Genomic DNA, 72,089 nt, shown 5'->3' with positions numbered 1-72,089 from the left:
AAGCTTCCTACAAGCTTCAAATTCCCAAAAACATCCATAATTACGTGTGCATGAACAGTGCACAAATCGGGGGTTATGAAAAACTAGGGATTTCAAAGGTATCCTTACCTGAAATGGGTACCAATCGACTCGTCTGGGCTTCACAAACACAATGGTACCATTTTCTTCCTCGATCAGTGGTTTGAGAGGTCCTTGGTGTTTGTCCGTACAAGAAGAGAGAGAGAGAGAGAGAGAGAGAGAGAGAGAGTCCGAGAAAGGAGAGAGAGCACGGGAAGAAGGGAAAAGGAGTAAGTGTGGTGTGTGTGTGATCCACGTGATCACCAATTCAAGACCACAAAACAATCTCTAAGTCTCAATATGTCACACATACACACTATCATTTTCCCGTCCAAGGATAAAGCTGTCATTTTACATCGTCGAAAATTATATATTTGGGACGGGCTGTGACATTATAGGCAAAGATTGAGATTAAAAATCATAAAACACATTAAAAATAAAAATATCAAGTAATTTAAAAATACCAAACACATTAAAAAATATATAATAATTAATTTACATGTGCAAAAAATATGAAAAAAAAAATATGCAAACGCTCGTAGTCACGTCCTGTACGCTTTGAGGATGTGTATATGGGTTCAGGATCCTCTCCTGAGCAGATGGAGAGGATCCTCCTGACCAAGGCCATCGGGCCGTTCATTTTTTATCCAACGGTTATAATTATTATAACTTTTAGAGGGCCCCCCTGTTTGTAGCCGTTGGATAAAAAATGAATGGCCCGATGGGCCTGGTCAGGGGCCTGGTCAGAAGGATCCTCTCCATCTGCTCAGGAGAGGATCCTGATCCGTGTATATGATTGTTTGAATTTTTAAAACCATATACAAACTCTCATGAATAGTATTTTTAAGGGAGTTCAAAATAAACAAAACTCATAATCATTAATGTATAAGCCTGAAAGATGTGAAAGCATAATAAATGTTCATAATTGCATCCTCAACGCTTATACAATAGTTACATGGTTGTTTAGATTTTTAAAACCCTCCAAATCTCATGAACAATATTTTTTATTTGAGTGCAAAATTTAAAAAAAAATTAATAATAATTATTGTAGAAGTGTTAAAAATGTAATCACTCATAATGAAAAGCTTTACAACTTTCATGTAGGGGTCAACTCTGAAATTTAGTATAAATACACTAACTTAGTATTATGTTTTACATTTTTTGGGGTCAAATTATGTTTTTCATTTTCATTTTTATTGATTTAAAATATATTTTTCTTAATGGGTAACGGGTCAGGTCATATTACCTGATAATATTAACGGGTTGATTTCGGGTCGGGTCATATTACCCGTTTACTTTAATGGGTATTACACGACATGACCCGTTAAGTTATCAGGTATGACACAAAAACGACATGAACACGAGAAAAACGACACGAATGCTACTCACCAAAAGAAATGGTAAAAAAAGCTATGAGATATCCTTTTTTCTTGGGTAAATTACATTTTACCACCTTAGGTTTGAGGTCTATTGCAATCTCATACAATATCTTTAAAACATTTCACTTTCATACCTCAAGTACTATTTTATTTCAATATAATACATCTGTTATATTTTCCATTCATTGGTTTGTTAAGAGCTTATATGGCTGCCACATTTGTGCCATGTGGCAAAAAAATAATTTTTTATGCATTAAAAATATTATAATATTTATCCTATTTACCCTATAAAAAATAATATAAAAAAATACCCAAAAATCCTTCCCCGACCCCTTCCCCTTCCCCGCAACCCCTACCCCGCCTGACTTTGCCCCTGCCCCAAATCACGGTCCTGGATCCCCAGCCCTAGCAATCTAACCCGCCCCGGTTTCCGGAACCCCTTCCCCCCACACCAAAAAACTGTCGTCCCGATCCAAACCCTCGCCCGCCCAATCCAAAAAGCCCCAACCCGCTTCCCCGGATCCTATTCTCGTTGATGCCTCCCTAGACAACCCGGATCTCGGCCCGTTTATGCTCAAGCTGGCTCGGAACACAATCTCCTCCGTCGAGGGTCCGAACAAGGCATTGGAGTAGGCAGTCTGGGCGTCCAAGTCGTTCAAGCGATGCGCGGTGGATGGCGAGCTGAGCTTGGATCTGGCCGTAAGCTTGGACAGCAAGGCGAGGCGAGCCTGAACTGTGAGGAGAGCCGAGCCTGGACAGTGTGCGGTGGACAAAGACTATACTCGACATCCTCGCTGAAGAAAAAGAGAGTGGAGGAAAGGGAGTGGGATGGGGGGTTGCGGAGAAGGTGGGATGGGGGGTCGCGACGAAGGTGGGGGTTGGGTGGGATGGGGTGGGATGAGGTGGGACGGAGGAGAAGGAGTGGGTCAGGGGGGAATGGTTTCTGGGTTTTTTATTTTTATTTTTATATATATAGGATAAATATTTTAATATTTAAATGCATAACAAATTATTTTTTTGCCACGTGGTACAAATTTGGTAGCCACATCAGCTCTTAACAAACCAATGAATGGAAAATGTAACGAATGTATTATATTGAAATAAAATAGTACTTGAGGTATGACAGTGAAATGTTTTAAATATGTAAGGAATTGAAATCGACCCCAAACCTGAAGAGGTAAAATGTCATTTATCCTTGTTTTTCTTTCTAGAAAAAAGAAAAACAAAGGTATAGGAGACAAGGGCCTCACATTCTATGCAAAATAATTAATAATTGAACTCATGCAACCCGTCCAAAGTTAGCAATCTACATCTAGAAACAGCAGGCGCACTGAATTGCTTCCATAGCTAGTTGGATTGAATAATTGAGCACTTGAAAACCCTAACAGCCCATCTTTCCCGCACCACTATTGGATTGAATTATTAACTGACCTGCTTGCTTTAAAGAAAGAGATTCTCATTTTTTTTTAATGAGAATTAGTTATGGGATTCACTCTACATCGAATTTCAACGCTTAGAATCGTCTATTTTGTAAGTCATGATTCATAGATCATCATTGTAAAAATTCAATTCAATTTGAAACTATTTACCTATTTAATTGTCATCACGAAATTTCAATATTTCTTATAATATAGTTTTTGTCAATTTATGTGAGCTCAATTAAATGTTTATTTTACAAGAATGATCTATGAGGTGCAAGTTGAAAAATAACTATTTGGACCGTTGAATTTCAATGTGACGTGGGATATAAAAGTATGAGAAATTTTATTTGAACCCTATAAACTTCTTTCCACACCCAACTTAAATATTTTTGCCATTAAACTCTCCACTTTACCCCTAAATTAATGTGAGATAAGAAAAATATATTGAATGGAGATGAACCCATATCAGCCCCACCAACGCCCGCTGTTTTCCGGCATCTTCTTCATTGAGGCGGGTGAATCTTTTGTGTCAGCGTCTTCTCTTTTTAGGTTTTTTTTCCGTTCTCTCTGGGTGCGTTTGGTACGCGGACGGGACGGAACGGAACGGGACGGGACGGGACGGAACGAAGGTGTAATTTTTGAAAAAGACATGGGGTATATTTGTCTTAAAATGGTAAAACATTGTGTTCCACAGACGTGGAACAAACCCGTTCCAGGGGGGAGAGGTGGAACGCAAAAACACCCAAAATCTGTCCCGTGGAACAACCCGTTCCACCCATTTTTAGCGCACTAAACACGGGACGGAACGCCTCGTTCCGTTCCGTCCCGTCCCGTCCCACGTACCAAACGCACCCTCTATATCCATCTTATATTCTCCTCCTCCTCCTCCTCTCTATTGCTCACTTCCTTCAACCGACAAATGCCAAAAGCAAATTTGGGCCTACACAATTTTCGAGTGTTATAGAGTCGGCGACGTGGAGAATCATGACCAAGGGTACCTTTGTGTTGTATGGAAGGCGTTAGATGTCAAAGCTTGTGAAAGGTAAATGGGCTGCCATGGATGGCAGAAGTTGCCTTGAAAAATCACCAGCAAATCTCTGGTGGGGTTTGAGGTGGAAGTGACAGTGGATGTAAAAAGACATTTTGATTTTGTTTTTTGTTTTTAAGTTTTATACAAGGGTGAATTAGGAATTTTAATAATTGGGTGTAAAAGGATGTTGAATGGGTTTTAATAAAATTTTTCTAAAAGTATATACGATCTTCATTTACCCTTTCAGTTCTATATTTAGAAGCAGAAAAGTACTTCCGAGAATCCCTTCCTCAAATACACTGCTGTAAGTGGGTTTGTGTCTCTCTACTTTATATTATCTAATTTTTCACGTTGTGGAGAGAGAAGCTGACAATCTTACTATACATCCATTCTAGATACGTTTCAACGTTTTTAATTAGAACAGAATTAAATAATATAAAGACATATAATTGACAGTGAGATTATATAAATTCTTATATAAAAGAATTTGAAGCTACCCACCAACAGCTAGTGCTTAAGGCACTCAAGCCACTCTGTTGTTCCAATAAATGACCATCATTATCAAAGCATAGTACTTCCCTCCTTCCCGCATAAACGTATTCTTTTTGGTAAATGGATTCTCTTCAGATCTTTTATACCAAATCTATTAAATTCAATCTTTTAAAATTTGATCCCACAATTAAAGTTATTATAATTTGTAAAGAGACTTTTTATTTGTCGTCGTTTGATCAAATTTTAAGGATCGAGATTTGTTGATTGCGTTGATTTGATGGAAATGATCCAAAAAGAATCCCTTTCCTTCTTTTTGGAGTAGATCTCTTACAATATTAATTTGTTTTGGCACCGGTTCGTTTAGAATATTTGATTAAAAATTAGTTACTTTTAAATAATACAAAAAGTGAGTTTTTAAACTTGAATTGAAATCCATTACTTTCTCTCTCCTATTCTTTTCGTCCTGATTTTTTTTCTACTAGCTCTTTATTGAAATTCTATTTCTCTCTCCTCCCTCTCTACTCCTTCTCTCTCATCTCCCTCTCCTCTGATCCTCACTTTGGGTCTCTCTGTCAGTGCAATTGAATTTAGTAGTAATTCTTGACGGATAATTGTTGTAGGGTGTTTTTTTTTAATTATTAAAATTTAAAAAAAATTATAAATGTCATACTAAACAAGTTTTAGGATCTTTAAAAAAATTGTTCTTAAAACATATTCTTAAGAAATGTTTTAAAAAAAAATTATGAAGTTTTTTAAATACAATACCAGAAAAGCCTAAGTTTCTTCAAATAAAACGATTAGGCTAGATTAGCTCCTAAATAATATATATAATCAATATTGAGTGACACACCCTGATCCGGAATGTCCATTAGGACTCTGAATTGAGCTATGTTGGCCGACACCTAGAAGGTGACGAAACTATAAAATATAATGATGTGGAAAAAGTGAATAAATTTAAACCTAAAGTACCTAAAGACAAGAGTGCGATGTGAGCAGGAATGAACTCATTTCACACGCGACGTCAAAGCATAAGTAAAGTACAATAGTATGGGTAAGGATCATACCCTCGGAGGTAGCCACCTATACTGAGATTTGCCAAAAATCCCTGTCGATACGGACTTTCAGCCGCTAAAACCTAGGGGTGCAAAAACAAAGGTGAGTGGGACTGAAAATAAAGTTTTTAATAAAAACCTTTTGAAAACGTTATAACCCCTCACCGTAACACCCCTATAATTTCCCAGAAAATAATAATACATACGTATATAGACATCATGCTTGAGAGTAGTGAAAACCGATTTATGCCATGTCAAGTATCTCAACAATAAAATAAGTAAGTCAGGTGAAATAAATCAATGTAAAATTATATGCCAGTCGAAGTCACCTAACTCGACCTGTATGGCTGAACCTATAGCTCATTAACGTGTCCTGTACGGCTGAACTTATAGCTCATTAACCAATTCCTGCACACGAGTCGAAACCACTTAATGTGGTCTGTATGACAGGACTGAGTGTAAATAAGTACGCTCAAGTGTTATAATCACGTAAAGGCTATGCGAATAATCACAGTCACCTACGAGTCGAAACCACCTAATGTGGTATGTACGACAGGGCTGTGCACCAAACTTGGATCCAAGGTGAGCGTACGGTGCGGGAGGTGAACATCACGTGAAGGACTGTGCCCTGACCATGAGCAGGAGCACTAACACCGAGGTGCAGGATAATGAGCTCTACATGCCTTTACGTATAACCATAACCAATGCAACCATTAACATCATACACTACTTACCTGAAACTTACTTGGCCTCCACAACGTCATACAATATTATGCATACACACACCAATGCATATAATAAAATGAAATGCAAGCATGACATGGCATTTAAAAACGTAAATCCATTTAAAACAATTTTTGGCAAAATGGAAAACATATATACGTATATATATAGAAAACCAAAAGCCCACTCACCTAGAGTCCGCATTACAACTCCTTAGCACAAACATTAAGGCGTCACGAACGATCAGCGCCTAGAACATTTATCAAATTATGTCTTAGAATTCTTATCAATAGAACATGTAACTTACATATCCTATTCGGGAAGATCCGTACATTGGATTCCCAATCTGTAAGTTTCTAATATCCTCAAATATCATGTACTATAACGTATCAAAGTTTGGTGACGATTCAACGGTCGGATGGTCAATTGCTATAATGATCAAGCGGCGGACCTTGATGGAACTACGCTCAAACGACGAAAATTCGTCAATCGAACTTCACCAATGGAATCAGGGTATTCAAATTTAGCCTAGGAAGGTTAGAGGACTGCCCCAACTTGCCGGAAATATCAACCATTTTTAAAAATTCGAAAAAATTACAGAAATCAATATCTTAGTGAGTGAAGCAACTTTTATACCTGTAACTAGGGCCAATTTGGCTGGAAAAGCCTCAATTTCATGAAAACCCACCTGAAACCCTTAAAATTGGGTAGTTGTGGATTCGCCACCAAAACGAACTTAGATGTCTCCACCAAAGCTTGGGCCTTGCTCCTGGGGTTGAAATGAGTCTTTTGGTGGTGATCATTGACGGTGAAACTCGCCGGAGTCACCGGAAAAAGGTTAAAACCACTGGATGCCCCTGTGGGTTTGTGGCTTCGATTTGTGAATTTGGATAAGATGGAAATCTAACACTACAGAGATGTAGGACGCTTCAAGAGCTTTCCATGGACACCAAGATCACCCAAAATGGAGTTCGTACGAAGGAGATATAAGTGGGTCAAGTTAGCGGGTTGGGTGGAGAAACCGGGTTTGGCCGATTCTCTCCTCCCTTCCCTCATTTCCCTCATTTCTCTCTTCTCTGATTAGTCACCTTTTCATCTCTCCTTTTCTGATTAATCCAGTTCCTCTTTCCTTTCTCTCCTTTATACTCCATCTATACCACCAATCCTTTCTGCCTTTAAATCTAGGCCACACACGTGGCATCCCAGATTTTGCTCCAAAAATCTGGAATTTTCTAGATATTAACCAATTTACTAAAATGTCCCCAACTTTAAATGTTAATAACTCCTTCATTATAACTCCAAATTGCGTTCTGTTTGCTCTCACGCGTTTGTAGCGACGAGTACTATGAGGATATGCCAAAAAAACGAATCTAACATGAAATGACAAGGCAGTCAACAAGAGTCAATGTCTTTGCCTCGAATGGCATTTTCGTAAATTCACTTATTAAATTATATAAACCGTAAAAATTGGGAACGGGTCGTTACATTGAGTGCAAGCACCCATGGCACCTCAACTCAAAAAGGGGGACATGATTAATCTTGGAGGAGAGAGGATCCTCATCTGATCATTTTTGTGAGGACCCTGAAAATTCTCCAATCACATCCGTTTATCGTATAACGTGCGGCAAAGTGGAATTTGGGTGAATGCGGCTAAGGATGGGGAAGACATGGGTTTTAGGGTTTAAAAAAAAAAAAAAACCTTTTCTTTAATTAATTATTTTAGTATTAATATTCTAATTAAATTATTATTTTTTAAATGCATAGAAATTTTATTTATTTTTGCCATGTGGTACAAATTTTGCAGCCACGTCAGCACAAATGTGGATCCCATATTAGCCACGTCATCACTTAACGGATTTTCTAACGGATGTATGAAATTGAAATAAAATGATAAGTAAATGTATAAAATTGAAATGTTTTAAAGATGTTATATGAGGTTGCAATCAACCCCAAGCTTAAGGGGGTAAAATGTAATATACCCTAATATACATAATCAATATTGAGTGCAAGTACCCATGGACCCTTAACTCAAAAGGGGGGAGAAGATTACTCTGTGGGAGGGCGCGCCAGTCCCTCAAAATTAAAAAAGGAATGACGATCCCCTCCGGATACTCTTTGTAAGGATTTCGGGAATCCTTAAATCGAATCCGCTAATCGTACATCGTGTGGTCAGAAATCATTTTACATACTATTATTTAAAATTAAATATAAATAGTACTTGACGAAAACTGACCGCACGATGTATGATGAACAAACACGATTTGAGGATTTCCAAAATCCTCACAAAAGAGGATACTCATTCTTAAAAAGGAACAACTAATAAGAAGGAAACAAAGCCACTTAGTACTGCATACAGTCTTTATATGTAAGTGAGATGTCTTAGGTTAGATTTTCGCCAAAACAAATTTGAATCACATTTTTGCTAGCCAATTGTGAGGCTTAGCCCACTCCATTTCTATTTAGTGTAGATAATATCGTTTGCTCACAAAAAAAAAAAAGAAAAAAAAACGAAGGAAATAAAGCCAAAACCTCTCGGAAATTGATATTGAATTGAATACTAAGTAGCCAAATTTGTTTTTTTCTAAACTTATTTTCATATGTTATAATAAGAGTAAACTATACTTCTGATATGTCTCATATATAGGATATATTAATAAAATAAATACATTTTAATTAACACATGACCATGTTTTGAGTATTCCGAAATATTACTCAACTTTAAGATAAGAAAATATTAGAAAAACTACATTTTGACCACATTGTAATTATCTTTCCAAAAAAAAAAAAAAAAACTGATACCTGCATGTATTATGAACCTTAGTCTTATTAGATAGATGATTTAGATGTGATTTGTAAAACGAAAATTTTCTAGCATCACTCTTAAGAAAATAAAATACTAGTATATACTAACACACAAACTGTGTAAAACTTTTTATTTCTTATTTTTAAATTGAATGAGAGAGAAAGAGAGCAAGAGAACATAGGAGCAGGGAGAGAGTGAGAGATGCTTAATTTTTTTTATTAATTTTTTAAAATTAAAGATGTTAAAATCATATGTAAGTGATGCTTAAACAAAAACAGCAAAATTTTATTTTGTAAAATTAAGTTATTGTCCTTAATTTTTTTATTGTAATAGAAGAGTAAATAGTCTTTTAATTTTTTTTTAGTTGATAAAAAATATTTTATTAATATGTAGTTTATATTTATTTTTATAATAAATAAATAAATTCAAGAGCATGCAGCAAAATCAAGAACTCGTGCAGTTTCTTTTTCTTTGTGGTCACCAACCCCCAACATTTCAAAGTGCAATTATTATGAAAAGCAAAACTTGAAACTTTATGAGACAGGAGATGGAGTAGAGTGGAAGAATTTGACCAGCGCGTACAAAAGCACAGGAGATGATCAGAAAAAATAACTATGACCCCCTACCCTTCCTTTCCCAGCTTTTAGCTTCTGTCAAATATTGCGACATTGTTACCTTTTTTCACAGAAGGAAATTCAAAAAATAAAATTATGGGAAAGAAATGGGAGTCCAAGTATAAAATAGTCATACTTGGCTGTTATATGATACGAGTCCAATCTTGTTGATGAAAGTTAATCGGAGTCGAGCTTTTTCTTTTGTAACATGGTATCTCCCGAAATGCAAAGGCACGTGAATAAAACAGTTTACAGGACTGAAAAAGTCACCAAATGAACAGCTTCTAATCATCAGCTTTAATCTTAATCAAATATTTCATGACAACTCAATAGTAATCATTCTCTTTCTGTAGCAAAACTCCAATCTATGTATACGACATTACAAGGATTTGTGTCATGAAACCCACGGTTTCTTAAGCCAACTCATCTCTCTAGCTAGCACAATCACTTCTAGATTAAGTCAAAATAACTTGCAATTCTAACATTACATTTATGGTTCAAAATCACTATGATGCATATACAAGAACTTGCATGTAACTGAAATGACGGAAAAATTAGAAATATTTTTACGAACTGAACTATGCTTTATCTTTCAATTGTTATATTTATGTGATTAATTATCGTTGTCTTTGGAGCTATACTTGGAGTGAGCTAACCACTTTTATATATATGGAGGATTATATCCCCTCCTATTTCTATATTCCCTCTCATCCCCTCCTCCTTGTTGTTGAACAAATTGATGAGAACGACAACACAATCCAAGCATTCCTCCAACTTTCTCAACAGCTTTGAGACCTTTGAGATAGCTATCAAGTTCTATAATAATAATAATGATTATACAATATTTTAAATTGTAAAGGTTTATAGGAAATGGTTTCAAAACAAATAGTTGGAAATTTTTTTTTGATATAAAACACTCCTACTACGGTGTCAAGATCAACTTGAGAAACCAATCATGGCTGACGTGTAGAAGGAGGAGGGTAAATGGTAGTGTGGACATGAGGATAGAAGATGAAATAATGTTGAACAAAAACAATAAAAAAACGAAGCTCATTAAATATGTGGCACAACTTTAAATAGTCTAGATTAAAGGAAGAGAATGAGAATGAAAGAAATAGGAAGAGAGAGAATTCAAGTCTATTTTTGATTGGTTGTGCTCATTTTCACTGAGTGAGATGAACTTCTTAAAATTAGCACCAAATTTTATTTTTTCAAAAACTTGCACTAAGTGAGAACCGACTATAGTCGAAGAGTGATTCTATAATTGTGTAAAAAAAAGATTTTACTCGCTAAATGCAAGTTATAGTCACCCAAATTGTCAAAAGGGTTGTAGGAAGAATTCCACATAACTCCTTATAAAAACCGATCCAAAATCCAACAATCTAAGCCACATTTCCTAACAAGATATAGAGGTTTAAAATATAAATTGAAACAAGAAAAACCTTTTTCCCTAGGAACTGTATATTCCATGCACAATGTCCAAAGTGGCCTATGCATTATGCATATTCACCAATAGCTAAAAGTACCATGGAATAACGAGTGCTTGACTAAAACGCTGCGGTTGCATAGCTTGCAGCACTAAATCTTATTTTCAAACATGCTGGGGACAACACCCACTTCGATCAAGGCATTACAAAAATAAAAATTAAAAAGGAATAAAAAGAAAGACATCCGGTACATGTCAAAGTTTTGAGTTAAAATATACCTAAATATCTATCATTGATCCTGATGACTTTATGCAGCATAATTTAGAAAGTGGTCTCGTGGTTTCTCCAACTCCACTTGCACACATATACTAGTAATAAAATTTTAAAACAATAGACCCATGACATGTTATGTGCATCTTAATTATACTTAAGAAATGATATACTGTATGACTTTAGAGGTCTTAAGTGTTTTCAAAGCTTTTCTATTTATTAAAGTTCCTTTTACTGGAATCACTTGATCATATTTCAATTTCAATTTTTCCTCCCACTAGGATACATGTGTTGCTATGAACCTAAACAGAAGACCTATGCAATGATCTACTCGATCATGCATGTGTGAATGACTTTTTATCATAAGTTACGTAAAAGTTCATATCTTTTCATTTGTGAAACGATATGAGTTATAAAACTAGACACATATATTATGCTATGATCTAATCATAAACAATTTTTAAGACAAACTCTCACATCTTAATTATCATATGATTGGCGGACAACATAAAAATCTTCAAACACCACACAAAATGCGTTACGAATCTAAACACAATTTCCATGCTTGCATCTTTACATTGAATGCAAGAGAATATTTGTTTAAACAACCTTAAAAAGCATTCATGCAGACGTTAAAGTGATGTAATATTTCTGTCTTGGCCAAAATAGATCACATCAGATTAACAGTAATCCGAAATACATGAGGTTCCGCCATTTGAGGGACTATTCAAAGCAAAATGGGAATTTTAACGAAAAGTTTACGTTACTGTTTACTTTAATGAAAAATTATATTTTTACACTAAAAAGTTAACTATGATACAATTCACTTTACTCTTTATTTTATCCTTATCGTTAAAACTTAAAATTTTCAAATTATTTCATTAGTTTTCCTAAACCAAAATGGTGGAGGAGTTCAACTCGAAGAGATATGGTGCGATGTGCATATGAAAACAACTGTGTGGACTGCATATCCTATCCTTGACCACAATAATATCACATTGCAGTGAAGATATCAAATCAATCCTACAGTAAGATCTAAAAAAGTGATGGAACATCACACATGGTGGTCCATCTGTGGAGGATGTGTTGTCTTTCAATTTTTGTTTACCATATGAAAACAACAGGAGGAGTAGGATTCTCTTCTCTCATTTTTTCATCTTTTTCTATCCTTTCTTTTCACATTCTTTATTTTATCTTTTTTTTTTTTTTATAAAAATATAATATAAGATATTTAACCGTGACCGTTTAAATAGAAAGAAAAAAAAAAAGAAAAAAAAAAGGAGAAAATCTTACTCCAAACAGACAACCAATTCAACTTAATTATTAAGGGAGTTTTAACGAAAAGTTCACGGTACTGTTCACTTTAACGAAAAACCACATTTTTACACTAAAAAGTCAAACGTGGTACTATTCACTTTAACTTTTATTTTGTCCTTATCATTAAAACTTAAAGTTTTCAAACATTTTTCATTAGTTTTCCTAATTATTATTAATCATAGGACTCTCACTTCACTCGAGTGATCTCACCCGACCCAACTTAGAGATGGTGACTATTAACTGTGTAGTTTGTTAGATGGTGACTATTAACTGTATAGTTTGTTAGATGGTGTGATGATTAACTGTATTAAGATTGCATGTTTGTAACTCTATGACTCGTTTACTAATTTGTAAAAAAAAATGAGGAATTAAATTGATAAGGAGTTGGAATGAAGAAGAGTCAAAATTAAATTTTTGTTGAAGTTGTTTATTAAAATCTTCTAGAATCGGAATAAATTGGTATAGATTCCATATAAATTGTTTATTAATTCACCTGAATTGGAAAGGAAATCACTATAATTGATTTTGGTTCCGGTCCTTAATCAACCTAATTGTTAGACTGAAATCATGTTTGTTTAAATATTTTGATCAAGGTCCTTAACATCATTTAAGAGATTTAACTCGTACATTTATGCATTTAATGTCCAACAAATTATGAAATTTAAACAAATTCAAATAAAAATTTTTAAATATAATAAATACGTAAAAATAAATATTAGAGTAATATTGTTCTTCAAAAAAAGTATAGCAAGAAAATAATGTACCCATATAATTATTAACATATTTTAAAAAACTAACTACTAATATATTTTAAAACATAAAATAAATACATATAATTAGCATGTGTACATTTAGCAAAATTAAAAATGGGTACAAATAAATCAAAAAATATGGGTACAAATACAAATAAAACTTTAAAAAAATATGGGCACAAAAAGAAGTTAATATATGGGTACAAATTAAAAATGAAAAGAAAATTGGTACAAATTAAAAAATGGTTGCACATTAAAAATGGGGTACAAACTAAAAATAAAAATATATGACAAAAAATTTAGCCAAAAATATAAATATTCCAATTGTAACATTTTTAACACTAAATGAATATATTTAGAAATAAAAAATATTTTATTATTGAAATAATTAATGATGTTATTAATATCCAAGGACCTTGATAAAAAATTGAAAAGGAATAAAGTTTTAATCAATGGAGTAGCAAAAGGAGGGATGAGAACCTAATTTCTTCTTACTAAAATGTCATTAGTTGAAAAAAATGACTTTATATACTATTTTTTGTTAAATTTTATAAACTAATTAATAGAATAAAAATATTAAAATGCCTCTATTCACTGAACAGTAAACACACTGAAATTTAATTATTGCTAATATTATGGTAAATTTCATATTAAACTGGGCAGTGGTCGGTGGAGTTCGGTTAATGCGAAGACAATCTTGAAATTTAGAAATAAGTTAGGGTAGAATGGGGAGAAAAAATCCATTCCGATTCCCGAACAACCTGGAATTCAATACCCACCTAAATCTAAAGAATTAAATACCTTCAAATTTTGTAGTTGGATTCCAAAATTCATGTAGGTCCCACAAACTTTTGTTTCTCCAGTATTTGATAATTATTTAGTATCCTGTAATTAGAATTCAAACTCGCATTTTGATTTTAATTACTTTCATGTAAATGTGCCATAAAATAGTTAATAGAGTATTTATTCCAACATCTAAAGTGTGTTCAATTTCACCTTTACACATTACCTCTTGTAAAAAAACGAACAAACTGGCCACGCTCAAATTTATGCACGAATTGTAAATGCGCGTATGATATAAAATGGGCATAATAAATATTTCGCCGAATTGTTATCTATGTTGGTAAAAGTATATACTGATGTATAAATACATATTTTATACGCATTTCCCTTTAAGAATCCGTGTATTGTTGATGTTCTAGTAGAAGTGTAGTGTCTGTATTTTTACGAAAAATCTATGAATCTTTGGCATATTATGTCATGCACACACACTGACATGGAGCTTTGATGACAATAAATTGAGCAGTTGCTCAGAGAACAATAATATTAAAAATTATTGTATGTGTTTATATCATACTTGACCAATCCCGAAACTACTAAGCACCGGTCAACGTTATACCGTTAAGGACTCAGAATAATTTCCCTCCAATCAGGAGGCAAATCACAGCGAGACACGTGTCGACATCATAAGCTAATCATAAAGCGACACGTGTCAACATCAGAAGCCAATCACAACATGACACGTGTTAATGTCAGAATGAAACTAGAAACTCTCTTCTATAAATAGAGATCATTCTCTCACAATATTTCCTAATGTCATTTGTACTAAATCATTCACTTGTACTCACTCAAGGAGAGCTTGAACCTATGTACTTGTGTAAACCCTTCACAATTAATGAGAACTCCTCTACTCCGTGGACGTAGCCAATCTGGGTGAACCACGTACATCTTGTGTTTGCTTCCCTGTCTCTATCCATTTACATACTTATCCACACTAGTGATCGGAGCAATCTAGCAAAGGTCACAATTAACACTTTCTGTTGTACCAAAGTCCTCATTGATTTTGTGCATCAACATTTGACGCCGTCTGTGGGAACGACACTTATTCCCACTCTCTTCAGCTTTGCCAAGCTGGTTTTCACCATTCGTACACTCTCTTTTGACCAAGCATCCCTCTCCAACATGGGAAGCGAAGGAAGCCATAGCACACATAATGACACCCCTCCTGCACCTAGTGCGAAGCAACGAAAGCAGAAAGCAGAAAACAGAAAGCAAAAGCAAGGAATAAACACCCCACTAGAAAGATGTGATTTACTTTTCTTATTATTGAAAGCTTAACCTTTGGAGAGAAGTGTTGGAATCTAAAGGTCTTCGCTTAAGCCGATCAAAGACAGAATATATGGAGTGCAAGTTCAGTGCAAATGGAGGCCAAAACGAGTTAGGGGTGAGGATCGGAGATCAAGAAATACCAAAGAGCGACCGTTTTCGTTACCTAGGATCTATCTTGCAAAAGAACGGAGAATTAGATGGAGATCTCAACCATAGAATACAAGTTGGATGGATGAAGTGGAAGAGTGCATCCGTCGTGTTGTGTGACCGCCGTATGCCACTGAAGCTCAAGGGAAAATTTTATAGGATGGCAATAAGGCCGGCGATGCTGTATGGCACAAAATGTTGGGCGGTGAAGCATCAACACGTACACAAAATGGGTGTAGCGGAGATGAGGATGCTTCGTTGGATGTGTGGGCACACGAGAAAGGATAAGATTAGGAATGAGGATATCCGGGGTAAAGTGGGAGTAGCCGAAATTGAAGGAAAGATGAGAGAAAATCGGTTACGGTGGTTTGGACATGTGCAAAGAAGGCCTACTGACGCTCCGATTAGAAGATGCGACTATGGGACAGAGGTTCAGGGCCGAAGGGGTAGAGGAAAACCTAGGAAAACTTTGGAAGAGACCCTAAGAAAAGACTTAGAGTACTTGGATCTAACGGAGGACATGACACAGGACAGAACACAATGGCGTTCTAAGATTCATATAGCCGATCCTACTCAGTGACTTGGATTTTCCAAGTCTCCAACCGAGAAGTTTTCCTCACTCGGGAAATTAAGGGAACACTACCTCAACCTATATGCTCCACTCACAAAGCTTCAACATACAAGCTTCAATAAAAGAAAATTCAAAGAACTTAGTAAAGAAGGTTTTGGTGTATTTAACACAATACGTTGAAATGAAGGAAAGCTTATTTATTGATATCCCCGATAAGTTACAAATATGTACATATACTTGAGTCAAAATAAACAAACAAGAGGGAGCCTTCACAAAGGTTGCTTTGGAGAAGTCTCAGCAGTCGGTAGAGCCCCAGAAAGAGAAGGCACCGGAGGGGGATCATTCAGAGCCTCAGTACTGGACAAAACCCTAGAAGGAGGAGGCATCAAAGGTTGATCATTTGGAGCTTCATTACGCGGTACAGCCCCAGAAGACGAAGGCAATAAATGCCTTTGGAACAAACCCACAAATCTCTGATGATCAAGTAAAACCTGACCATCAGATTCCTTCATCTGGTCAAGCTTCCTCTTCATGTTTGTAGCATAGTCATGTGCGAGCCGGTGCAACTGTTTATTCTCATGCTTGAGCCCTCTAATCTCCTGTTTGAGACTCATCACTTCAGCCGCCAATGATTCAACTTGGCGGGTTCGAGCAAATAGGCGTTGGGCCATATTAGACACAGAACCTGCACACTGAACACTGAGAGCCAGAGAATCCTTAACAGCCAACTCATCAGACCGTTTGGAAAGTAGTCTGTTATCTTTGGGAGTGAGAAGGTTTCTGGCCACTACCGCAGCGGTCATATCATTCTTCATCACGGAATCCCCAACGGTAAGAGGACCAGAAGGGGAGACGAAGGATGGGCGCCATATGTTGTCTAGAGAAGGCGGGGCTGCCTCTTCAACAAGGTTCAAGTCAAAACGACGGTCGGAGGGGCCAGACATTTTCAAAAGTGTTGAAGAGAGAAAAGGTCGGACAAATCAAGATCTTAGAAGTGCAAGAATGGAGCTTCTACTGGTGGATATTCAAGTGTGCTTTGGAACTTAATGTTAGCCCCTATAAAAATCTGCACTCGACGAAGCTTCAGAAATCGAAGAGGCGCCTACTCAGAAATCGAAGAGGCATTTGCTTTCTCAAAAGCTGGGCTGCTCAGAGACCACGAGGGTCGATCTCAGAAATCGAAGAGGCGTTTGCTTTCTCAAAAGCTGGGCTGCTCAAAGACCACGAAGGCCGATCTCAGAAATCGAAGAGGCTTGCTTTCTCAAAAGCTGGGCTGCTCAGAGACCACGAGGGCCGATCTTAGAAATCGAAGAGGCACCTACTTTTTCAGCCTTGTCAGCACCTGTCACACGCACACTCAGCTTTGCGGAAATTATGGGCATTCTGTCGAAGATTTTTGGCGAAGTAGAAAGCACATGAATCGTATTGTTCAATCACCCACTTCCCACACGCAACAGTAGCTCATGGGTACCATAGATAACTTTACCAAAGTTCTCTGACAAAGTGGAGACACGTGAAGCTTGCAGCTCCCACTACATCGCTCTGACCAAGAAGGGTAAAAGAATTGCAAAGAAACAACACTAACAAAGTTTAGACACATAAATTTTGAAGGTCTAGCTACCATATTATTACCCACAAGGGTAAAGGAACAGTACCACTGCTGGATAATTGGAAAGTCCCGGTGTGTCAACCTCTGTGCTTCGTGGCAAGGTAGACTAGCAAACATGCCCAACCTTTACTCACATTCGAGAAAACACTCCCAACAAGATTGCTTGTTCCAAAATCGAAGAGGCACTGCCCTCCGAATCTCGAGAGCCAGACTCCCAACATGATTACTTTCTCAAAAATCGAAGAGAGGGTAAAGGAACAGTACCACTGTTGGATAATTGGAAAGTCCCTGTGTGTCAACCTTTGTGCTTCGTGGCAAGGTAGACTAGCAAACGTGCCCAACCTTTACTCACATTCGAGAAAACACTCCAAACAAGATTGCTTGCTCCAAAATCGAAGAGGCACCGCCCTCCGAATCTCGAGAGCCAGACTCCCAACATGATTACTTTCTCAAAAGTCGAAGAGAGGGTAAAGGAACAATACCACTGCTGGATAATTGGAAAGTCCCTGTGTGTCAACCTCTGTGCTTCGTGGCAAGGTAGAATAGCAAACATGCCCAACCTTTACTCACATTCGAGAAAACACTCCCAACAAGATTGCTTGCTCCAAAATTGAAGAGGCACCGCCCTCCGAATCTCGAGAACCAGACTCCCAACATGATTACTTTCTCAAAAATCGAAGAGACACCGCTCTCCGAATCTCGAGAGCCAGACCCCCAACATGATTGCTTTCTCAAAAATCGAAAAGGCATCGTTCTCCGAATCTCGAGAGCCAGATCCCCGACAGGATTGCTTGTTCGAAAACCGAAGAGGCACCACTTTTCCAACTTCAAGAGCTGGATCTCCTTGGATAAAGCTTGTCTGTAATCTTCACACGCAACATCAGCTTTCCAGATACCACAGACCACTTTTTCAAAGTGCTCTGACTGAGTTAAAACATGTGAAGCTGGCAGCTCCCACTACCGTGCTATGACCAAGCACTTGAAGGATTTATTTTGAAAAACATGTTCATTTGAGCAACATAATATAGCATGCAATTAACAATTAAAGGCGGAATCATGCTTGCATGCACTCAAAAACAAAACATTACCATGAAATTCAAAGCCTAGTAGATTGGTGAACCAATAATCAACTCAAAACAAAGTGAGTTGAAATTATTACCTTTGTAGATTCCTCTTTGCATAAGCAAAGGCTAATCACCCAAAGAGATAGGGTCTTCATTCCTTGCTTCTTAGATCCATGGATTTGGATGGAAAAATAGGTTTCTCCAAGTTCCCAAAATAGGGAACCTCTAAGTCTCTTCACCAAGGTTTGATTGTAGAAGAAATGAGTGACCTTGGAGTAGTAGGATTGCTAGATGTACCCTCCAAGGTGTTGGCCTCTTTAGAGAGAAAATGGAGAGACAATTCTCACCAATTTTCCCAAAATAAACCCTTAATCACTTAATGAATATTTTGTTATAAAGTCATTTATATAGTCACTTCTTTAAGTGACCTAAATAACCAAAACCCTAATTCATCACACTATGGCTTGCCATTTAGGGGATTTTGGGCTTTTGGGCTTTAATGAATCTTCATTCATTAAATTGTCATACAACTTAAGTTAATGGGCTTGACGTTCGAAGCCCATTGGGCCTTAAGGTCCAAAACTATCCCGAAGTCTTTAACGAACTTATTCGTTTGATTAATTAACATATTAATTAATCCTTGCCATAAATAAATGATTAAACCATTTAATCATTCTTACTCATTTCCGTTTAATCTTCAATCTCCACCTTTTATGGTGTGCGATCCATTAGGTTCCTTTTAGCGAGGTAGTGGGCGATTAAAACCATTTTACATCGATTGTGAATTGAAACTATTTTCAATTCTCCCTTTAGTGATTACACACGTTTAGGGCTTCCACAAACCATGAGTGACACCTAGCAGCATATCATGGTTACCCAAGCTAATCAGAAGAGGATAGAGAACCTATTCAGTTTGGGATTACAAATGCAATACGGTCCTTCTCTAATCTAATACTCTTGTCCACATTGTTTGGTATGATAGTTTATTTATTCATGTCTACTATCCAATGTGATTCGTGTGCTTATATGATTTCCTTGAATGTGATTTGGAACGCATTCCCTAATCTCATTCATACTCTGGCCAGAGATTTCAAATCATATCATAGAGTATTCTCCCTCAACTGTTTGAAGGTTAGAGATCCCTTGTTGCGCATTCACTTGTCTCCATAGCTAAGTGGCTTAACCCCAACGATGCCGTGGACACCCCGAGGGGGTGACTTTGACATAATCAAAGATCAAGGACTTAACCACAAGACAACTGTGATGCCTCAGGTCAAAGGACTACTTTGCATTATCCCAACCATGAGTTCTTATGTGACATGGAATATAAGAACTCTTCGTTGATCACGTTCAGTGAACTCATTCTCTATTGAGCACCTACGTACTTGTCTTGATGTCACACACACCAATGATTCGAGACTAATCACTCTCCCTGAGAGAAGACATAGTACGTACTGATCTTAACGGACTGTCAACGTCCAATTGGCAATCCTATGATCAGGAACATTTAGGATGTGTCTACGAAAGAATGGTCTCATGAATCTAACTTCATTAGATTACATTCTCCCAATCACATATTCCTTGGACTTTATCGTTTAAGCATATAACATTTATATGAGACGGCTCAAACAATAATTTATGCCCTTTATATGTAAAACTAGATTAGTTTAACATGTGAAATGTCCGTAAAGTATCATCACATGATTGGCTTTAGGGCACATTTCCAACACAAGCAGGGTAAAGGAATATCATTATTACTTGATGTTAGGGAGACTCCTATATATGTCGACCTCTATCCCTAACGGACAGGCAGACCTGCAAAAATGCTCAACCCTTTCTCTTATTTGAGAAGGCACTCCCAACGAAGCCTTTCGAAATATTCAGCTTTCTTTCCCCCCGATAATACCTCTGTAAACAAGCTATACTAGAGCAAGAATATCTCATATCATCAGGGTTAAAAGCAAGAGTATCCTATATCATGCTTTTTCCCTGTCTTTTCCTTTGGCCTTGTTCTTACCTGCAAGACAAGGAGAAAGAGAGCAATCAGTCAGCACTTGGAATCAAGCTTCCAGCCAGGAACTGACTGCCTGGAACCCCTTACCTGATTACTTACCTGGCATTGCTCTCGAGTACTCATCTTCAACATCTTATGCTTCCAGGGAAGATACCGCATCTGCCTGAGGAACAGATAGGGCAAGTGAGAAGGATACAAGGAAGCATGTGAAGACAAGCGTAACAGCACACGTGCCGATACATCCACTACTCTGTTAAAAGCAAAAGTATCCCATATCAGCAGGGTTGAACATACTCTAGATTTGATGGACTTGTTTTGACCCTCAAATTCTTGAGTCGGCCTTATACTCTGGAGGAAACCAGAAAACCCTCCAGCCCAGTTCAAGAATAAGCCTGTGGAAAGTTACTTCTTCAAAAGCAAAAGTATCCCATATCATCTCTTTTCATTTTTCTTCTCTTTATCCTTCATGCTGCCTGCAAGATAGGGAGAATGTGAACAATCAGCCGGAGCTCTGATTGCTTACCTTGTCTGTCACCTCTTTCAGCACATCCCCTAGCTCGGCGACTTGGGGGACTCCTACTACATGGTTTGTATCGCGCTTGACCAAGCATGAAACTACAAGTAAGCTTCAAGTGAAGTTGATACATTACCTTGTGCATCTCCACCAGTTACAGATACCACCCCTGAATGGAGGAAGAGTACTTCCAGAGAAGATGCCACATCTACATATGAGACAGATAAGGCAAGTCAAGACGATACCACACTCCGGTACTTAGAAGTTTCGTGGCTACGAGATCATTCTCCCACAATATTTCCTAATGTCATTTGTACTAAATCATTCACTTGTACTCACTAAAGGAGATTTTGAACCTATGTACTTGTGTAAACCCTTCACAATTAATGAGAACTCCTCTATTCCGTGGACGTAGCCAATCTGGGTGAACCACGTACATCTTGTGTTTGCTTTCCTTTCTCTATCCATTTATATACTTATCCACACTAATGACCGGAGCAATCTAGCGAAGATCACAAAAAGTGACCGTTTTCGCTACCTATGATCTATCTTGCAAGAGAACGGAGAATTAGATAGAGATCTCAACCATAGAATACAAGCTAGATGGATGAAGTGTAAGAGTGCATCCGGCGTGTTGTGTGACCGTCGTAGGCCACTGAAGCTCAAGGGAAAATTTTATAGGACGGCAATAAGGCCAGCGATGTTGTATGGCACAGAATGTTGGGCGGTGAAGCATCAACACGTACACAAAATGGGTGTAGCGGAGATGAGGATGCTTTGTGGGATGTATGGGCACATGAGAAAGGATAAGATTGGGAATGAGGATATCCGAGGTAAAGTAGGAGTAGTCAAAATTGAAGGAAATATGAGAGAAAATCGGTTCCGGTGGTTTGGACATGTGCAAAGAATGCCTACTGACGCTCCGGTTCGAAAATGTGACTACGGGACAGAGGTTCAGGGCCGAAGTGGTAGAGGAAGACCTAGGAAAACTTTGGAAGAGACCCTAAGAAAAGACTTGAGTACTTGGATCTAACGGAGGACATGACACAAAACCGAGCGCAATGGCGTTCTAGGATTCATATAGCCGACCCCACTTAGTGGGAAAAGGCTTTGTTGTTGTTGTTGTTGTTGTATCTTTCGAAAACATCTATATAAACCCCATCAGAAGGAAAAAAATAAAAAAAGGGCAAAGCCCAAAATAAATAGGCTGGAATGTTGTGTAGAGGGCGAAGGCCCATAAGCCCAAAATAGCTCCAACCAGGTGATCAAAAGTACGCCCAGTACTCCAAAATTATTCGGCAACCTGCCGCTATTACCACCAACCAAGTGATCAAAAGTACGCCCAGTACTACAAAAATTATTCGGCACCCCACCGCTATTATCGCCAAATAGGTGATCAAAAGTACGCCCAGTACTTCAAAATTATTCGGCAGCCTGCCACTATTATCACCAACTAGGTGATCAAAAGTACGCTCCTACCATATGCTACTGCACCTTAATACTCGGAAGTCTTACGACCACTCAGTGACTTGGATTTTTCAAGTCTCCAAATAAGAAGTTTTCCTCACTCAGGAAATTAAGGGAGCACTACCTCAACCTACATGTTTCACTCACAAAGCTTCAACATACAAGCTTCAACAAAAGGAAAAATTCAAAGAACTTAGTGAAGAATGCATTGGTGTATTTAACACAATACGTTGAAATGAAGCAAAGCTTGTTTATTGATATCTCCGATAAGTTACAAATATGTACATATACATGAATCAAAATAAACAAACAAGAGGGAGCCTTCACAAAGGTTGCTCAGGAGAAGTCTCAACAGTCGGCAGAGCCCTAGAAAGAGAAGGCACCAGAGGGTGATTATTCGGAGCTTCAATACTAGGCAGAACCCCAGAAGGAGGAGGCATCGAAGGTTGATCATTTGGAGCTTCATTACGTGGTACAGCCCCAGAAGACGAAGGCAATAAATGCATTTGGAACAAACCCACAAACCTCTGATGATTAAGTAAAATCTGACCATCAGATTCCTGCAACTGGTCGAGCTTCCTCTTCATGTTTGTAGCATAGTCATGTGCGAGCCTGTGCAACTCTTTATTCTCATGCTTGAGCTCTCTGATCTCCTGTTTCAGACTTATGACTTCAGCCACCAATGATTCAACTTGACGGGTTCGAGCAAATAGGCGTTGGGCCATATTAGACACAGAGCCTGCACACTGAACACTCATAGCCAGAGAATCCTTAACAGCTAACTCATCTAACCGTTTGGAAAGTAGTCTGTTATCTTTGGGAGTGAGAAGGTTCATGGCCACCACCGCAGCGGTCATATCATTCTTCATCACAGAGTCTCCAACGGTAAGAAGACCAGTAGAGGATAAGAAGGATGAACGCCATATGTTGTCTTGAGAAGACATGGCTGCCTCTTCGACAAAGTTCAAGTTAAAACGACAGTCGGATGGGCCAAACATTCTCAGAAATGATGAAGGAGAAATGATGTGCAATAAATCTCTGAAGTAAGGGAAAAATTCCTACAAGCAATAACTCTCTGAATGTACTTTTTGCACACAATTGGTGCCCTTATAAAAGAAAGGGCAACAGGGCCGTTGGTTCAAAAATTGAAGAGGCACCACTCTCCGAATTCCGAAAAGGCACCACTTTCCACACGCAACATCAGCTCCTCGGGTACCACAGATAACTTTGCCAAAGATCTCTGACAAAGTTTAGACACATAAATTTTAAAGGTCTAGCTACCCTACTATTACCCACAAGGGTAAAGGAACAGCACCACTACTTGATAACTGGAAAGTCCCTATGTGTGTCAACATCCGTGCTCCGTGGCAAGGCAGACTGGCAAAAATGCTGAACTTTTACTCACATTCGAGAAAACACTCCCAACAAGATTGCTTGCTCAAAAATCGAAAAGGCACCGCTCTCCGAATCTCAAGAACCAGACTCCAAATAGGATTACTTGCTCAAAAATTGAAAAGGCACCGAACTCAGAATCTCGAAAGCCAAACTCCCAACAGGATTACTTGCTCAAAAATCGAAGAGGCACCGCCCTCCGAATCTCGAGAGCCAGACTCCCAACAGGATTACTTGCTCAAAAATAGAAGAGGCACATCTCTCCAATTCTCGAGAGTCAGACTCCCAACAGGATTACTTGCTCAAAAATCGAAGATGCACCGCTCTCCGAATCTCAAAAGCCAGATTCCTAACGGGATTGCTTTCTCAAAAATCGAAGAGGCATCGTTCTCCGAATCTCGAGAGCCAGATCCCGGACAGGATTGCTTGTTCGAAAACCGAAGAGGCACCTCTCCGAACATCGAGAGCTAGATTTCCTTGGATAAAACTTGTCTGCAATCTTCACACGCAACATCCGTTTTCCAGATACCATAGACAACTTTTTCAAAATGCTCTGACAAAGTTAAAACAAGTGAATCTTGTAGCTCATACTACATTGCTATGACCGAGAAGGGTAAAGGAACAGCGTTACCACTCGTTGTTGGGATAATTCCTATATATGTCGACCTTCATCCTCCATAGCCAGGTAGACCTGCAAATAAAAAAAATGCTCAACTTTTTTTCACATCCGAGATGACACTCTCAGCAGAGTCTCTCGAAATACTCAGCTTCTTTTTCCCCCGATAATACATCTGCAAACAAGCCATACCAGAGTAAAAGTATCTTATATCATCAGGGTTAAAAGTAAGAGTATTCCATATCATGTTTTTTCCTTATCTTTTCCTTTGGCATTATTCTTACCTGCAAGACAAGGAGAAAGAGAGCAATCAGTCAGCACTTGGAATCAAGCTTCCAGTCAGGAACTGACTGCCTGGAACCCTTTGCCTGATTACTTACCCGACATTACTCTCAAGTACTCATCTTCAACATCTTATGCTTACAGAGAAGATACCACATCTGTCTGAGGAACAAATAGGGCAAGTAAGAAGGATACAAGGAAGCATGTGGAGACAAGCGTAACAGAACACGTGCTGATACATCCACTACTTTGTCAACATCAAAAGTATCTCATATCATCAGGGTCGAACGTACTCTAGATTTGATGGACTTGTTTTGGCCCTCAAATTCTTGAGTCAGCCTTATACTCTGGAGGAAACCAGAAAACCCTCTAGCCCAATTCAAGAATAAGCCTATAGAAAGTTACTTCTTCAAAAGCAAAAGTATCTCATATCATCTCTTCTCCATTTGCTTCTCCTTATCCTTGTTGCTGTTTACGACATCAGGAGAAGGAGAACAATCAACCGGAAGCCGAAGTCAAACCTCCGATCCAGGTTGCTTGCTTAGAAGTCTGATTGCTTACCTTGTTTGTTACCTCATTCAGCAAATCTCCTAACTCGGCGACTTGTGGGACTCCTACTATAGGGTTTGTATCGCACTTGACCAAGCCCGAAACTACAAGTAAGCTTCAAGTGAAATTGATACATTACCTTGTGCATCTTCATCAATTAAAGATACCACTCATGGATAAAGGAAAAATACTTCCAGATAAGATGCCACATCTACATATGAGACAGATAAGGCAAGTGAAAATGATATCACACTTCGGTACTTAGAAGTTTCGTGATTACTCAATGGCTTGGATCTTGCAAGTCCCCAACCGAAGAGCTTCCTTCACTCGGGAACTTAGGGGAGCACTGTTTATACCATACTTGATCAATCCCGAAACTACTGAGCACCGGTCAACGTTATACCGTTAAGGACCCAGAAGAGTTTCCCTCAAACCAGGAGGCCAATCATAGCGAGACACGTGTCGACATCAGAAGCCAATCATAGAGCGACACGTGTCAACATCAGAAGCCAATCACAACACGACACGTGTCAATGTTAGAATGAAACTAGAAACTCTCTTCTATAAATAGAGATCATTCTCTCACAATATTTCCTAATGTCATTTGTACTAAATCATTCACTTGCACTCACTAAAGAAGAGCTTGAACCTATGTACTTGTGTAAACTCTTCACAATTATTGAAAACTCCTCTACTCTGTGGATGTAGCCAATCTGGGTGAACCTGCTTTCCTGTTTCCATCCATTTACATACTTATCCACACTAGTGATCGGAGCAATCTAGCAAAGGTCACAAACTTAACATTTTCTGTTGTACCAAAGTTTTCACTGATTTTGTGCATCAACAGTATGCATAGTACATCAAATAATATTAGTGTGATGAACTGCCAGACAAATGCTTGTGAGTTTATATAACCAATTTTGGATACTACTGGATCTTCGATTTAATGTTTGATACGTATGAGCGTGCATGGTGGTAGTTGATGGTGTTGTATGAGTGGGATGAAAGAGGAAATTGGACAGGGATATAAAGTGGACCACTCCAAATGAACCTTCTCACACCATAGGAAGTGGAAGGATATGGTGGCACCACCACAACCCCCCACCAGGCCTACTTACAACAATGAAGACTATCACAATTTACAGGTTAGGCATATTGAATTTCAACGCCGCCCTTGATCAATAGCATTTGCCCCTAAACAAATATTTAATTTTCCATAAAACTTGTTTCAACTTGCCTTTTAAATTATCCCATATATGCCAAGAAGATAAATTTAGACATTGAAATTATTCGGAATTGTTTTATTTACTTAGATATAAAAGATCCTTTATGAATAGAATGAAGTTTTTTTTTTGTCAAACAATAGATTTTGTTAGATTAAATGTTAGAATGAAGTTTTTGTTTTCTCTTAATTAGGTGTAACTTTTATATATATTTTTTTATGTTTCAATAAAATTTGAAATGAAAGGACGTTCATCGGGCTCCTAAAAAGTGTATGACCATTCGCCATTGGGTTTGAGAGTTGAAACTTTGCAGCCTATATCGTTTTACTCCTATGATTTAATATCGTATAATTCTATATTTTATCATAATTTTGTAAATAGATGTTTTAAATAATAAATTACCAAAACTTCTAATTTCTGATAACTAGTTCAAGTTAGTTGCCAATCTTGCACAACATTTTTAAGCATGCATGATCCTGCCGTAGTCCTCCCAGAGGAAAGAATCTCTCATAAACATGACCAGATGACAGTGCCACCAGCCAATCACAATGGAGTGTTATAATTTTCTTGATCCTTTTTCTCTATCTTCTCTTAGTTTTTACCGTTCACAAGCGAAAAAACTATCGAACTTGTATGTTGAATACATAAGAGATTCTCTTTTTCTAGAGATATATTATGGAAGGCTTTGCTCCATGACAACCATACTGAAAGTGTGTATTGATGCAATATGACATAAAGAAAAATAATTCCCACTCAGTTTAATGTCAAATTGTCACTGTTAACAAATATCTTGAATTACTTAAGTTACAAACCTTATGAACATAAACTAATAAAATAAAATTAAGTACGTGATTCATTTTTTTATGCACGGGTACGTACGAATTGTTTGCATGAGTCAAGTACGCAATAATTAAAGTATGTAACGGCGTTTGTTGTCTCCCTTTAAGTTGTGCTTTCGTAATTTAAAAGGAGAGTCATTTGTTGATTCTGGACACAATTTACGGGGCCCGGTCAGATGTGATGCACTTTTGGGCGATTTGACCAAACAAAGAAACAAAGTGGCCAAACCCCATCTCTCACATCCACCATCATTATTGAAAAAAAATACGGGAACACAAATGTTATATCACGTGTTTTAATAGGAATAGTGATAAATTTTATTTTTTAAATTATTAACTTTTTAGCACACATATTCTATCACTTATTTAGTAACACATGATGTACCATCCCGTGTACCGGTCACACTGAAAAATCTATCCACTATTTGAATGCATTAGGCAGATCCTTAATTTGTTAATTACTTAAACACCCCGATGATTCTAAGATTATTCATGATGATTTCTGTTCAAACTCAATTACAACATCATCAGTCATATTTTGTTAATTTAGTAGCTAGTGATTGCCTTAAAAATTATTTTCAATATTCAGTTTAACATTTCATTTCCAACAATACTAATTACTTTAACTTATTCTAAATATCTTGTTTTCAACACAAATTAGAGTGAAAAAAGTGAGTGACATGTAATGTTATTAAATGTTTAACATTCTAACCATATTTTCTCTAGTCTTTAATAAATTTAGCTAGTAACGTTTTACAAAGCTAGCTTAACTAGCCCCCTTCCCTCATCGCTTGCCAGAGGAATCCCCCAGCTCCGTGTCAAGGCCGTCTCTTGAAGCAACTATTTATTGTTTTTAGGGTTTAAATAACTAATCGAGAGTTGATAAAGAGTCTCTTAATTAAATATCATCTTACTTTACTATATTTAATTAAATATTTTGTTCATTTCTTTGTGTTTGAATACTTTCAAAATAGAAGGGGAAAAAAACAATCCTCACCACCCTGACCGGCGGTAATGGTTTCCAGCAAAGACACATTTGTTGTCGATGCGCTTCTAGGTTTAGGGTTTTCTAACACTCTTGACCTTTAACTCTATATCTCGTCGAATTTTAACTCTATCTCCCCTTTTGCGGCTGATGTACGTACGTTTCGAAATTTCACTATTTCATCAAACGGTGCACTCTTCTCTCGAGTGAATGGTTGATTTTTATTCTTTGGGGATAGACATGGAATGGTGCTCCTTTATTTTCTTATCTACCTAGTCCCCAGAAAATGTAAACGTTTTGAAGAAGACAAAAATACAAGTTATACATGTACATTGACTAATCCCTGTTTGGTTACATAGCAGTAAATTTGGGAGGGGGTTCTAATTACATTATGTAGTCAGTCTATCAAACACGATATTGCTTCTCTCTTGTCGTCACTTCGGACTGGTTTGGTCTTGTTTGATTACAAGTGTTGTTATGTCAATTCATTTGTCTTTTTTTTTTTTTTTCACTTAGCTTATCATAGTTGCAATTTTCATGAACATTTTCACTGTTAGGTGACATTGTTTAATATTTCTCATTTAGTACCAAAAAAATACTTGTTATTTAGGGTAATAATGAGAAAATTCCAAATAATTGTATAATAATTTACATAAATCATTAACTAGACATCTGACCCTAAAAATTATAAAAATCTCCATTGAAAAAATAAATAATAAACTTTGGTTGATTTGGATTGAAAGTTTGCGGGATCATGAGACTGATTAAATCCATCCTTGCAAGTTAGTGTTCATCCATGAATAATTAGCAGAAGACAGAAGTAAAGAATATGAACAATATGCTGACAGAAAGAACCAATTTTTTTGCTTCCCTAATGGGCAAGTTTGTCACGCTTTTCAGACAGTCTTGTATCCTACCTTATTTAATGGACATCGAATGTTACATGGTTTTAGGATTAGAAGAAGAATATATAGTTCATCATCTTAAACTATATATATATCACGATTATCCAATTAATATATTAAATAAGATGAGGATTGAGGACCCATGTGAAAGTTCATGTATCATTATCAATTCAAATCCTCAGTCAAAATTAAGGGCCCGAAAAAAAGAAGAAAAGTGAACAAAAATAATAGAAAAAGGATCCAGCTTCTGTCTTCTTCAATCACGATTGCCGCTTTCTTTTCTTTGTGGATCATCATCATGGTTAGCCTCTCCTTCTCAACCCTACTGTTAACCTTGGTTTGTCAATCTATCCTCTCAATCTTAATTTTAATCAGCATTATTAAGAGTTTGTAAGTCGTGGATTGTTCTATTAGATGTCTTTATCTTCAATCAATTGAGTTGCAGATTTTTTTATCGTTTCTTTGTAGCTTTTCAAATAGGGAAAGGGATCATCTCTGGATCCCTTCCTCCTAATCCACCAAGTCAGAGGATTCAGGCCATTGAAATTTGAGCCAACAACTACACACATGGGTTCACTTTAAAAGTTATAATAACTTTAGTCATTAAATCAAATTTCAATGACTCGTATTCCCGAATTTGGTGGATTAGAACGAAGGAATCCAGAAAGGGTCCCTTTCCTTCAAATAGTATATCGCTAAGGGTTTAACTCTTGTTACTCACACAAACAAAACATATATGCTTTTTATGCATGTGTAACGTGATGTATACAAAAATGCTTTCTTTCTTGTGATTACATCCGAACAGTTTGATAACATAATATATACAGGTGTATAATGTGAAATATCTAAGAAAGAAACAGTAGTAGCTTGCAAAAGTAGAAAATATAATAAGCCAAGACAAGAAACACGATTTTGATGAAGCAAACAGAGAAGCGAAATTGTTGCAGTGAGTTGTTAGGTTTGTGTGAGTGAGTGTGCCGTTTGGCATGGCATTATATGCATATTGCATAATTTTGCAACTAAATCCAAAGAAAACCCACTAAAACTGAACCAAACCATCATCCCCATACTGCCATACAGGCATGCAGCCATACAACATCCCATGTGAAATTTGACTGTATATGCATGATTCCCCAGCTACCTGTCAAAGACGTCCTCATTCACCTGCCACGTGTCAGCTTGCATGATTGACAATTGGTAACCCTAGTTCTGAAGTTTGGAGAGAGGGTCCCGACCATTCATGTTGACGATTGGATTGGTTCAAACCAGAGGAGGATATGTGAGTCTTGTTAACCAATCAGACTGAGAAATATTGGATCTGCAGCTACGAGCATTAAATGTTTGGCTTAGGTCTCTCGTTACCCGTGCAACCGTAGAGCCTGATACAGAAGTCGTTGGCTGATCTTGCAAGCAAACACATACGACTTTGGAGGATGACAAAATTCCAAATAGCTAATTGATTTGCCTTTTGAAATTATCATTCAGTTTCACTTAGACTTTTCAAAACCGATTTTGTCTCATTTTGTTTTTTGAAATTATCATTTTCGTCTCATTGTTCATTTTGTTTTTGTTCAATTCGGCCAAGTAAACGTTAAATTGAAAAAGTATGAACACTATATTTTTGATACAATTCTTTGTTTCCAAGCTGTCTGCTAAAGCAATCTAATTCCAGTTTTTACAACTTTAATTCAAACCCCATAATTTACATATATAGAAGCTTTTTTCTAAGTTTACGACAAACTGTCATTGCCACCAAGAAGATTAATCATCAACTGAACTCAAGAACTTGATCACAATAATAGGTGAACTAAAACTAAGGAGACAAAAATATCCTTACTACCCTTTAACCCATGTCAAAAGTAAAATATCCTTACCACCCTTTAACTTAATTTCTATTTGACAAATAGAAAAAAATAGGTGAACCGAAACTAAGGAGACGAAAATGGTAGTTTTCATGGGGTAAAGTGAGACGAAACTAATTTCAAGAGGTAAAATATAAGACTAAATGATAGTTTTAGGGAGCAAATCAATTAATAAGCCTAAAGGTTATGGAGTAGACAAGCATTCTCTATATTTTATTTTGAAATGTCATATGAAGATCCGAACTTTTTTATTAGGACACCCTTTAATAATTATCTCTACAAAACATTAACTAAGTTTGGAATTGTTTAGCCATCTAATGGTTATTCAATAAGAGAAGAATTGTGTTTCTCATTTAACACTGAAATTTTGACTACATTAATAGAATAGTTAAATAATTTCTATTTTGGTTGATTTTTATTTTATTTTTACAGAGTTAATCTTAAAAAAAAAAATAGATTATTTAGGTCATTAAGACACAGTACAGAATAAAAAAGAAAATTGAAAAAATAAATAAGAAAATCTGCGTGAGGATGTTCTTAGCGTCCCCATAAAAAATTTACCACCCAAAGAAATAAATCCTCTAGTGTCAAACAAAAAAGGATAACTCTTGATTGAGCAATTATACATGAACGTACAGTCTGGATTGGCAGTTTAATAATATATCGCATCATATTATTTTTTTAATAGAATAATGCTATTTAAACATACAGCATATGAGTTTCTCATACAATTTGTAATTTATACTTCTATTAGAGAGTATCAACGACATGAATTTTCTAATACGTGTAAACAGTATTAGTTAATTATATATTATTATTGATGTAATTTGATAATGTGCAATTTTGATTCACAGTCTACTATCAATCTATCATACATTCTCATGTAACTCAAAAGACAAACTATGGTTGGAACAAGCAATATTATTCTTCTAATCTACACTAAATAAAAAGTTTAAACTTGAAACGAGTTAGTTACAATGAATGCTTTATCTACTAAAGGAATCTACCACTTACAAATTAGGTTAATAATTTGATTCCAAAGTTAAATACATAAACAATTCCTGACATATAAAATAATAGTCTTACATGTTTATTTTTGAAGTCCATATTTGGTAGAATCTCAATTAAAATCCCTTACCTTAATAAGCCATTAAAACAAATTATCAAACAAAAGTCATTGCTTGCAGCCAATTAAATTTTTAAAAAATCATAGTACTAGACACTTTAGTCTACTGATTATGCTACTAAATTAGTAAATTAGTAACCCAAAGCTTGACCCAATTAGTTAGTAATTAAACTTGTGCTTCTCGTTAATCAAAGTTTTATTAAATTCTATAGAGGGGAATGGTAAGCAGAGGGAAACAGAGAAGTGCTTCTGGGAAGGTACAACGGCGCTTCCTATCAATCGCTGTCTGATTAGACAGTGGATCGATGGAGCTCGACGGAACAGCATACCAGCATTGCTGCAGCAGCAGCTTCTCCATTATCATCATCATGTGGCGAATCCAACACATCCAACAAATCATATTTGTGTTATGGGGTCCACTCTCCTTCATCTTCTTCTCCGTTGTAAATTTTTTTTAAAATTTTTTATGCTCTTTCTTTCCTTCATTCTTTCAGTGTGTCACTCACTCACTCACTCACTCATCAGATCTGAATTTCTGTCGAAGGTGTCAACGCCGTTAGATTTTCTAAAATATAAAGTTGTCAGCTTGTCTTTGTCAACACCTTCTACTCTTTTGTTTCTTCATCTGCTGGTTTGCCCAATGTATGCGAAAGAAAAATACTAAAGAGATTTTCAAAATATAATTTTTTACTATTTCACAGATTAACGTTCATTTTTATGTTAATATCAAGATTTTAAAAAACGTTAAGTGCTAGTCGGGTGATGGACTGGAGTTTAGCGCCTAGGTAGCTAGGCGGGATCTAGACAGATTTAGGTAAATTTCTTATATATCTTGTAAATAAGTACATATTAACACTTACAAAAAATTATAATCGAATGAAATTCATGAATAAAAATTTATATAATAAAAATACATATGGTATGATCTTAAAAATAATAATAATAAAACATTACAACAACAAAAAATAAAAAAACAGAATGAAAAGTAATAACGGGTTAAGAGTGGAAAAAGAAAAGAGTATAAAAAGTTGCAAAAAATGGTGGGGACCATTTCAAAGAAAACGTTGCAACTATAGATAAAAGATGCTGGGACCATCTGAATTGAATAGTGCAAAATCAGCTAGGGAACAATTTTCTTCTTCGCGGAGCCTCCGCAACAAAAAAAAATTGCAGATTTCGGCATCTTCAAATAAGCCCGATTAGTCTTCACCCAGCTCCGTCTAGCCCTGTATAGATTTGCATATCTCCGCTTAGTCCTGTCTAATCTGCTCTCCAATTTTTTAGCCGATTAGGAATTAAGTGCAGCGGTTGGCTACCTTCTAGCGCCTAGGCAATCGCCTAAGCCAATTTTTAGAACACTGGTTAATATTAAAAAACGTTGTGCTAAAAACATAAGATGACAGTAGTCTCACTTTTGAAATGGTTTCTTTAACATTTATCTACACAAAATTCAAAAGCACCCCCATTTTATTCTACTTCTTTAGTTGATTTTCACAATACTTTTAGCCTCTTAACAAATCTTTATTTATTTATGCTCACTTAGTACTACGGTCTAGTAGTGTTCCTCTTTACTTGTAAGTGAAATATTTTATATTCGATTCTCGCCAAATGCAAGTTTGAACTATATTATTGCTAGCCTATTGTGAGGCTAAGCCATCTCTCTCTCTTAGTATAGATAATATCGTTTGTTAAAAAAAAAATTTAAATAAATCAAATTAACATAACAAACAAGATTAAACAAAAATGTTAAGAAAGAGTAAAAAAGTGTTTTATTATCCTCTTTTTTTTTCACAATCATTTTATCCTCCAACTGTTGGAATGAATTGTTGGAGAATAAGATCAACATCAGATGTATGACAAAATAATATATACATAAAAGTTCCCATCTCTTATATCACATAGACCCTTTGTAATGAAACCCAACACCAATAATAAATGGTTAAGTTTGGACAATATCGATGATATTGGTAACAAACCATGCTGGGGTTGAAAGTTATCATGAATTCAAAGCAAATCAAGGAATATAATTAAAGTAAAAAGGTGTAGAAGGTGAAGGAGAGTACATAAATCACCCCTTTTTAATTAGAGGAGGAAGACTTAATGAACAAAAATATAAGGAATGCAAAAAGAGACGCATGAAATGAAAACTTCACCGCAGAAAGTAAGGAAAGAGCACTAAAAGCACTGCTTGACTTCTTACCTGCAATGACACATCTCGATCCGGAATATTTATTAGGATTTCAAATCAAGCTGTGCTGGCCGACACCTGAAAGGTGACGAAGCTATAAAGTGTAGTGATGTAGAAAATGTGAATAAATTTAAAATTAAAAGTGTCTAAATACAAGAGTGAGCTGTGAGCGGGAATGAACTTATTTCATACGTGATGTCAGAACATAAGTAAAGTACAATAAGATAGAATAAGGATTGTACCCTCAAAGGTAGCCACCTATATTGAGATTTGCCAAGAATCCTCGTCAATAAGATAGTTCAGTTGCTAAAATCTGAAGGGACGAAAAACAAGGGTGAGTGGGCACAAAAATAAAGGTTTATAAAATCCTTTTATTTTACAAATATACTAACCCCTCGCTATAAAACAAGTATAGTTTCCCGAAAATCATACTATGTATAAGTATGAAATCAAATGCATGCCAACAATAAATCCATAAATATGTCATGCAACATCTAGATGTCCACTTGCTTAACGAGTTCAACAATTAAGTCCTCAATATTACGGTCGAAGTGTGTCATGCAACATCTATTTTTTTTAATGTGTAAACGTGAATTGATATGTATGTAAAAGGAAAACTTGCCCACATATGTCAAATTATATGGCATATGTGGAGAAAAATTGTTACTTATGAGTCCCAAAGAACAAAATAAAATAAAAAACAATCTATATTGTTAATTTATACTAAAGTTTTATTTATTATATTCTAATTACATGTTTTTTGGGTAAATTAAATTTTACTCTTTTAGGTTTGGGATCAATTTTATTTCCTTACAACATCTTTAAAATATTTTAATTTCATACATTTAGTTATCATTATATTTCAATTTCATACATTCGTTAGAAAATCTGTTAAATAAACCGTTAAGTGATGACGTGGCAAATATGAGATTCACATTTATGCTGACGTGACTATCAAATTTGTGTCACGTGCCAAAAAAATTTTTTTATGCATTTTAAATATTATAATATTTATCCTATTAAAAAACCCAAAAAAAAAAAAACAATCAAACTCAGAAACCATTCCCACCCACCCCCGGCGGGGGACTCACCCCCTCTCCTCCCCTTTCTTCTTCTCCCTCTTCCCCACCCTAAGACTCTCCGGCGAGGTAAGATTTTTGTGAAATCTTCCTTTGCCCTTTCAATTGGATGGCGGGGTTTTGAAAAATTAGGGTTTTTTTGTTTCGGGCGGTTGATGTAGATGGACGAAGGTGTGAGATCTGTTGGCCCTTCTGGGGCTTTGGTGAAGAAAAATTCTTCAGGTTGCTTAATTGGAGGAATCCATGGACGCCGACATCGACATGGTGGTGTTTTTTAGGCGGTTTATGGCAGTGGTGGGTGGATGAATGGGAGGGAGGGGAGGTATGGATTTTGTGTTGATATGCTTTTGGGTCAGTGGTGGGGTTGGGGTGAATTGGCCATGGGAGGGAGGTGAAGATGGAGGAAGAGAGGGTTGGAATTGCAGAGAGATCCGGGGAATGGGTTTCTGGGTTCTGTTTTTGATAATTAATTTTTTTTTATTAGGTGTTTAGTCACGTGACATAAATGTGATAGCCACAGACTAATAGATGAAAAATATAACAGAGATATTATTTTAAAATAAAATAGTACATGAAGAATAAAAATAAAATGTTTTGAAGATATTAAATGAAGTTGCAATAAATCTCAAATCCGATGTGGTAAATTGTAATTTACCCAGGTTTTTTTTAACAGCAAAGACTTTCCACTAATTTAGGTTTGAACTTTCAGCAAGTGTTTATTGGGTTTTGAGAGAATCAATAATTTAGTTTTCTTTGTAAGCAGGGGGGCATACATGAAACACCATCACCAAAAACACTGCTGCGGATTGTGGGTCCAGATTTCCACTAGCCCTACTCATTTAGGTGGACCCACCACCCAAACATCCATGATGTCAATCACGTTGGAGGAAACAGGGAGGGCAGGCAAGTTTTGTAAATGGATAATGAGCAACAATGCACATTGCACTTGCCACATTCACTGCTATTCTCCTCCTCTTCAACCTACTGCGGTCTCAGTGATTAGTGTATTTTAGTGTAAAATATTGTTTGAACTAAAAAAAAAATCTGATAAATAAAGAAAAGAAAAGAAAAGAGAGGATTTTGGACTTGGAAATTATTGAGAGAAAATGGGCACAGAGAGATGGGCTTCCCATTCTTTTCATCTTATTTTTGTTTTTGCAACTTATATAAACATATATAAACATCCTCATAAAAAATAGAGAGAGCAGAGAGAGCACTATCTCCCTCTCCTTCCACTTACATCCCCATCTGCTCCCCTAATTACTTTAAATATATTATCTATAAATACTCTCTATTAATAATTAAACCCTCATTAACTTAGGATTAAAAGGTAAGATGATCATAGATGGGAAAAAAGAGAGAAATTAAAGCTAAAAAAACATTTCCATGTATAATATGGCATCGGATTTCTAGTCCTTGGAACTATTAACTGAAATCACCACCACCAGAACCACCACAAACTCAGCAAATTAACCCAAATCAGCAGCAGCAGGACCATTTTTCCAGTCAATTTTTCGGTTTTCACATCACATTGCAACTTGAGGTGTTCTCATCACTGAAGAAGTGAGTGTGTGGTTCACCTGCTGGAGGGGGAGCGTATGCGTATGGCGGCGGTGGGCCGGGTGGCATGTAGTTGACAGCAGGTTGAGGCCTGGCATACATCATTGGTTGAAACCTCTCATTGCCCATTGCCCTTTGCTGGTTCATCACAGCCTGCAAGTATTGTTGTTGGTGGTAGGGGTTACCAGGCATGGCCTCAGGCCCAGCTCCTTGGAAGTATCCACCTCCACCGGCGCCTCCGCCACCACCGCCATTCATGGCGCCAGCCGGCAGGCCTTGGACAGCTGGAATGTTGCCCATTTGGCCCATAGGCATGCTACCCATTGGGCCCATTGCCATGTTCATGTTGCCCATCTGTCCCACATTACCTCCAGGCATGCCCTGAGGACGGCCACCCATGTTCTGGAAAGCATTGTTCAAAGCTTGAACTTCACTCATTCCTCCGCCGCCGCCTCCTCCACCACCCTTTTTACCCCCATTGCCATTGTCCATGCTCCCATTAGGACCCCCTTGACCACTGTTTCCATTCTTGGCATTTCCCCCACCACCATTTTTGCCATCCGACGGAAAGCCTCCACTTTTGCCTCCATTCTTTCCACCCCCGCCTCCTTGATTGTGGTTTTGGTTTCCACCGCCGCCGCCACCCTTCTTTCCTCCATTTCCATTTTTACCCTCATTGTTCCCACCACCCATATTCACCTGAACAGGCACAGCCCCACCGCTGCCGCCCTTTTTCCCATTACCCGCAGCACCACCGCCATTCTGACCACCACCACCCTTTTGGACTGCGGCATTCATCATCTGCGGATGGTTCCCCTTCATCATACCATTCATCATCATTATGTTCGGCGGCATCCCCTGGCCACCAGTGCCCATCACCACAGGCTTCCCCTTAGTGAGAGGATGAAGGGGTTCATCCATGTCATCATCAAACTCATCAAACTCATCGTCATAGTCGTCATCATCATCGAGGTCATCGTACTCATCGTCACTCAAATCCTCTTCCTCCTTCACGTTGAATTTCACCGCCTTCTGATTCGGGTTCGGGTTCTGGTCCTTGAAATTAGGGGGCATTTGCATGCCTTGCAATTGGGGCAGCTTCAGATCTTGGAACCCCTTCATTTGCTGCAGCTGCTGGAGCTGCTGGAGTTGCTGCTGCAGCTGCTGCTGCTGAAGCTGCTGGTTCTGCTGTTGCTGCTGGGGTTGCTGGCCGCCCTTTGGCTGGCTGTTACCGCCACCGCCACCCTTCTGCCCGCCTTTGCCGCTGTTGTTGTTTCCGCCTTTGCCATTGTCAATTTGCATGTTCTTGAACTGATTGGGGAGGTTGCTCTGGTTGTTATTGTTCGCCTTCGGAGCGCCCCAAAGCTCTGCATGTTTGCCGGATTTCGCAAGCTTCTTAATCAGAATAGCAGGGTCTACATTTCCGGAGACCGTCACCTTCCCCTGCTCTGAATCTATGTCGGTGGTGAAAACCCCTGTTCAAAATTAACCAACAAATTTTAGAAAAGATGCAAACTTTAAAATTTGTATCGAACAAAAGCAAAAGGGTAAATGTGAGGGGGGGAATGGAGGATACCGTCGATTTTCTGCAGGATTTTCTTCACTTTGTGCTTACATCCATCACAGTGGATGTTCACTTTGAGAGCACATTTCTGCATGAACAGATAACCCAAAGAATACAGCAGAGTGAAAAAGAAATATTCACAACGGTCAAAAAATTTTAATAAGTTTTATAAAGTTATGAACATTTGAGTTCAAATGAAGCAAAGAATTAAGAAGATGGGAGTGAGAGAGTGTACCTGGATCTTCAAGAACTCTTCTTTACTCATAGTTAAAGCTCAAATGCAACAAATTAACACAATGTTACAATTAATAGTAAAAACAGAGAAGAGGGTCGCTGAAAGATCTATCAAACAGAAGCTGCAGAAAACAGAGAGAGCGGTGAAATTACAGGAGCTACAGAAAATGGGGTGTTTCTGTTATTTCTTTTGGGGACTTTTTTCCGAGCAAAAGAACGCAGAGGGAAAACAAATGGGTCCGAGTCTCTCTGAGCAGAGAAAGTTTAGAACCAACAAAGTTTCAGTCTTTGAAGAGAGAGCGAGGGAGAGAGGGAGAGAGAAGGAAGGGGGGGGGGGGGGAGCTCAGAAGAAGAGGTGGGTAGACATTAAACTTCAATGGGCATCTCTGCTTCCTCTATTTCAGGGTTAGAGAGAGAGAGAGAGAGAGAGAGAGAGAGAGAGAGAGAGAGAGAGAAAGGAGACTCTAAAGTGGTGCCTCCTCCAAGGATTTTATCATTTGTTGCTATTATTTTTATTTTGTGATCTGTAAGTTGGCTTGGTTCGGAAGCTAACAATTGCTTACTGGCTTGGCTTTGATAACAACCATGGAGGAGTGAGGAGGGAGGAGGGAGGAGTGAGGACTGAGAATGAGGAGGTGAGTGTTAAATAGCGATGGTGAATTGAAGAGGGTCAGAATTCGTTTCAACTATTAAATTTAATATTTGATAATTATTAATTATTATCAGCAGATGCGAATGCAAACTGTGTCAGATTTTCCCCTCCCAAAATCGGTGGTAAAATAAATAATGCCATTAAATTGGACCTTCTCTTTCGTGTAAATGCTCAGATAGTTTTTTTTTTTGTTACAGTCTGATTCCTCCAATCCTCCTCCTCCTCCTGTGTACTTTGCTGCTGCTATTCGTACTTTGAGCTTGGCAGAAGCAATTTACCAGTTCACCTCTTTAAAATCCAACGGATTTTTAAGAATCTGGGTGAATCCAGTGCTATGAGTAATAACTTTTGAGTAAACGACATTCCTCGCGGTGTGAACTCTTTTTGACATGAATCAATCTATGGGTTATGTGAAGAGGTCTTGAAAGAAAACAAAACAAAACAAAAAGAACAAAAAACAAAAAAAAATTATGAGGTATTTTATTAAGAAAAACTCAAATTTTGGGATGAGATTATAGGTTAATTAGTTAGAATGATCAAATTTTGACATTTTGTTGTAGAAATGATAATAAAATTGATTACTTTTGTAACCAAATGTCAAAAATTGGTCAGCTAACTGAACTAAATTATATACCTTCACTAAAGATTATTGAAAGAAAACACAAGTTATTAGGGTTTATTGACATTCAAAATAATAAAGGTAGTTAAACTTAACTTAGACCTAAAACATGTGAGATGAAATTGACAAATGCAATTTTATAGAAAATGAGAGGAAATAAAGTCAACCGTAAATTCAACATTAAAATATGCCTTCCTCTTATTGAGTAGGGCAAAAGAAGTACGAAAATGGAGTCGATCCATGTTCTTGATGGTTGAATCTTTGTTACGCGTCGGATGATCTGCCAGGCTACTACTTGTTATGGAATAAATATAAATAGAATAGGGATCTCCAACCCTTTTCCGGCGAGAGAAACTCTGACTTCGAGGCTAGTTATATTACTTAAAAAACTTTTCTTACATCGACAGAATAGGAAGATCATAACCTCTTTATAGATCAATTGTACCCCTAACTCATAAAAGATTACATACTAATTCGACTTACATGTATTATAAAGTTCATAGTCATATCTTACACAAGTAAATACTTCAGCCGCACCGCAGACACGTTACAGCCTAACTCTGAACCCCAGATTTCATTTAATTTGGTCAACATGTACAATAAAAATACTTTAAATATAATATTACGTCAAAATACATCACTGGAGACTAAAAAGGAAAATCGACCATAAAAAAAAATATTTAAATCGATAAATAAACTCTATCTACCTCTTTAAAAAAGGAAAATGCAGATGATCTATTGATTTGACAACTGTGGTAAAAAAAAATAACCGTATATTAAGGGTTTAACACGTGTTCATAAGAAGCTTGAGTTGACAAATATTCACTTCAAAAGGTGTGGTCTTGAAAATTTTGCTTGGCATAAAAGATACATACGTCAAGCTCGTATGCTTGATGCACATAATACATCATAATTGACCGTTGTTAGGGTCCAAGAATGTCACATGCAAACTCAATTAAGTCTCAAGGCCCGATTATCGTAAAAGCCCTGAATCAAGCCTAAACACATGACAAGGCGTGGAATTGAGAAGAGAAAACATTCACAATCATGCCATGCCATTAAAATAATGATAATCGGACTGGATGTTTGTATCATCATGCCACGCCTATGCAAATCCTTGCATATTCATCACGCCAAGCTCTATTTTGCTAACTACTATTCATGCTAAAATATGCCCAAGCCACGTGCCAGCCTTGCCAAGTGAATCATGGTGTGGATGTTTACGAAATTTTATTGGGTGCAGAGTCAAAATTATGGAAGACTTTGGGTTGCTTGGGAGCCCACAATCTTTGAAGTCCACGTAGGTGAGTTTGAGAGAGAACAAACCTAGTTCCCCTTTTTCCCTAGTAGGCCAACTAAGTCAATTAAAAAGGAATTAGACTCAAAGCCTTAAGTTCACGTGAAAACCCAACAGAGCCCTCATTTAATGAAGAGAGAGGTGAACTTCCTAATTCACAAAGAATAACAATGAATAAAATCCAAGAGACACATTACCAGAATTAACGCTTGTGGAAGCTGACCAGATGAAGGAGTGCTCTAGGAAGAGTGCACGATGCAATCTTCTCAGGAGCAGTGGCGTTCATTTGTCTTACAACAAAAGAGAAGGTTGCAGTTGTGCTAGGAGAAAGAGGAAGGAAGATTTAGCTATAACTAAGATTCACTAAAGAAGCCTGAAAATAGGAACCGTTCACCTGCAAAAAGAGAAGTCAGAGGTCTTGAAGGGAGGGAGGGAACGTTACAAAACGCAAAAAAGAAGGATTCAAGGTTGTACTGCACAAAGCAAGGGAAATCATACTCTAAGTGCAAACAGTATTGAATCTTTGAGAAGATCACCTTCCTGCAACCTTAGTGCTTTCTTTAATCTTCCTTCAATCCTCTTAGTTAATAGTAACGAGAATACTGACAAATATTTCACGGAAAGACCAAAATGGTTTACGGTGGACAAACTAATGGACCACTTCTATCGATTTTCAATCTCAAGGATCATTTTAGCTAAAAGAACAACATTGTTAATTGGTGTTTCTCAATAATACAATCTAAGGTAAGAGTTTTAAGAAGAAAAAAAAGTTAACAAACGCCTGTCTTATCTTAGCTCCCAAATAGATTTGTCCGTGTGAATAGTCGCCTATTGGCGCATAGGTCACTCTAAGTGAACGGAAATGCTCTAACTTTCTTTAATAGTTTGAGAGTAGTTCGGGAAATAAACAGAGAAAATTGACTCTATGAAATCGAATGATAAAGATTGTTAAAAGATCGAATTACTTGAACTATCGAAGAAAAACCCGAAATTGCTCTGGTAAAATTGGTACAGGCCAAAAGTTTAGATCTTCTTTTTAAGTGCCATTAACTGATAAAAAAAAAACATAAAAGTATGTGAAAGAGACTAGTTTAATTCCACAATACTATTTCTAAACCCCCATGCAAAAATATCATATTCCCAAATGGTGGAAATAAAAAGAGTTCATCCTTTTGTGTATATATCATTCATTCTCCCCAAAATGGTTTGCTAGTTGCTACACCAACTTGAAGAAAATGTCCCAATTGAGCTAGGGTTTGGTGCAATGTGTCCATTATTTATGAAATGTGGGAAAATATGGAAGAAAAAAAAAGAATAGAAAGGAAAATAGCAAGCTGTAGGTTAGGTTATGAAACTAATAAAGCTTCTTTGGTGTATGTCCTACTTTAACAGCAATTAGGCAAAAGAAAGCAACTATTGAGGGCCACAAGCAAAGTCCTCTCCTCTCCTCCTCCATTGATGCAGATGAATCATGCTTTGCTTGCTTGTGGTTTTGGGTAGATTTTTTCATGAGTTTTGGACACTTGTTTCGTGACGTTACAAATCATTGATGTCCTTAAAAGCCTGAGGTGAGAGAGGTGATGTATAAACAAACCCTTGTGCCTTTTTAGCTTTCCTGTTTCCCCCTTTGAAGTGGTAACTTTGCTAGTAAAAAAGATGTTTGGACGGTGTGGAAAGGGACTTAAACCAAATGGCTTTGGTTTCCTGGTCTAATTCAAATAAAAGAGAAATTGATTTTGGAACATTGATTGCGTTTTTTGAGGTGACTTTAGTGATTAGGTAAAGTTTAAGCAAAACCAAAGTTGATTCATAATTAGAGCAGAATATATTCTCATCTCTCTCTCACATCATGCAACTAATCACTATAAAATCTCCACATAAACAGTGGAGATTGTAACTGATTCTTATTCATTTGTGTCTATCTATCTCATCACTTGAGATTCGCTTTGTAACTAGTTGTATATCCTTATTTACATTTAAAATCTGAATTATAACCAATCATGTATATCTACTTATGTCTCTCTCTCATCAAGTAAAATTTATTGTAGTGATGAGATAGATAGACGAACACAAGTGAATATACAACCCGAGATAACTAACAGCCTCTCCGAAACCACATAAAAAAAAAAAAAAGTTTGAAAACTATTAATTAGGTTTCCATTTGGCCTCCATACACAAGGAGACGGTGGGCAACACGGCAACAAGGCAACACTTAAAAAGCAGAAGGGTCTAAATTACATGCATTGGGGGGGGGGGGGGGGGTTTTGAACTTGGTTGAAACTTGGATGTAGGTTAAAGTGGGTAGCTCTATAGCCTCTCTCCTATGTACGGAACTTGATATAACATCTTATCCTTGTGAGGGAGGTTTTAAAAAGGAATGTTGGGCGGCCAAGCAATGCCATTGCCATTTATGCAGAAGTTGTCACATGAAGCACCACTTGGCCTTCTGCAGATAGTGATTGATAAGAGAGATTTGAAGATTTGAGGTCGTCATTTATTAGATTTTTCCCTGCAGATTATGCGAATGTAACAAGTGAGATTCGAACAGAAGTCCGAACGCAATGACGGTAGTGATTAATGAAATTTGTAACAATATTTCTTTCTTCTTTTTTTACCAGAAGATTTAGGAGGAAACCAATTCGTAGCGCAAGTGTTTCGGAAGGATATCAACAAGTTGCAGAAGTGAACATATATATATATATATATATATATATATATATATATATACAGTGGTTAACGGACTGCACGGACAAAATTAGGAAAGGATATACAGAGAAAAGTAGGTAATCATATATGGGACAACATTAGGAAAGGATATACAGAGAAGAGTAGGTAATCATATGGGAGTTATAGCTAACATTCAGTGCAGGCAAATAGCAGTGAAAACTAGAGGTGCCCTTAAATGTAAGAAAACCTCGTGACGGGGTAAAGCATACAGTTTTGTGCGATAACAACGAAACAGCTGGTGATTACATACACACCGTGTGGAGGATCAAAGCGCGATGTTACCAGCAATTTGTAGTGTAGTTAAAGGAGGTTAAACAGGGGAAGACTATGACAGCTTTGGCATATAGAATCCGACGCTGTTGATGCAAGGAATCGTCTGTTAAAAACAAGTCAATCGCATCCTCTCTTGCAAGAGATGCCACACCCACACCCACAAAGAATATTCACTAGTGAAGAAACCAAAGAAACTAGGGAGCAGCCTCTTCATAAATGGGGGTAAGGCTAGCCGACATTCACCTCTCCCAGACCTTGCGTAAAGCGGGAGCCTTGTGCACTGGGTACGACCTTTTGAAGAAACCAAAGAAACCCGAGGGTCACGTAATTGAATCAGCAAGAGAAAATACATCTCCTAACTGGTCATAAAGTATGTTCCTATACAAGTCCGAAGGATTCGGATGTCCATGGTTTCACAGTAGCTAACATATCAACCAGTAATGTGATCGGGATTAATTTGTTCAAACGCTAAACAGTGAACAAATACAAAGTTAACATACAACATAATCAGATGGTGTGATTCTATAAAGAACCTAATACACACAAACACACATAAGAAATAAAGTACTGAGGGCAAATACAGTAGGGAAGTTCAATAAGATGCAATTTAACCCACCTAAGCTTTATAGGTTTAGAATCTTAATTTGCCCCCTCACGCTAACTTCAACAGGTAACATTCCCTCCCAGACTCTTTTTGAGATGTATCCCAGAGTGAAAAAAAGTACTTCCTTGAGGCACAGAATGTTTGTCCTATCTAGATGTCCCAACCTAGAATGTTCTTCATTCTCTTCCTTGAATCCATATGTACACATAAAGATATATGTATAGAATGTAAAGATACCATAGAGAATCGACTAAAGCAGCGGAAAGTTAACAAACACATGCCTCCCCCATTTCTTCTTCTCCCCCAAGGTAAGAAAATGATGAGGACTGTGAAGTAAAAGCATGGAAATTGATCTCTTTTAATTAAATACTGTAAACCTCAAAAAATAAAAAAAATAAAAAAAAAAAAAAAAACCACTCGCTACTTTCAAATATGTAAAATGACAAGATGAAGACTCCTTAAATGTATAAGTGCTCCACAAAACACTCAAGGAAATCAAACCCGCACTTTTTACTTAATTTTTTTAGTTTACAAGTTCTAAACGAGTTGCCTATAAAGGGAACCAAGAGCTTGCAGTTTGCACACACCATGGGTATATATAATGGTTAAGAAAGTTAATTCTTGAGGATCAAATTTCAGTCATCTATGTAAGATAATCACATGAATATTAGAAAGCAACACAGCAATTACAATATACAAAACAAAACAAAAATGCCCCTTTATACAACAGGTGAAAACACACAAATAAAAGAATTCGATAGCCATACCACAATCCACATAGTATGGAGAAACAAGTATCTTCATTGCTCACTTTTATTTATCTTGATCTCTATAAGTTCCTCAATGGGTTGACGGCAGATGGGGCATTTATTGGATTGAACCCGCAATTCTTTTGCACAGTCACTGCACATACACTGGAAAAAACAAATGAAGTGAGAATAAACAACTGTAGTCTTAAAAGTGAAAAGCTTGAGGTATGTATCCTAGCTTGCATTGTCATACACATTCTAGGAGTTACAAAGGAATTCTAATCGAGAATTATATTTCTCGTCATCTAAAGAAACTAAATCTACAGCAGTTAGAAATTTGAGAAAGAAACAAAAACCATGGTAGCATGTTACTGATCCAACCATCCAATGCTCTTGCTCCTAACCACTAACCAAGAGAACCCAAAATTTAACAGAAATCTAGTGTGGGAGTCGGACTATCGTAGATGTGTGATCGGATGAGTCAAGCCCATCTGCCTGGATCAGTCTATTCACAAGAGACATCCTCGAGCACAATGGGCTTGAGCCTTCCAGACCATCAGTCTCAACAGATTTTCTACCGTATGGTATAAGTGCAGATTCTCCAGCATATTCTATGATAATTAGCACCCTCTCCATATAATTATGTATCTTAGACAAACTCTCACCATATGTCGACAAGGCAACACAGCAGTGTCCTTAGGTTCAGTCATGCATATCACGCATTCCTTCCCCGGTTCAGTGTCATCAAAGCTTTCCACTGTCGAGCTTCCTATTCCATATATCTCACGTAGCTCATACCGAACTTCATCAATCCACAGTATCTGCCTAATTACTTTCACTTGGAAATGGTCACCATTGTTCTTTTCCAGCACAGCTTGAGTAATCTGCATATGAGGGGATGTATATGGGGTAGGCCCAACAATATGCTCATCTGTTGAATCAGGTGGCAGACATGTTTCAGCAGATATTACAAGCGGAAATACATCTTCTCCTGGTGATGGTTTTGAAAGATCATCCAACTCAAAGAAGCCTAAATCAATTCCTGTTCCTGAGGGCTGACAAAATTTTTGGCCAAGACCCTTCTGAAAGGGGACTCTCACTGGCATAAATGCTTCAGGAAATAGTGGAACAAACCTACAGTCTGGCTCTTCCTTGGCAAAGTAGAAGACCGTAATGCTGTCAATAAGAAGACTTGATCAGAAAAAAGGAACATGATAAAGCCCATAAGAAATGAAGATCGCCTAAAAAGACTGCTAAGAAAATGGAAACTGTTACCATATAACCATGGAGAACTAGCCATGGTCTTTACTGTTAGAGAATCATGACCGTGGCCACTAGGCATGTGATGTAAGTGGAACCCACTTATTTTCTATATATAGGGAAAATGCATAGGGTGAGTGCCATGTACATGCACAACATATGTTAGCTGGCTACACGCAAATGCTCAGCAGGAATATGCAGCAATCATAACACCAAATGTTTCACACTAGTGCTACTTTTGGACAGTAATTCTTATCACTTAAGAATGCTAATCACATCAAATATATAGACAAAAGTGCAAACAACCTAAAGCACCTACCAGCATGGTTTTCTGCATAACACAAGTAGCACTAATCCAAGAAAGTTGTTTCCAAGCACTATTGAAAAGCAAATTATATATAATACTTCAATGAACCTCTAGACTGAAAGAAATGTGGATAAACAAGACATGGACTATAGCATTATTGGTACTATAAACAGTGTGGACCAAATAATAAAGAGTTATTTAAAAAACAATTCATTACATGAAGCACAAGAGCAGACTCAATTACAAAGATAAAATCATTACTTTATTTAATGATTTCTCAAAACCTATAAAATAATTGACGAAAACTCTAAGAAACAGTTTCAACATAGCTTCATCTTACTTCAGTAAAGATAACCAAATGTGAGAGGTTTTAGTTAGATGCCAGTATGACCCCTGTTTTTTGTAGGAAGAATGAAATATATCAAAGGTAGTATGACCTCCTAATCCAGAGTTTATCATGAAAAGCAGTAATCTGGAAAAAACGCTAGCCCAACAAGTAAAAAAAGGTCGTACCCAGTGCACAAGGCTCCCGCTTTACGCAGGGTCTGGGAGAGGTGAATGTCGGCTAGCCTTTCCCCCATTTATGGAGAGGCTGCTCCCAAGTCTCGAACTCGAGACCTACCGCTCATGGGCGAAGGCACTTGCCATTGCACCAAGTGATTGCAGTAAATTATCTCCCTTCATATTTCTACTGCCTCTTGAGAGCAGTGTTCAACAAACAAAAGCAAGAAAATTAACCCTTTGTATATGATAGGGAACCTTCCTATTGGAGAAGGAGGACCCATACCTTCTCAAGATAGATAAAAACCTAGAACTTCAGGGTGCAGAGCTAAAATTTCTACCAAAAAATTATACTTCAAACCCTAATGTGAAGTTGTTCGAATCATTGATTTGCCAACTAGCATTGACGGCTGTAGCTAATTTCTTGTTTATGGTCATATCTACCACTGTCATCCCCCAAGCTAGGACACATATTAAAAGGCGAAATTCATGAGCTTCTTTTAAGGCGTCCATCAGCAATTACATCATCCAAAGATTCAAATATGAGCATCAAGTGACAATCGCTTCATAAGTCCCACATCTTATTAATATTTCATATGCTTAGATAATCAATGTAACTGTAGACTTGCATATGAAAGCGAGTTTTGTATAACTCATAGGGTATTGTCTCCTTACCCTTCTAAATGAACACATATCAGAACACATCTCAGAAATTTGTCCCACCTCCCCTAATTTTTTCCGGTTCAGTATCATAGCAGCAACACTAGCACTCCATTTCCATGGATATGGCAGCAATGAATCCAAAAGCATTACAGTCCTCTTCCCCCATTGTCATTAACACGCATAGCCTCTACCTAATTAATTGCTACGAAATTTCCATCTCAGCTAACTCAAATTCTTAAATTTATGGTTATACGGTTAAGGGCTTTAGTATTCTCAGGTCCTAAATGCCGATAACTTTGGATCGAAACCCCATCCCATTTCTTGTCCACAACATCTGAGCATGAATACATACCAATCAACACACACATTTCAAAAACACACAATCTATTACAAGACACAAGCTTCAAACACAGACATAACATAAGACATAGACCAATTCAAGAAGCGAACAACCAGAGTAAAGAAACAAATCTTCTTCTGTAAGATTGTTTTTCATTGACTGAATAAACAATTACATGGATGTACATATATATAGCCTTTTGGCTCTTTACATTTATACCCTTAGCTTCCTTAACTAAACTTGTACAATCCTAACTAACCACAACTAATAGCAAAACTAACTACATTTAGTTTTTCCAAACTATTTATCATTAACAGAAATGGATGATGTATCATCTGTCCTAATACACCCCCTCAAGCGAGAGGAGGAATCAGAAGTGATGCCAAGAGGAAGCTTGGAACACAAGTAGCGGAATCTGGTTTTGGACAAGGACTTGGTGTGTAGATCAGCCAATTGATCAGCACTGCACACAAACTGCACTTTAAGCAGATGAGCTAAAACCAGTTCTCTAATGTAGTGGTAGTCAATCTCGACATGCTTAGTGCGAGCATGGAATACAGGATTTGAAGCTAAGGAAATGGCGGAGATGTTATCACACCACAGAGTAGGCAGTGTAGGAATAGAACAGTGAAGGTCACGAAGGATTTTGCAGACCCAAGTGAGTTCTGCAGCAGTGTGAGCCAGAGACCGATATTCGGCTTCTGTAGAAGAACGAGCAACAGTGCTTTGTTTCTTTGCACTCCAGCTGATGAGATTAGAGCCAAGAAAAACACAATAACCAGTAGTCGACCGCCGATCAAATGTGCAGCCTGCCCAATCAGCATCTGAGTAGGCAGAGAGAGCAACAGAACCTTTGGTAAACCACAGTCCTTGGGAAAAAGAACCTTTGAGAAAACGGAGGACTCTTTTAGCGGCCTGAAAGTGTTGATCACGCGGAGCATGCATGAATTGACATAACTGATTAACAGCAAAAGCAATGTCCGGTCTAGTCCAGGTGAGGTATTGAAGACCTCCAACAAGAGACCGATAGTCAGTCGGAGTGGAGAGAAGTGACCCACTGTGATCCAGTTTTTGAGAGCCAAGAGGTGTGCAGCAAGGCTTTGCACCCTCCATATTTGTCCGCTGTAGAAGATCAAGTAAATATTTCGTTTGATGAAGAAAGATCCCGTGGGAAGACCTCTGAACTTCCAACCCCAAAAAATAGTGTAAAGGACCAAGATCCTTCACCGGAAATCTGTCACTTAGCTGCTGAATAAACTGATGACAGAGAGTGGAGTTAGGCCCAGTGACAAGAATGTCATCCACATACACAAGAACTATAACCAACTGAGGACCAGGCAATACAAATAAAGATGCATCAGAGGAGGATTGGGTGAAACCAAGAGCATGTAATGCTTGAAACAGTTTATCAAACCAAGCGCGAGGCGCTTGTTTGAGGCCATACAACGATTTTCTGAGCTTGCATACATGATCTGGAAGGAGAGGATCAATGAAACCAGGGGGTTGTTGCATGTAAACAACCTCTTTTAAGTCACCATGAAGAAATGCGTTGCTAATATCTAATTGATTTAAGAACCAATTGTGTTGAACAGCAAGAGTAAGCAGAATTCGAATGGTAACCGGTTTAGCAACTGGACTAAAAGTTTCTTGGAAATCAATTCCCTCTTGCTGATGAAAGCCCTTGGCCACTAGCCGGGCTTTGTATCGATCAACAGTACCATCAGCCTTTGTCTTGACACGAAACACCCACTTGCAGCCGACGACATTTTGAGTGGAATGAGAAGGAACTAGAGACCAAGTCCCTGTAGATAGTAATGCATTATATTCATCCTGCATAGCAGCCCTCCAGTGAGCATACTTAGACGCTTGTAAATAGGTGCTTGGAACAAAATCAAGAGGAACTGGGAGTGGATGTTTAGTTGCTGCATAAGCCTTAGGTTTGTAAATTCCTGCCTTAGATCTAGTAATCATAGGATGAACATTAACAGAAATGGGAAGAGGGCGTGGCACAGGTGGTGATGCATCAGAACTTGCAGGCAGAGATGCAGGTGGTGAGACATCAGGATTTGCAGTTGGTGATACAGCAGGACTGGCAGGCATAGAGGCAGGAGGAGAAGCACCTGGTGTAGAAAGAGACCTCGGGCTAGAGGAAGATGAAGTAGCAGCACCTGGATTAGCAGGTTGAGTAAACTTGCTAAAGTAAAGGTCCATGGAAGAAGAAGAAACTGGAGAAGCAGTGGCTGACCGAGAGTAATGAAGAGGCAGGGACTGAAAAGGATATGCGTCTTCATGAAAAATTACATGTCTAGAGATGTATACTCGGTTGTCAATAGGATCAAAACAGCGATAGCCTTTGTGTTGAAGACTGTAGCCCAAAAATATACAGCTCTTGCTCTTAGCATCCAGCTTACTATGCACATAAGGTTTGAGCCATGGGAAGCATTGACAGCCAAATACTCTGAGTTTGGAATAATCCGGCGGCTGAGTAAATAAAATTTCCCAAGGAGAGATTGGAAGACCAGAGATGGGCAGGCGATTGATGAGGTATATGGCAGTCGAGAAGGCTTCTACCCAAAACACATGAGGTACATGAGAAGCAACAAGTAAAGTACGAGCTGTTTCAACAAGATGGCGGTGCTTCCTCTCGGCACATCCATTTTGTTCAGGAGTATGCGGACAGCTAAATTGATGAAGAATACCATGTGTGCGAAGAAAGGAAGCAAAAGAGTTACCAGTGAACTCACCCCCTGAATCTGAACGCAAAGTTTGTATTTTATTTCCAAGTAAATTTTCTACATAGTTTTTGAAGATAACAAATGTAGAAAATACATCAGACTTTGCTTTCAAAGGGAAAAACCAGCTATATTTACTAAAATCATCAACCAGAAGTAAGTAGTACTGGAAACCACTACTAGATTTAACAGAAGCAGGTCCCCACAAATCACAGTGCAACAGTTGAAGGCTGCGAGTTGAAGTTGAAGAAGCCACTCCAAAAGGAAGCTTGTGGTTCTTAGCTAGAGCACAGTCTGAACAGAAGAAGTCAACCGAAGATTTACCATGCACTGCAAGCTTATTAGTAGAGATGACCCTGCGAAATATTGAAGAAGATGGATGACCTAAGCGTTGATGCCACACTTGGACAGGAGCTTTAACACTGAGAAAGGCAGAGTGTAACGAAGGAGAAGAGGTACTGGAACTTTGCAGGGGATAGAAACCATCTCTAACCGGTCCCCGCAAAAGCATCCTCCCCGAAGTACGATCCTTGACAGTGGATCCATAAGGGTCAAGAGTTAATTCACAATCATTATCCTTAAGAAATTGATAAGCAGATAAAAGATTATGTGCCATGGAAGGAACATGAAGAACATTCTGCAGCTTAAAAGAATGATGAGGAGTATACAGAGAAGAGGAACCAACATTATGAATGGATAAACCTTTACCATTTCCAATATACACTTTGTCCTCTCCAGTGTAGGGAGTAGGAGAAGAGATGTTAGCAACATCATTGGTGATGTGAGATGTAGCTCCAGAATCAATTAACCAAGGCTGAGATGGTTTAGCAGAATGATGTACACACATGGCAGCAAGTTTAGCCGGAGGAATACGACCACAGATCTCGGGGTTCATGCGATCAAAGCAGTCAAGGGCCTCATGACTGGTAGATCCACAAATTTGACATTGAACTTTGAAGGTAGAAGAACCGGGATGATTGCGCGAGCCTTGATAAATCCGATTACCACGATTAGGATTGAAATTACCACGAGAATTGCGATTTCCTCGATTGGAAATGAATTGACTCCTGGGAGGCTTGCCACGATTGGAGTTGTACCGAGAGGCAGAGTGAAGTGGTAAAGACTGAGCAGCAAATGCCGAGGGAGTAGGAAGCAGAGGAGGCTGAGACTGCACAGAAAAAGCCTGAAATGGTTCAACCACAGATGCTGAAGCGACTGTCTTCCGTCGAGCCATAGAAAGCTCCTTGGTAAGTAAGAGACCGTGAAGTTCATCCAGAGACGTCGAAGACAAACGAAGCATTATAGAATCAATGAAGGACTCAAACTCATCAGGCAAACCATGTAAAGTAGCAGCAATTAGATCACGATCAGAGACGGAAGCACCTGCAGCATGTAAGGAATCTGCAATTTCCTTGATTTGCTGGAGATATCCCGAGATAGAATTGGAGCCTTTCTGTACCGATTGAAGGCGTGAGCGCAATTGATGAATATTAGCCTCCGAAACACCACCAAAACGCTGTTCAAGCTTCACCCAAAGCTCGCGAGAGGACGAAACGCCAACCGTGAACGAAATAATTTCTTCAGAAAGTGTGGAATTCAACCAGATCAGCAGATTTTGATCTTTTTCATACCATTCTTCAAAAGCTGGATTCAGTGAGCGATCAGCCAAGAGAGGCGGTGGACAGATCTCAGTGCCTTCAATCACACCGAGAAGTTTATAACGCCGGAAAATAGGAGCAAACAACGCTCGCCATGGAAGATAGTTGGAGCTTTTCAGTTTAATCGGCACCATACTACCAATGTTGTGAATCGTCAGAGAAGTGTACGAATTCAGAAAAGGAGGATTAGAAGAGAAATTAGGGTTTGGAGTCGGAGAAGATCCAATTGGGGACGAATCTGACGGAGAAGCCATGATCTCGAACAAGAATCAATCGACGAACAGAAGAGAAATCAGAGAAGAAAGAGTGAAGAATCAGAGTTGAAACACCAAGAATCGATCAAGAGAAGATCGATCGATGCGGAAGATGGATACGATGCTGTGAAGCAAAAAGGCGAGATACCATAAAGAAACAAATCTTCTTCTGTAAGATTGTTTTTCATTGACTGAATAAACAATTACATGGATGTACATATATATAGCCTTTTGGCTCTTTACATTTATACCCTTAGCTTCCTTAACTAAACTTGTACAATCCTAACTAACCACAACTAATAGCAAAACTAACTACATTTAGTTTTTCCAAACTATTTATCATTAACAGAAATGGATGATGTATCATCTGTCCTAATTACACTATTTTTTGATCCTAATTACACACACATTTCAAAAACACACAATCTATTACAAGACACAAGCTTCAAACACAGACATAACATAAGACATAGACCAATTCAAGAAGCGAACAACCAGAGGACAACAAAAAGAATCCCAATTTGCTCACCTCCCATCATACATGGCATCGAAAACGAAAGACACCAAATGCTGATCAGGGTTCAGGTCATCAATCTCAAGCCTCAACGTGTCCTTATGCACGTTGACATCGTTCTTAACCTTCTTGGCGTTCTGATGCTCAACGTAAGGCGGCGGAGGCGGCGGAGGAGGCCGAATTGCGGGCCACCCATTACTCTGAGTAGCACCATAATTATAAGGCTGCTGGTAATTGTAATTGTAATTGTAACTGAAGCGCCCCATCATGGAATTGCCATGGTTGCAGGAGTTGTAGTGGCCGTAGCAGTAATGGGTTTGCGGCGGAGAAGGAGGAGGAGGCAGGAGAGGGAGAGGGTGTGTGGGGTACGGAGCTCTGGGTTGCGGTCCTTGTGGGGCGTAAGGTGTGGCGGAATTGGCATATGGGTAGTTGTTATTAGAAGAAAATGAAAAAGAGGAGGAAGAAGAAGCTGAAACCAAAGGGCCAGGTGGCGGTGGAGGAGGAGGAGGAGGTGGCGGTGGAGGTGGAGAAAGAGAGGCATGGTCCGATGAGTAATAAGGATGAGAACTTGAGATGTAATGGGGTTGACGTGGCGGCGGTGGCGGCGGAGGCGGTGGTGGGTTTTGGTAATAGTTGTTCCTTCTTCTGTTGGTGCTCCATGAAATCCCCATTTGTCAAGATCAAAGCTTTGGGTTGTGAATTGTGAGTGGAGAAAAATGGTGGATTTAGGCGGAGGACTTGGTATGGGAACCGTGTACTGTAGACGACGACTGTAGGAGGAAGGAGGAAGGAAGAAGGAGGAAGGAGAAAGGAACAAGATCGCGTTTTGTTCGCGTGAAGAGAAATTATTTGTCGAGTAAAAAAGTTAAAACGATACTATTTGTCACGGTTTTGGTTCTTTGCGGCTTTATATAGAGTTTTTTGTTTATAACATAAAACTTTTATTTAAGTTGGTCTATAATTCAACATTTCTTACTCGAAATCAATGTGTTAAATTCTTCTTTTCGTAAGGTTGAATTGAATTGATTGTAGATTGTGAAGGGATTGATCTTAAGGCTTTTGACTCGTTTGGTCGGTTGGATGAAATTAAACCTTAGGGATAAGATTGGATTGGCAGAGACTTGTAAGACATGACTTGTAACTCATGTAAAATGATAAATTAGATAACTTAAACTATTATAGATTCATAACTCATCATATTCTGTCATGTGCATTTTATTTTAGGCAATGGCCGGTCTACTATTGATGGCGTAGGCCTTTTATTTTATTAAAGAATCACATCGACGTCATAACATTTTATGGCCATTTTTGCGCTCATCTTTTGGTTACAAACACTTAAAGACCAATCAGGGGTGCTAAAATCTTTAACTTTATTTATAAGCAAGAGGATTCCGATTCAATTTTGTGTATAAAAATAGATCAACGCCCAAATGAGATAGGCTGCAATGCCTCTAGCTCGGGTATTCTCTTGCTCCTTTAAGTTGTGGAGGAGGTCACCTTGTAGTTGTGGTAGAAATGTTGGGCAACCACTCTCCGATGCGCAAGTCAGGTAGGGCAGTGGGTACGCGAAAAATGATGCAGTTTTTTTTTTAAAAAAATTTTAACGAAAAGTTTTTGGTATTATTCACTTTAACGCAACAATCATATTTTTACACTAAAAAATTAATCCTGTTACTATTCACTTTATCTCTTATTTTGTTTTTATCATTAAAACTCAAATTTTTCAAGTCTTTTTCATTAGTTTTCATTTTTTTCAATGCGTGAGTTGCCGCTCAAGTGAGTTGGACGTGTTGGTTGCGTATGGATGGTGTGATCAGCTCTTCGTGACACTGGTCTTTGGAAAGGCCCAAACTTCTTCACATCACGACTGCAAAGGAAATGATAAGCACACGTATTTTTAAGGGTTGATTTAGTATTGCTATACTTTGAAAAAAAAAAAACTGCTTCTACTGTGTTGTGAGAATAAGCTCATTTTTGCTGCTTCACGTTTTTAGTTTTTCTTTTCACCCAAAACTGTAAAAATAAGCTGTTTTTAAGTGTTTACCAAACATATTTTTTAGCTTAGTTTTTTTTATACCCACTTTTTATAAAAGCATCTCAGTACCAAACCAGTACTAAGTCTCTAGCACGCTCTTGTTTAATCATGGTCGTTGTTGCTACTTAGTACTATGGTTTAATAATATTTTTCTTCACGTATAAGTTAGAGATCTTAGACCATCTCCAATAGAGAAGGCCAAATGTCCAAATGCCAAAAAAATGACCTGATTTGCTCAAAAATTCATCTCCAACCGATGAATGTGCTATAGTTTTATAGAGCGCACCATACAATTATTTGGTTAAATGGGCATCAAGCTTACCAAATGTAGCCCCCCTTTTAGCACTTTTTTTTGGGACCCAACTCTCCAGTTGAATAAATTGATTCAAATTCAACGGCTAACTTTGAAAACATCCAACGGTAATTTAACTAAATTAACTAATAAATTTAAAATATAAACTTAAAACTAATAAGTTACTGAGGCAGGGCTAAAATTCTAGACGTAGCTATGTTTAGTCATTTCGGTTTGAGATGACTTTATGTTCGAATTTCGAGAATGATAATTTCGCAATAAATTTATTCTCTCATCCTCGTAGTGTAAATATATAGTTGTATTAAAAATAAAAAATCATAGCCGATTTATTCAATTAAATAGCTAAAAAGAAAGAAAAAAATGTGTGAGACATTAAAATGATTATGTGAGAATTCCCCATTTGTATGGTATACCATTACAGGTTCCACGCCAAGGATCTTTTCCTCCGAGCCATCTTTGCCTTTGTCCAATGCATTGCTTGTCCAGTGCGTTCGTAGTTGGTACTTCAGTTCGAGTGAGATGGCTGCCTTGTTTTACACCCTGGTGTTCACGGACTAATAGTGGGAAGAAGAAGCTTGTTTTATTGATGATTGCACTTGAATGACTTGCGCGTTAATTGGTAGCACATAAGAGTGATGTTGCTTGCCGTATTCATACCTTTCATGTATTTATACACTCTAATGTAATTAAACAACTAAAACTGCCTTGTTAAATGATTTCATTTTGATTTTATAACAAAATATGGTTTCGAGTCCCGATGACAAAATGAATCCAGCAACAAAATAAACTCTAAAAACACACTACACAACCAACATGTTTACCAACTAATTTCGGTTCACAGCCAATGCAGTATCATCAAATTGCGATTAGGTAAACTCTCTTGCAATCAATATATTGTCTCAGTGGCACCACCGCACCACCAATGACATACATGATTTTTATTGTATTCAAAACAGTAAATCATCCATCCCCCCTCCCCCCACAACACAATTCAACAACAAGAAAGCCTTTAGTACCATTTTTTTTTCAGTTTTCATTTTTTTTTTCGTTTTCTCTTATTCTCCCTTTTTATTTTTCTCAATGACCAAACTCCACATTAAGAAAAACCATATCCAAACCTGCAACAATTTCATTCAGTATACATCTTTGTGCTACTACTACATACACATTTCTTCCAAATTTGACCATAAAACATCTGAATTCTTCAATCACACACAATAAAACAGACAAACTAGCCCTCCAACGAGGAAAAAAAATCAAAAGACATGAAAGATTAGCATGCTTTAACAATGCCAATACAAAGTTACAAACACATAACATTACAGACTTAACAAAACAGATGCAAAATCAAAACCAATCCCATCAGCAAAATTCCGGCCTCGGTTTCTTCCGAACCAAAACGCAGCCTCTCTGATGATCCCTGAAAATTCTGATCTCACAACAGTCCCTGAGGTCCTCAAGGCTGATATATTGCTGCTTGACCATCCTCAAAGTATCACCACCAGTGTCATGAATCCAAACGTAAGGGTGGCAGGTCTCGTCGTAGTAATACAGCAAGCCCTTCATGCCACCACCGCCGCTGCCGCCACTCTCTCCGCCGGGCATGTAGGCCTTGTATATGCTCTTGCATTTTAGCCTCTTTGAGCAGCCTGGTTTCAAAGTGTGAACTTTTTTTAGTATGGACCCAACTCTAATCTGCAGCTCCACAGGCTTGTCACTCAGGTTCCAAACCCTAGTTCCAAATCCTGAGGATTGCTGTGTGTGATCCCTGCATCCATCAAAGCAGCCACCAGTTGGGAAGATACTAAATCTGGGCATTTTTGATTGGAGTGACTTGAAATGTTTGGTGACTTTGGTCACCTTGGACTTAAAGACAACATGCATTTTTTCGGTTTTTTGTGTTGCAGAAGATTCACACCACTCATATTTGACATCTTTAAGTCCATATATAACCTGTGTAATGACCCCCATAAAGTCAATTCATGACACACTTTCTCATATTCTTGAATGGATGGCTGTGATTAGTTGGGTGGTATTAGAATACGACTACCTGGTATAATTAGTTCACATGTTATAATATAAGTTTATTGAGATTAACTTTCAAAGTGGGAAATATGAATATGAAATGGGCCAAATGAGTTATTTTTCAAATCCCAATTGAAATAATCAATATTTCAATATAAGATCACTATTTCGTTAACATTGGATCGGTCATTGATATTTGATCAATATATCATTGATATCTAGTTAAGACATAGATTTATAACAAGTGATTATATCCTAGTTACACACTATAATTTTTCCTTAGGGGAACATGTGACATGATAGAATATTGTTAGCCCTTGCATTAAGGAGGTGGTAGGGTCTCAAGGGGCCAAAATTTCAACACAAGAAAGCGTGGACACAGAAAATTAATTAAAAATGGTACAGACTGGTTTTTTCCTTGGTTTGGGTGGGAGAAAGAGAGAAATGGCACCCACACTGCACACCAAGCTTAATGATGAGGTCTCATGAGTATATGATGTTGCTTCCCATTTGGTTATTCCAACTTATCTTTTGATTCACTCACTCCTGTTCAAGTTTCCAAGCAATCACCTTTTGCTTCCCACAATCACTCCAATTACCCTGGTAATTTGGACCACAAGCAGATTAGGACTTCTTTCATGGGCCATGGCCCTTGGCAGAAACTTTAGCGTAACTGGAGATATATAACGCCATCATCTTATAGCCCTCGTCACGTGACTCACTTCATAAGTGCTAAAGGGAGACCGAGATGCATACCTGTGTGATATGCAAGAATCTTCGCATGACTTTTTGGGGTGGGTGTTTGTGCTGGTAGAACACAAAGCCTAATTTTGTGGCAGGTAGATCAATTTCTTCGTTTCTTGCCAAACCAAATCTTCAAAGTTCAGACTGTTCTCCACTCACAACATCATATTCAACAGTCGATTCGGCGCAGAAAGAAAATTTATAATAAAATAATGGTAAAAGCGACTCGTATTTCGACCAACTGTCCAAGAGGACAACACAGGGCACAACAAATCTTCTGTATAAATACTAGACTTGTAGGGAGCAAATAGGTTAATCGTTTACTTTACATTAAACCAACCATTCAAAGGCTCAAAAAAATGACCTCAACGATTTCTTTAATCTTTTATTTCATGTTGAAAAGGACAAAACTCAAATAATTCAATCTTAATGGTCAAGTTAAGCCATATTTGTTCCAAATTACAAAATCTAAAGGATGGGAGACTGTACAGGGAACAAATTGATGACTATGTGATGCTGCAGTATTAATAGAGCACAACACTTTGGAAGGAGGAGGTGGGATGAAGAATTTACAGAGAGCGTGGATTTCATTTCTCATGATGGTCGTCGGGCGCGTCTATCTTGATTAAAAGCGGCTGGTTGAGATGCACTGGTGCTTCGGAGACAACAGGTAACTCTGGTATAATATCGATGTTATCAATATCCTCATTTTCAGCCAAAGCTTTATCCAAAGCGGCCTTGGCAACTCTTGTAACACAAATCATTAAAATCACTGCAAACAAGCCAAAGAAAAAGATAACAGAATACTTCAAAACTTCAATTGTAGTACAATGTTTAACCAAGTTTCTGGTAGTAGCAATTTCACTTGGTCCATAATCTTCTTTTGGGGAAATATCAAAATGCTTTGTTTAACCGCAATTAATAAATGACCACCACACATGTAGAAAATGCTAACATACAAATTTCACGAGTGATTTAAATATTTCCCGTTCCCATTATTTTCCCCCTTAACCATTCAACACACTTGTAAATCCAACAACACCGGCATTCCTACTTAAGCGTGTGCCAAAGTTCAAAAATCATCTTTCCCGTTTCTCTGCTTATTTCTTTCTTCTTTGTTTCATTGACATGTCATTTTTATCTTAAGCTTCATGCTATGATAGTAAGAACCCAAACATCTTTATCTAGCATGGTAGTTCCGAAGCTCCCACTACACTAAGAAGAAAAAGAAGAGAAGGTGGCTGAAAAAAACAGGTAGTGTGTGCTTGCCGAGATGCTGCAACTTACCGGAGACTACAAGGCCCAGTATGATAAAAGCCTGCATGCAAAATATAAGAGAGTGAACATATGTCAGAGATAAAGACAATGCAGAAACAATGCTATACAAATCCCAGAGCCTAATTCTAAATCTATAAATTGTGCTCTCTAAGAGCTTATATGTCCATAACAAACAGTTACGATACACCCTTTTGGGGCATGATGCTCGCAACATGCACCGGATACTAAATCTCAGTAAACAATGTTGAGGAGAGATCATTTGAACAAATTAAAAAATAACAAGCAGTCCAGAACATATAAAATATCAGGTAGCTCTTACCCAACGGGTCTTTGAAAATTCACCCCATCCATGCGTTACATCAGAAATATCCTTAAGAGTTGTTCCAACATATACTAGCGCAAGTGTTATTGGCTGTAACAGAACCAATATCGAACACATTAACATCGAAATGAAACAAAAATCTCCCCCTATGATAAAGAACTCTCTTTAACATAAAGTTTTAAGTTTGAAGCCTGCTCAGGAAACTTGTCCAGTTGTCCTCTGAAACTACGTTGCAACAAAAAATAGCAGTTGATAAAACAATTAATATTACTCAGCTTGGTAGGGACCTAAAGAGCACATGTAATTTGCATTCGTACACAAGTTCCCTAAGCAGAACTTAGACATATTTACCAATATATGACTATATGTTACGTTCAGAACTTATATATTGTCCGAACAAAAGACTGACATCAGCTTGAGACAGATGGAAGCGTGCATATGCATCACATATTAAATTCACAAATTCAAGAATATGCAGACCACCTTTTAACACAGTGCAACTCTCCCTCTAATACATTAAATTGATATGACCGATGTCTAAAAGATGCTGAACCATTTTTACAATTGAGTGTAATTGATGGACCACAACAAGTCATGATGGATGAATGGGTAGCATGTTTCAGGCTCAAATTATAACACGTGGAGTAACTGAAAGGGGTAAATGCTAACTTCACAACGTGAACAAAGCATGCTAGTCAAGCATACAATTATATTCTTGTAAAGATACACTAAGACAACCATCTTGATCAACATATATATCGAAAGAAAAGCGATGATAAACTATGACAATATCCCATTATGCATTTTAAAAAGAAAAACATTGTGTCCATTACTTGTGATTAGAACGGAACATAGTATAGCAAGATGTTAGGATGGAATCACATAAAAGTTGAGGGTGAAAAAAATACCATCATCCCTATCCAGGAAGCCAGCATGTATTGTCCTATTGGAACAGGAGTCACAGAGAGGAGGTAATTTAGCATGTTGAAGGGGAGCAAGGGCACAAGACGAAGCAACAAAACAATCTGCAGAAAGAATGAAACAAGTAATATCGGCATCTATTTACATTCTACTATAGATACTTTCACTTTATGCTGTAGCCATTTCGCTACTTGCTTCATTGTTTACCATTTTAAAACAATTAAATTAGGGTAAATTAATAAGGTAAGATGCACGTGTAAACGCCATTAAATGTGCATACTGAATGTCAATTCACTTTTTGAAGGTAAAATATGAATCACACAAACCTTAAATCCGGATCTCCGAATTGCAATGGCAACTGCCTGGAACTGAGGATAATCCTTCAATCTGGAAACAACAAATGATCTCCCAATCTGTGTGGGAATTTAAGAATAAGATAAAGAAAGCATACATACTATATTTATGACCAATGAGAGCACACGCACGCGCACGCGCCCGCACACAAATGCAATTATATATTCACACACACAAATGCAATTATATATTCTCTTTTTTTTTCAGTACTTAAACACCAGGAAATTTTTCTAAACAACAAGAGCTTAGAATTGAAACTTACAGTTCTTCCAAGAAGGAAAGCAGCCCCTGCACCTACAGTGGCTCCAATTGAGTCGGCAAAAAAGCCAACTGGTAGGCCAAAAAGATAACCACCACCGAGCTGAACCATTAAAATGAGGAATCACATAAGTGTGCAAACTTGAAATTAAATAAAAAAAATTCTTTCTTGAAGTTTTCTCCTCTCTTTTCCCCTCTAGACCATGACTGGATATTGCAGAATATAACAGTAAAAGAAAACTTTAAGTGAAGTAGGCAAAGCATATGCTAGATCATTATTCAACAAGAATTACAGTGCAGTAACAACAATCGCTAAGGCATCGGACAAATGCTTACAGTAAGTACTGAAGCTGGTACTGCCAAAACTGTTAGTGGGATGTATGCAATAGCCCTGCATGTTACCCGAAGAAATATAAGTTGAAAGGGCAAACAGAGGCAGTCTATCACTGTTTCACCAGTAACTCATGTTTGCGGACAATTTAACCTGTCAGCAATCTGTTTCTGTGACTAAGCATTATGATTAAAATTATGACAGCAATCAAAATGAGACATGCACATTATTATTAGTCAGAGTCAAAACACAGAAAAAAAACGATATGGTAGAAGTAGAAACAAAATTAAAGTCCTACAATTTACTTACAGCACAAGGGGACCCCAAGGACCAAGATCATGCTCAACCCATAATAAGAAGTCCTTCAAAATCTGCAGGTACCAGTTACTTTATCAATCAACAAACATGACCATATTCAAATAAGAGACTTTGGTATCAGCATCTTTGCCAAAGAATTGGGGTACGAAAAGGTCTCAAGGAAGTGATCCACAAAAAGACCTCCTATTGCAGCTGACAGAATTAATGCAATTTAGCAAGAGAAGTCCTACTGCATTGTCACATTTCAAACGAAAAGGAAACTGCAATTGTAGATAGACTAACGAGCAACAAAGTGATATCCATGTCACTATTCAAGTGATAAGAACCTAGTTAGAAATCAACAAACAATCAAATTGAGTTCAGCACCTTCTGCATGCTTGAAAACGCAATCCCATTCAAATTGGGCTCCTCCCTATATTTCATTCAGACTTTACCCTCAATTTCAGAAAAAATGTAAAGCACCAAAGAATAGCTCTAGTGGGAAAAAAATCAACACAGCTGCAGCAAAATCCAAAATTTCCACCAATTCGAAATGTAAGACCTACCCAATAATCCAATCAACAAAAAGATGCATACCCAATCAAACATCACAAAATCAATCAAAAAGCACAAGAAAAATCATCCAATTATCGAAACCCCATACCGAAAACTAAACGGAAAACAAAACCCATAAGGAAGAAACTCACAGATTAAGCTATCAAAACACGAAAACAAAACCGACCCAGATGAGAAAAACCGAACCTTTTCAATAGGGAGAGTAAAACAAGCAGTGGCAACGGCGGCCAAAAGGAGGAGGAGGAGAGTGATCCTGAGCGCAGAAGCCCAAGTGAACGCCATGGAAAATCTCCGACGCCAAGGCCTGCACTCTTCGTCGTCGTCGTTGTAAATAGGTTGCTTCAACGACAAGCGAGGCCTCAACCCCCCAAGGTTTGCCAGATTTGATTCGGCTCCAAAAAGATGCGGGCTTCCTGCCTCGTTCTTTTCCCGGCACCCACTGGTTTTTGTTTTCTTGCCTTCTTAACTTATCTGCGTGATTTGATTGAGAAATCTTCAAAGATCAGCAGGAGGGCGCAGAAAGTCGTACAAAATTTGTTGATAAAATTAATTATTTAATTAATATTTTTTTGTATAATTTGGCGTGTGTTGATGGAGTTTTCCTGGAGATACTTGTGGGGAGATAAAAATGGTAGGTGGGTCGGGGTTTGCTTCTGAATGCATTGAGTATTTTTTGAGGTATTTAAATCTTGTGATTTATGTAACTTTGATTGATGTAACGTGGATGATGGCGGTGGTTTCATGTTTTGTTGCGTGTAAAACAAAAAGGGTGTTGAAGGAAAATTAAGAGTGAGGCCGTGAGGGTAGGAGAGGGACGGCAAGAGAAAGAAATGGGGCTCAATTGGTTTGTAATTGCCTTTTTTTTTCTTCTCTTTTTTTATGGGTTGCAATTGCTTGTTTTATTTGGTAGTCTTATGTTTTTATGGTTACACACTGAGGGAGTCTTGTAGTTAATATTATTTAAGAAAACTGATAATATTCACAAAAACTTAATAATAGTAAAACGTAAAACGGGACAAAATTTAAAGCTTCAGGGAAAAAGTGAAAAGTGAAAAGTCGAAACTTAAAGAAAACAAGTGGCGATTAATGCTCACATCAGAGGATGACCAACTTAAGATAGGTGCCTTGCTAAAAAAAACCTTGTCAGGTTAGCAAACACAATGGGAGAAATGCTCATGAACTAAGAGAAAAAAGTACATTAAGGTCAACTAGGTATCTAAATGATACTCCCCCTCAGTTTAACAAAATCTTTAATTATACTACAAGCGGAATAATTCGGACAATTTATGCATTCCAAATTCTCAGGCTAGCTTCAGAAAACTGAACTTTGGTACTGACTTGGTAAAGAGATCGGCGAGGTTGTCATTAGAACGAATTCGCTTGATTTCGATCTTCTGATGCCTTGTGGCTGATGAGAAAAAAAGAACTTTGACGCAGTGTGCTTGGTATGGTCTCACTTGATATATCCTTTCTAAATCTAGCCTATACATGTACAATTATCCTCAAATATCATTATTGGGACGTCAATACAGATGACAATCCACAAGTGCTTCGAATATGCTTGACAACAACTCTAAACCATGTACACACACGAGCGCTATGAGGGTGAGCATCTTAGTATGCTTCGAAGAGGTAACAACTAAAGTCTGCTTAGTAGACCTCCAAGATATTGTGATTCCACCAACGGTAAAAATGTAACCCGTTTATGGTCTTGCCTCGTGCCGGTCGGATAACTACCTAGTATTAGCATAACCAACTGTTGACCCTAGAAACTACCAAGCCTACGTGGCGTGCAGGCCGAGTAATTAATAAGCTACCTACGTCCTTCGGTGAATGCGGGGCGTGCCAACTCATCGGCCGAGCTCGGCCGAGGAGTAAATTTTGTTGATGTTGCGTTGGGTGCGCAGCTGACTTCTGCGTCTTGCGATTGCGGCCGAGAAAGGAACACGTCTCGGCCTCTTGGGCTCTCGAACCTGAAGACAAGGTTACTATTCTTACGAAGTTCAATATCAAATTCGGCTTTCAATGTGCCGAATGTAATAACTGTAACACCTCACTTTGCCGAGAAGGCTGATGAGATGACCTCGACCAATAAGGATTCAGAAACCCTTCTCGACCGAGACTTGGATAGGTAATCAACCGTCCTCGCCGCAGTGCTGTTGATGCCAACGGAAGATGCTGCGAGACCGGCTGATTCTACGGTGACAGAGCTATCTATGCCGACTTAAGATATCACCGGTTGCTTTCACAGTGCTGTTGATGCCAACGGAAGATGTGTCAGCCAAAAGAGAAAATAAAAAATCTCAAAGTTGTTGAGAGGGTTTGCGCACGGCAGTTTTGTGTTGAATTGGAAGTCCTTCTTCCGTTGCTATTGCATCTGTATTTATAGGACTGATGTACTTTCTTGGCACGACCTGATTCTCGAGTAGAGTCCTATTTCAAATTCCCATGTATCTGACGTGACTTGGATAACCTTCTGTAAACAACCACCAATTTTATATATATATATATATATATATATATATATATTAGTCATTCCCACGGCATGCAGATTGCCAAAAAGTACGGCCACCACCAAATATATATATATATATCTATTAGTCATTCCCACGGCATGTCTGCCACATCCATTACCAAGTAAAAAGAAGCCTAGTCTACCTAGGTTTCCTATAATTTAAACTCATCCATGCATGCATCTTGATGGCTGTCACTTAAATCCAATCTCATCCACACATTCACACGCCAGTTGTGCTGTCAAACTTCAAGATATATATCTCATAATAAATCATTATTAAAAGATAATTATGATAAAAATCATAACTTTAAAAATCATTATCTTTTAATAATGACCTTTATTTCTTGATCCAACAGTCAAGAGCTATGTTCACTCAACGGCCTTGATTTCACAGGCCGATGGTGTAAATTTGGGTCCAAACACCAACAAAGCAAGAATCAACTCAAGGATCGAGAAGGACGATGACTCCACTCATGATTGAGTAGGGATAGAACAAACCCAAATCCATAATACCACTTCGATATCGTAGAACATCTTTTACACCTTTCTAGTGTCTGCATGTAGGTGCATGAATGTATCTTGCTAAAATATTCACAGCTAAAGAGGTGTTCAGCTTCGTGCACTGAGCTAAGTACAACAAAGCATCAATTGCACTTGAGTACAAAATTTTAGGTTCAAAAACCTATTCATCATCGTCTTTAGAACAATATTGGTCTCATAGTGCATCAAATATATAGATGACCAATGTGAACGGCATATCAGGCTTGTACCCAGTTACCATAAGGAACGGCAAGAGATAGAGCAGAGGGTTGGAGAAAGATGACAAGATAGAGAAAAAAAAGGAGCAAAACTGGTTGATGATGTATTCAATTGAGATTTGAGGAATTTTAATGGATTTTGTTTTCATATAGCCTCCTTTAAATTTTTCCTCCTCCCTCCCACCACTTCCATTCATTCTTCTTTAATTTTTCATTTGGCTCGTGTGTGTGTGTGTATATATATATATATATATACTTTAGCATAGAAGAAAATGAAGAAAAAAGTCAAAAGACAAATTAAAATTCTTAGCAAACAAGCAATAAACTAAAATAAAAAAATAATAATAATAAATTAAAAAAAAAAAAAACCAACAACAACTGCGGCTGAAAGTTGTTTCAAACTTGACAAACCCAATCTGTATGTAGATGGGCTGGATAGTTTTTGCTCAATGATGGCTGCTTGCTTTGGGTTTCTTATGCATTTCATGACTCAGTTAATCTTGAATTTCTTTTCATTGGACCATGATGGTTAACCAAAATTAATAATTTATATTTCAAGGTAATTACGTCAAATTTGTTAGGGATGAATTACAAAATATTAGATTGGAAGAATTAGTGTTAACGCTCGAAATTTGCAGGCCAAATCCAGATGAATCCGAATGGACGGTCACAGATTCTGAACGAAACAATGAAAGATACTTAGCCCTTGGTGGGCTTGGGATATGAAATGTCAAATACTGGGCTAAAAATGAACACAAGAATATATAGTGATTCACCCATAAACGGGATTACATCCACTCTAGTCTGTCTATATATTTGCTTAAGATTACATAAAAATGGCTCAAAGCCCCATTTCACCCCAACCAGTCTCCCTCTTTTCTCTGCCACTCAGTACTATGGTTTGGTGGTATTCCTCTTCACTAAGAGGTCCTAGGTTCAAATCTAGTAGATGACGAATTCGATACGAAATTAGGTTGCCCATTGTGTGGTTTAATCGAACTCCCTCTCCCCTTAGTGTAAAATATATCATTGTACTAAAAAAACAAAGGTGGTGTGACATTTCCTTAACCACCCTATTAAATATGCCAACTAACATATCTAGTCTAATAAATATTTGATCTTGGTCATCGTACCGGTCGTCCGTAGAGCACCGTGGTCTGGTAGAGAGATGGTCTTCTTAGCACTTTGGTGTTCTAATTAGAACACTCTGGTCTGTTGGTCTAATTAGAGCACTTTGGTCAGATGGTCTAATTAAAACACCTTTTTGGTGGTCTCGGTAAAGATATGGTATTCCTTGCACTTTGGTGTTCTAATTAAAGCACCTTGGCTTGGTGGTCTAATTAAAGCACTTTCTGGAGGTCCTGGTAAAGCACTCTTCTGGTGGTCTCGATAAAGTACCCTTCTAGTGGTCTCGGTAATGCACCATTCTCTAGCACATTTTCCTAACACTCATGTCTAGCACTGCATGCCTAGCACGTTTTCCTAGCACTCCAGACATGGTATATCATGTGCTAAAGAGTTATCTCCTCTTAACTCTTAAGGTCTTGGTTTTCCCCTCTTACTTTGGGCCTTGGTCTTCTCTTCTTTCTTGGGCATTTGTCGGGCTTCCTCTTGGGCCTGCACTAGTGCAAGAGCCTAAAAGGATCGCATTAACAATTAGAAATACACCATATGAACATTATAAATGCATGTCGGATGGATTTGTAAATGATTCCTTTCAAATAGAGATTTGTAATTCTCTCACACGCTTTGCAAATGGTCATATAGGTTTTCGAATTCTATCTAATATTTTGTGACGCATTCCTTATTAACTTGATCAAAATCCCTTAGGGCAATGTTTGATGGGCTGGATGAGATTGAGCCTTAACGATAGGATTAGATTGGTATGAACTTGTAAGACGGGACTTATAACCTATTGTTGATGCACAAAATCAGTGAGGACTTTGGTACAACAGAAAATGTTAAGTTTGTGACCTTCGCTAGATTGCTCCGGTCACTAGTGTGAATAAGTATGTAAATAGGATTAGATTGGCATGAACTTGTAAGACGGGACTTATAACCTATTGTTGAAGCACAAAATCAGTGAGGACTTTGGTACAACAGAAAATGTTAAGTTTGTGACCTTCGCTAGATTGCTCCGGTCACTAATGTAAATAAGTATGTAAATGGATAGGGACAGGGAAGCAAACACAAGATGTACGTGGTTCACCCAGATTGGCTACGTCCACGGAGTAGAGGAGTTCTCATTAATTGTGAAGGGTTTACACAAGTACATAGGTTCAAGCTCTCCTTTAGTGAGTACTAGTGAATGATTTAGTACAAATGACATTAGGAAATATTGTGAGAGAATGATCTCTATTTATAGAAGAGAGTTTCTAGTTTCATTCTGACATTGGCACGTGTCGTGTTGTGATTAGCTTCTGATGTTGACATGTGTTGCGCTATGATTGGCTTCTGATGTCGACACGTGTCACGCTGTGATTGGCCTCCTGGTTGGAGGGAAACTCTTCTGGGTCCTTGATGGTATAACGTTGACAGGTGCTCAGTAGTTTCGGGATTGGTCAAGTATGGTACAAACAGTGCTCCTCTAAGTTACCGAGTGAGGGAAACTCCTCGGTTGGGGACTTTCAAGATCCAAGCCATTAAGTAATCACGAAACTTCTAAGTACCGAAGTGTGGTATCATTTTCACTTGCCTTATCTGTCTCATATGTAGATGTGACATCTTCTCTGGAAATACTTTTCCTCCATCCAGGGGTGGTATCTTTAACCGATGAAGATGCACAAGGTAATGTATCAATTTTACTTGAAACTTACTTGTAGTTTCGGGCTTGGTCAAGTGCGATACAAACCCTATAGTAGGAGTCTCCCAAGCCGCTGAGTTAGGAGATTTGACGAATGAGGTAACAGACAAGGTAAGCAATTAGACTTCCAAGCACGCAACCTGGATCGGAGGTTCGACTTTGGCTTCCAGTTGATTATTCTCTTTCTCATTGTGTCGTAAACAGCAACAAGGATAAGGAGAAGCAAATGGAAAAGAGATGATATGAGATACTTTTGCTTTTGAAGAAGTAACTTTCCACAGGCTTATTCTTGAACTGTGTTGGAGGGTTTTTTGGTTTCTTCCAGAGTATAAGGCTGACTCAAGAATTTGAGGGTCAAAACAAGTCCATCAAATCTAGAGTACGTTCAACCTTGATGATATGAGATACTTTTGCAGTTGACAAAGTAATGGATGTATCGGCACATGTTTTGTTATGCTTGTCTCTACATGCTTCCTTGTATCATTCTCACTTGCCCTATCTATTCCTCAAGCAGATGTGGTATTTTCTTTGGAAGCATAAAATGTTGAAGATGAGTACTCGAGAGCAATGCCAGGTAAGTAATCAGGCAAGGGGTTCCAGGCAGTTAGTTTCTAACTGGAAGCTTGATTCCAAGTGCTGACTGATTGCTCTTTTTCTCCTTGTCTTGTAGGTAAGAACAAGGCCAAAGGAAAAGACAGAGAAAAAGCATGATATGGGATACTCTTGCTTTTAACCCTGATGATATGAGATACTCTTGCTCTAGTATGGCTTGTTTGCAGAGGTATTATCGAGAGGAAAAGAAACTGAGTATTTCGAGAGACTCTGCTGAGAGTGCCTTCTCGGATGTGAAGAAAAATTGAGCATTTTTTTATTTGCAGATCTGCCTGGCTGTGGAGGATGGAGGTCGACATATATAGGAGTCTCCCTAACAATAAGTAGTAGTGTTATTCCTTTACCCTTTTTGGTCATATCAATGTAGTGGGAGCTGCAAGCTTCACGTGTTTTAACTTTGTCAGAGCACTTTGAAAAAGTGGTATGTGGTATCTAGAAAGCTGGTGTTGCGTGTGAAGATTGTAGACAAGCTTTATCCAAGGAAATCTAGCTTTCGAAGTTCGGAGAGCGGTGCATCTTCGATTTTCGAATAAGCAATCCTGTCGGGGATCTGGCTCTCGAGATTCAGCGAATGATGCCTCTTCGATTTTTGAGAAAGCAATCTTGTTGGGAGTCTGATTCTTGAGATTCAGAGAGCAGTGTCTCTTCGATTTTTCAGTAAGTAATCCTGTTGGGAGCCTGGCTTTTGAGATTTGGATGGCGGTGCCTCTTTAATTTTTGAGCACATAATCCTGTTGGGAGTTTGGCTCTCAAGATTCGGAGAGCGGTGCCTCTTCGATTTTTGAGAAAGCAATCCTGTTGGGAGTCTGACTCTTGAGATTTGGAGAGCAGTGTCTCTTCGATTTTTAAGAAAGTAATCCTGTTGGGAGTCTGGCTTTCGAGATTCGGATGGCGGTGCTTCTTCGATTTTTGAGCAAGCAATCTTGTTAGGAGTGTTTTCTCGAATATGAGTAAAGGTTGGGCATTTTTGCCAGTCTGCCTTGCCATGGAGCACGGAGGTTGACACACATTGGGACTTTCTAGTTATAAAGCAGTGGTGCTGTTTGTTTACCCTTGTGGGTAATAGTAAGGTAGCTGGACCTTCAAAATTTATGTGTCTAAACTTTGTCAGAGATCTTTAGCAAAGTTATCTGTGGTACCCGATGAGTTGATGCTGCGTGTGGAAAGTGGTGCCTTTCCGGAATCCGGAAAGTGGTGCCTCTTCAATTTTTGAACCAACAGCCCTGTTGCCCTTTCTTTTATAAGGGCACCAATTGTGTGCAAGAAGTACATTCAGAGGGTTATTGATTGTAGGAATTTTCCCCTTATTGTGGTTCAAACCTATCATGTCCAATCATGTCCATATCACATTTTGACACAACTAATAACAGACTAGACTCAAGCCCATTTTAATTGATCACAACCTATCTCATCCAACCCACTAAACGGACCTTATGACTTGGAAATCAATCACACAAATGTAGCCTTTTAAAAATGTCAATTTTTTTCATTTAAATATGATTTTGCTTTGAGTTTGAGGATCATAAAACTATGGTGTAATAGCTCGTCCCTAATTTTACGG

General features: G+C 38.0%; 4 protein-coding genes across 4 annotated transcripts; all 4 read right to left on the bottom strand.

Annotated features, from left to right (window-relative positions):
* Positions 1–37,172: 37,172 nt before the first annotated feature.
* Positions 37,173–40,237, bottom strand: LOC126608512 (heavy metal-associated isoprenylated plant protein 33-like). Its single transcript, XM_050276452.1, has 3 exons — positions 39,238–40,237; positions 39,015–39,090; positions 37,173–38,913 (listed from the first exon to the last, which is right to left on the bottom strand). The coding sequence occupies exons 1-3, from the start codon at positions 39,265–39,267 to the stop codon at positions 37,400–37,402; spliced, it is 1,620 nt and encodes a 539-aa protein (XP_050132409.1). The 5' UTR covers positions 39,268–40,237; the 3' UTR covers positions 37,173–37,399.
* A 5,766-nt stretch (positions 40,238–46,003) lies between these two features.
* Positions 46,004–55,276, bottom strand: LOC126607382 (probable E3 ubiquitin-protein ligase LUL4). Its single transcript, XM_050274937.1, is given in 4 exon segments — positions 46,004–46,300; positions 46,302–46,322; positions 46,823–47,333; positions 54,402–55,276. Coding segments are annotated over 4 exon segments (1,251 nt in total). The 5' UTR covers positions 55,058–55,276; the 3' UTR covers positions 46,004–46,237.
* Positions 55,277–57,843: 2,567 nt separating this feature from the next.
* On the bottom strand, positions 57,844–58,736 carry LOC126607384 (uncharacterized). Its single transcript, XM_050274940.1, has one exon. The coding sequence runs from the start codon at positions 58,703–58,705 to the stop codon at positions 58,097–58,099; it is 609 nt and encodes a 202-aa protein (XP_050130897.1). The 5' UTR covers positions 58,706–58,736; the 3' UTR covers positions 57,844–58,096.
* A 1,127-nt stretch (positions 58,737–59,863) lies between these two features.
* On the bottom strand, positions 59,864–64,640 carry LOC126607383 (uncharacterized). The gene is made up of 9 exons (XM_050274939.1): positions 64,027–64,640; positions 63,277–63,338; positions 62,973–63,027; positions 62,641–62,739; positions 62,351–62,437; positions 62,012–62,128; positions 61,101–61,193; positions 60,791–60,821; positions 59,864–60,275 (listed from the first exon to the last, which is right to left on the bottom strand). Exons 1-9 carry the CDS (start codon positions 64,120–64,122, stop codon positions 60,091–60,093), a joined length of 825 nt encoding a protein of 274 aa, XP_050130896.1. The 5' UTR covers positions 64,123–64,640; the 3' UTR covers positions 59,864–60,090.
* Between the last annotated feature and the right edge of the window lie 7,449 nt (positions 64,641–72,089).

This window comes from Malus sylvestris, chromosome 16 (assembly GCF_916048215.2).
Source record: "Malus sylvestris chromosome 16, drMalSylv7.2, whole genome shotgun sequence".
NCBI classification, from domain to species: Eukaryota; Viridiplantae; Streptophyta; class Magnoliopsida; order Rosales; family Rosaceae; genus Malus; species Malus sylvestris.
This window is presented reverse-complemented; position numbering and strand designations above follow the sequence as displayed.

Excerpts from the sequence above, each read along its gene's own strand:
- LOC126607384 (XM_050274940.1), bottom strand. The coding sequence starts at position 58,705 with ATGGGGGTCATTACACAGGTTATATATGGACTTAAAGATGTCAAATAT.
- LOC126608512 (XM_050276452.1), bottom strand. The coding sequence starts at position 39,267 with ATGAGTAAAGAAGAGTTCTTGAAGATCCAG. Across the intron at positions 39,091-39,237 it reads AAGAGTTCTTGAAGATCCAG|AAATGTGCTCTCAAAGTGAA; the intron begins GTACACTCTCTC and ends CTGTTCATGCAG. Across the intron at positions 38,914-39,014 it reads AATCCTGCAGAAAATCGACG|GGGTTTTCACCACCGACATA; the intron begins GTATCCTCCATT and ends AATTTTGAACAG.
- LOC126607383 (XM_050274939.1), bottom strand. The coding sequence starts at position 64,122 with ATGGCGTTCACTTGGGCTTCTGCGCTCAGGATCACTCTCCTCCTCCTC. Across the intron at positions 63,339-64,026 it reads TTACTCTCCCTATTGAAAAG|ATTTTGAAGGACTTCTTATT; the intron begins GTTCGGTTTTTC and ends TGGTACCTGCAG. Across the intron at positions 62,740-62,972 it reads TACCAGCTTCAGTACTTACT|CTCGGTGGTGGTTATCTTTT; the intron begins GTAAGCATTTGT and ends TTAATGGTTCAG.